The sequence below is a fragment of the Poecilia mexicana genome, unplaced genomic scaffold (genome assembly GCF_051168715.1).
Source record: "Poecilia mexicana isolate PSO_F unplaced genomic scaffold, ASM5116871v1 scaffold_21, whole genome shotgun sequence".
Lineage (NCBI taxonomy): Eukaryota > Metazoa > Chordata > Actinopteri > Cyprinodontiformes > Poeciliidae > Poecilia > Poecilia mexicana.
In genome coordinates this window covers 24,316,691-24,388,779 of record NW_028263390.1, presented here as the reverse complement: position 1 = coordinate 24,388,779, position 72,089 = coordinate 24,316,691, and the positions used below count along the sequence as shown (strand labels likewise).

Here is a 72,089-nt window from a genome sequence, read left to right as displayed (position 1 = left end):
TGTGAACGAACAATTATATGCGACGTTTCCATCTCAACCCGCTGCCCAGCGTGTGGCTCTGTGTCTGTCTTCCCTGTATAGTTTATGTCTGTGGTCCCGGTTGGCCGGAGCGTTTGTGGATAACGAGCAGCGCTAACCTGATCATGCAGGTTCAGCCCGGTGAGGAGCTTTAACGCTCTCCTCGGAGTCACGCATCACGCTGATTTTATATTATGTTATTATTATTATTAGTATTATTTTTCCGGTTACACGATGCATCAAACCATATCAAATGCGTCGTCTACTTAAACTCGTCCCATAAACTCGACCAACCAGAATAGTTTCTGTGACACTTATTAAAAACTCAACAGACACGAAATGAAAGAGCTACTAAAGCCACATTAGCAGCATTGAATTAAATCTCCTGTTTGTTGCATCTCTGCATAGTGCAGTTAAATCTTTAACTCATCATGCAGGGCTGGTCCAAGGCTGTATGAGGCCTTGAGCAGAATCTGATTTAGGGGCCCCTTTTGTTGCTAAAAATATCAGCACCTCTAACAGCTTGTGTTAGATTTAGTGAAATATGGGAGAAAGGAGTAGTTTAATTGGCCAGCCTAAAAAGCAATAAGTTATAATCGCAGTTTACTAATTTGTATTTGTAAATTCAAAGATTAAACTCACAGCATCAGATTGTTGCTATGGTAACAAAACAATCTAACTATAAATATTATTCTTTGAAGTTTTACAAAGTAAACTTGCCAGTTCCTTAAAATCTTGTATTAAAATGTTAAACAATTTAAAATCATTTAATTTATCTATGCCTAAACAATTGAATACAATTTAACAGCATTGATAATCTCAATAAACAAGTGTTATATTTATGTATCTGTGGTCTGTTTTAAAATATTAGTGTTTATGGGGCCCCTGAAGCTCTGGGGGGCCTGATGGAGCTGCTGACTTAATTTGGATTAAACAGAAGAGCAAATTTGTTGTTTTAATACTAGTTGTGGGTTTAAATAGCATTTCACTGGAGATCTTTTCCCGTAACATATAATTACACAGTAATACTTTTACATTTCCTGTCAATTTAATATCTTTTAATACAAAAACACGGTGGACCACTGGTGGACCGACCACCAGGCTTAGCAAGTTTTCTGTGGGAAACCCTGATACATAAGCAATTTGTGCTCTTTTCCTCCTGCATGAATTCCTTTAATTCTTGGGTCAACTCTTATCGGTACTGCTAATGGTTCCACAACCAATGTGAAGAGCAATGGGGACAAGGCACAGCCTTGTCTTGTCCTTCTAGAAAGATGAAAAAATTTGGATAACTGACCATTCGTCATAATTACTGCTTTTGGTTTAGAATATATTTCCACCCATTTGCAAAATATAGATCCAAATCCAAATTTTAGAAGTGTTGTTTTAAGAAACCCCCACTCCACGCGGTCGAAGGCTTCCTCAGCATCCAAAGAGAGCACCGCAACAGGGATTGGATTAGAGTAATTCAAATGAATTAGATGAGTAACTCTTCTCATATTGTTGATTGAAGATCTGTTCCTAATAAAGCCTACCTGGTCTTCATTTATATCTGGAAGTACTTTTTCTAACCGTGATGCTAGTGTTTTTGTTAATATTTTGCAATCTACTCCTATAGGACTAATGGGTCTGAAATTAGATGGATCTGAAACATCTCTATCTTTTTTAGGAATAAGTGATATCAGAGCCTCATTGAAAGTGCCAGACAGAGAGCCTGACTCAAAGGCTTATCTATATGTATCATGCAGTACTGGAGCAATGGTGTCAATATATTTTCTATAATATTCAACTGGAAAGCCATCCAGGCCCGGCGATTTCCCAGGTTTCATAGACAAGATAGTAGCTTTGATTTCTTCCAAAGTGATAGGAGAATCCAATTTTTCTCTTTGCTCATTGGAGATGGTAGGCAACTTCAATGATGAGAAAAAAAGCATTCATTTCTTCCGTATCAGGTTTATTAGTGGATGTGTAGAGGTTTTTATAAAAGTCTTCAAAGATCCTATTTATGTCTGTGGCTGCGGTGAATGTTTGACCATCTTTTTTAATTAGTGGAATGTTATTGGAGTTATCTTGTTGTTTAAGTTGTCTCGCTAATAATTTGCCACTTTTTTCTCCACCTTCATAATATTTTTAAGTCTAAATAAGGCATATTCAGCTTTATTATTATATAATTCATGTAACTAATATTTAAGATTACAAAGTGTTTGATATAGATGATTTGAGTAATTATGTGCTATTTTTTTCTCTAACAAATTTGTTTTTCCAACATTTTTTCTTTCCCAGTGTTTTCTTTTTAAATTTTTGATACATATGCAATTAATTTTCCCCGTATGTATGCTTTTGATGCTTCCCACACAGAGGCTATATTATCTCTAGAGCAGTGACGTGCGGTCAGGGGAGGCGGGTGAGGCAGAGCCTCACCTGTCATAATGGAAAAATAATATATAATAAAATCATTTATAAAGATATTTTCACCCTGTGGTTTGTACTATGAAGTACCTATTTTTCATTTAATTTAACCAAATCTGATGATTTTTTTTTTCTTCAAAACCGCTGAATTTTCACATTTTCCCATTCAAATGCTTGGAAGTGAATAATATGGCCCTCAGTGTTTCCTAATATGCTATTAAGTTCATGACAAAAAAGTCGGGTTCTTCCTGATTAGGTGCATAAATGTAACAGAGGACAGTCCTAATTCCATTCAGCAAGGCTTCAACACATATGAAGCACCCTTCCTTATTATTATGTTGTTTAAGCATAACAAAACTTATGTTTTTATTAACAAGAATCATTACACCATTTCGTTTGCTTGAATATGAGATGTGGTACACCTTACCCACCCAACTTCTTTTGAACTTATCAGCTTCTTCATCCCCAATCATATGATTCCTGAATAAATGCAATATCAGCGCCCTTGGATATTAGATAAGTCAAAACTTTTTGTCTTTTAATTGGATGCCCACATCCATTAATATTCCACGATATTCAATCAAATTTTATTTGCATAGCACATTTCAGTAATAAGGCATTTCAAAGTGCTTTACATAATTAAAATAAAAACATGATGTAATAAACAGTGAGAAAGAGAAAGAGAGATTTAAAAAACATCATGTTGATATATCAACATACTATCTTCTGCAATTTGGTATACTTTGCATGATTTGATCTGCCACTTAACGAGGTACATACACATCAGCATAATAACTAACAGCATTTGCAAACTTAAGTAAACTGACCTGGTGCAGAAAAAAGAAAAGAAATGCAACATAGAACAAAGCAAAGCAACAAAGAACATGCTTTTAGTCCTTTTCTTAGCCCCTCAATTTAAACTTTGTCCGTGAGACGCTTTGAAAATCGTCCTCAGGTAACACAACCATGCGAACTACGAAACACACAACCACAGCTTTCAGTTTAATAAACAATGATAAATTACAAACTTGTGAGATATACAATCAAAGCTAAGGTAAATCTCTATACAGAGCATACAACTATGCATATGTAAGATATTTTATTAGTAATTTCTTTCTGCAGGTCTATTTTGTTATAAGAAAGTATTGCAATATTCAAACCCGTAATTTAGCAAGATATGTAAATCAGAGTTAGACCACCAGACATATTGTCTTTACAGAATTACACTATTAAAAATATAAACAACTGTACCTCGTGACTACCAGTAGTTCATTTTTGTCCTCTGTAGAGGACATTTATAAACTTGAATATCTCCCATCCCCTGCATTCTACTGAATTAATTCCTTTTGGTATCTCCAGAGGACATTTAGGGCTTTTCAATGATACCACATGTGAAGGGGTGGGACTTTTGTACGTACCTTTTTCTAATTCAGAAAAATGGCGTTCATCAGTACAAGCACATTTTATGGAGGGAGACAAAGTAAGTGCATAAAACTTTTTATTGTGCAAATTTTGGTTTAAAATGTTGTTGGCATATTCTAAATAAATCTCTTAGCATCATATTAAAACATTCTATGAATTATTTTAACTGTACTTTATCGTAGTATTTAAAAGTTGAAAAATTGTCCTCTGTAGTGGACATTTGTAATTACTTTTCTGTTTTTTCTGTATCCATCCACCCATCCATTCATCCTCCCACCAACCCATCCATCCATCCATCCATCCATCCATCCATCCATCCACCCACTCATTCATTTATCCTCCCACCAACCCATCCATCCATTCATCCACTCATTCATCCATCCATCCATCCATCCATCCATCCATCCATCCATCCATCCATCCATCCATCCACCCACTCATTCATTTATTCTCCCACCAATCCATCCATCCATCCATCCATCCATCCATCCATCCATCCATCCATCCATCCATCCATCCATCCATCCATCCATCCACTCATTCATTTATTCTCCCACCAACCCATTAGGCAATTTGAATCAAGACATGTTAAGTTTTAAAACTAGCTTATTTTAAATTTATTTTCTTAACAGTATTAAAAGTAAAAGTACTTGCTGAATGCATTACCTAATACAATACCATTAAGTGAGCCGATCGTAATTAATTTTAATACATTAGAAATGTGCCATTTTAATGAACAATGCCACAGATAAAGCATGTTTTTATTATGTTTACTCTCTGTAACATAGATTAGACTTAGATATGTGATTCTATGCATCATAATTTCAGGGATGGAAACATCTTATCTTCTGTCCTAACATAGCATGAACTTCACTTTTTTTGCCACTATTGGCATTTATTTTGAAAGAAATCCAACAGAAAGGGAATGGAAAGAAGGTGGGTGGGGGAGGACATGCAACCGAGGAGCCACTTAGCAGAGTTGTAGTCAAGACCACCTACCAAGACCAAGTCAAGACCACCACCCTGCACTACGTGACACAAAAAAATTAAGTGTTACTTATCAAAATTGCTTCTCAAATTGATCTGAAAGATCCACATACACATAAAACACCTAGATATTAAATACTTAGAGCAGAAATAAATTTAATCAGTAAAGATCCGTCCAGAAGAATTGGATCATTCCTGAATGTCATATCAATGCAGACTTTGGTCACAGCGTTGTCCCATATATGCGACACCTCAGTCAACACCTCCACACAATAATTCAGCGCATGAGTGAAACTTTGTTTCATCGCAGATGCAACATATGTGTCTCTGTACAGCTAGCTTTGCTAGCATCACATCCACAGATCTTACCTTTATTTAAGCTTTCCTTCGAAGTGACGCTAAAAGTTGGACAAAGTCTCCACCGTCTGTGAAAGCGAAGCGCTGCTGATTTTACATGTCACCATATCTTATGATTTATGCAGCACTATTATATGACTGACGATTAGACAGGCATCTTCTTCTCCCGCTCAGAGGAAACCACTGCGCATATCTGGAGCTCCACGTGCGAGTAAAGGTGGAGGCGATGGGTGACAACAGACATTAAGTCACATTATTGCTCGGATTTTACGGCGCCACCTTAAGTCCCTGAACTTCACATTTTAACGGAAAAAACAGCAATGCGACTTGGATGTAACGAGTAACGCGACAGTTTTGTAGAAATGTAGTGAAGTAGAAAGTACAGATACTTACTGTAAAATGTAGTGGAGTAAAAGTAGAAAGTATCCATTATTAAATCTACTTAAGATAAGTACAGATACACGAAGATTGTACTTAAGTACAGTAACGAAGTACTTGTACTTCGTTACTTCTCACCACTGGTTGTACATAAAAACCCAACAAAAACAAATAATTTTAGTACATGTTTGTTGTGATTTGTGTTTTCTGTGTAGTTATTTTGAGATTTTCTGTATTTAGTCCTGTTTCCCTGTGACTCTGTCCTGTCCTCCCTGTTGATTGATCCCAGCTGTGTCTAGTTTCCTGATTACCCTCGTGTATTTAAGTCCACCTGTTGTCTCTGTCTCTTGTCAGATCGTGTGATGCCTGTTTCTCCGTGCTGTTCTCCGTTGTTCTGTGCCTTTACTTTCATCATTAAATATTCATCTTCATCACAACCTGGGTCTACCTGCGTCCTCATCCTCACCTCAACCACCTTTGTTGACAGTAGGATCCGACCAAACAGAAGGTGAGAGAGGCATGATGCGGACTAGACGGTGGAGCGCTTGGCGGTGGTTCGGAGAAGTTCCGCTGGAGGAGTTCTGTGGCGGAGCTCTGCTGTGGGGATCGCGGCTGGCGATCCCCTTGCCTGGAGTGGAGCTAAGCCATCACCGCTGTCCTGAGCCGCCGGAGGTCCCGGCCCCTGGGCTAAGCCGTCACCGCTGCCCTGAGCCGCCGGAGGTCCCGGCCCCTGGGCTTCGCCTGCATCTGCCTCCAGTCCCCGCACTGAGGCAGCGTCTGTCTCCGCCCCCAGAGTTCCCCATGCCCACTGCTGTTGAGCAGCCTTAAGGTACCCCACATGTGACTTCGGTCCACTTCACTGAGAAGTTTTCTATTGAAACAATAATCTCTGTTCTTTTTGTAAGAGTTGTACCAGTTGAGTACTGAACTAGTCCTACACAACTTTCCAGTTGTTTCAGGATTATATGTAATGGTCAACAGAGTCAAAAGCTGCACTGAGGTCCAACAGTGTGGTTCTTCCACAGTCTGTTTATATGACTGTTATTGAACACTTTGATGAAGGCAGTTTCAGTACTGTGGTAACCATGGAAACCAGACTGAAAGACATCAAAGCAGTTGGTTATAGTTAGTGTCATGATCCGTGTTTCTGTGTGTTTATTTTTGAGTTTTTTTCTGTGTAGTCCTGTTCCCTGTGAGTGTCTTCCCCGTTGATTGTTCCCAGGTGTGTCTCATTCCCTTGATTACCTCGTGTGTATTTAAACCCACCTGTTGTCTTTGTCTCTTGTCGGATCCTTGTCATGTATTGCCTGTTTCCCCGTGCCATGTGATGTTCCCTGTGCTGTTCTCTGTTGCTCTGTCTTCTGGATTCCATCATTAAAGTCATCATTTTCACTTACCTCCTGGGTCCACCTGCGTCCATATCCTCACCACAACCACCGCTTATGACAGAAAGATCCGACCACAACTACGGTGAGAGAAGCAACCATCATTATGGACGCCAGATCTAACCCTTGGTGGGGAACACGGTTGGTGCTGTGCCCACCAGGGGTCGGACCCCGCCGACATTGCCGCCCTGTGCCGCCGGAGGTCCCGGCCCCTGGGTGCTGACGTCACTACCGCCCTGTGCCGCCGGAGGTCCCGGCCCCTGGGCCTCACCTGCAGCTGCCTTCGGTGCCCGTGCTGAGGTGGCGTCTATCCCCGCCGCTTCTGGTGCCCGCGCCAAGGCGGCGTCTGTCCCCGCCACTTCTGGTGCCCGCGCCGAGGTGGCGTCTGTCCCCGTTGCCGCCGATCCCCGCGCCCAGGTGGCTGCTGTCGCCATCTCCAGAGTTCGCCGAGCCCGCTGCTGAAGGGCAGCCCTCAGAGTTCTCCGGGCTTCCAGATCTTCCTGTGGCTCCGCCCCCTCAGTTTGCGGACGAGCCCGAGCCCCCCCCCGAGTCCGCTGCCGGAGCGCAGCCCCCCGAATCACCCGCCGGCCATCCTGCCGGTCCTCCAGAGTCGCCTGCTTCGTCTGAGCCGCCAGCCGGCCGTCCTTCCGGTCCTCCAGAGTTGCCTGCTCCGTCCGAGCCGCCAGCCGGCCGTCCTGCTGGCTGGCCCGCCAGAGCCTTCGGCCGGCCATCCTGCTGGCCCGCCAGAGCCTCCTCGCTTCCTGCGCCGGAGTCGCCCGCCGGACCCGCCTCCGGGACTGCGCTTCCTGCGCCGGAGTCGCCTGCCGGACTGTCCACGGCAGGTCCCGCCCTGACCGTGTCTTTGTTTTGCTTTTGTTTTTTGGACTGAGTAATTCTGTTTTTGTTCCCCGTGGACTCTTTCCCTCCGCCCACCCTGATGGGGGACTCTTTCCCTCCGCCCACCCTGATGGGTTGTTTTTCGTTGATTTTTGGACTCTAGCCCCCCTTCCGTCGCCCCTCCGCCCACCCTGATGGGTCGTTTTTTGTTGGACTTTTTTGGGCGTCTGGTAGCCGCCCCTTGAGGAGGGGGTACTGTCATGATCCGTGTTTCTGTGTGTTTATTTTTGAGTTTTTTTCTGTGTAATCCTGTTCCCTGAGTCTGTCTCTGCGTCCTCCCCGTTGATTGTTCCCAGGTGTGTCTCATTCCCTTGATTACCCATTGTGTATTTAAACCCACCTGTTGTCTTTGTCTCTCGTCGGATCCTTGTCATGTATTGCCTGTTTCCCCGTGCCATGTGATGTTCCCTGTGCTGTTCTCTGTTGCTCTGTCTTCTGGATTCCATCATTAAAGTCATCATTTTCACTTACCTCCTGGGTCCGCCTGCGTCCATATCCTCACCACAACCACCGCTTATGACAGTTAGTAGACAACTGTTGAAACATATTTTTCAGTAATTTTGGTGATGAATGGGAGGTTGGAGATCAGCCTGTAATTCTGAAGCAGTGATTTATCCAGATTTTTCATTTTTATCAGTGGTTTGATAACTGCCATTTATAAAGCTTGAGGAAAATAATCTGATGATTTTACTATTTGAATCAGGTCAGAAGGAATGACAGGCAGAACTTAGAGAAGGTTGTAGGTAGGAAAGGAGTTTAATTGATTTATAATTTAATTGATTTATAATTTCTTCTAAGTTTTATATTTGAATTGTTGAAACAGTAGATCATGCTTAGTAAATTTCTTCATTGTGACATCTACATTTCTTCAAATTTATCTCTATTTTTTTCCAGCTTTTTTTCCAAAAGAATTCAGATGAATAAGAATTATCCCATTCTCAGTTCTGTTACCATTTTCAACACCATGTTACAATCATAATACTTACATAGTATACTTCTACTCATATTATCCTCCTGCTTTGGTATGTGTCATACCTAAGCAGAAGGATATATAAATACCTTTGTGGTATTGAAATGATTCTGAAGCCTCCAGTGCTGGATAGCAAGGGACATCATCAATCCAATCAATTATGCTTTGTCAATATCGTAATATCCACATAAAAAAAGTTACAAGTGACACATTTTATTGGTAAGTTAAGCGTTTCCTTTTTACAAGACTGTGTGAGACCTCAGCTACAGTGACGAAAACCCCTAAACTCTGTCATCAAAAGAAGCATGACAGTTATTCAATAAGATAACAAGGGGTGTTACAGATTTTACTAGGAAGGGATTTTCATTGAAGGTGTGGCACATAAATCTGGACAAACGGCTCGGTCCGCTTATTGGGATGACACAAATCATCCCCTCGTTAGGATCAATAAAGTAAAACACAATGCTGCAAAAGAACAAGAGCAAACTGCGAGGCTCTGGAGGATTCAATAGCCCCAAAGAATGTGTGGGAATGGGGAGCTCAGGTTAGAGGAGCACTTCAGTCTCACCAACTCTGCCATGAAATAGCGAGAGAAAGAGCCATTGACCCATGATCCAGGCTGAAAAAGAAATCACTTGTTCCCATAAAGCCCGCCTTCCATGTTGGCAGAAAGCAGGCAGATATATGGCTTGCAGTCAGGCGAATGTTTTAAGAGGGAAGATGAGGAGTGGGGAGGTTTGTCCGGCTCATAGCAGTCTCCAGCCGCTGCGCAGAATGATGAACAACCTCCTCCTCAAAAACTGTGCGCCACTTTCTTATCCAAACACAAGCTATCAGATAAACACAAACACGGCTGCATCTTGTAAAATGAATCTGAGACAAATTACCTAGCTCATTAGGCAGCTGAGGTGAAGCTCCTGAAAACATTGCAGAGTTAGGAAGGGTTTGTTCAGCTCTTGTTTACTGGATACAGCCTGCTCATTTGCATCCTCCTCTCCAAGTGCAGGAAGGCTGAAGAAGGTGCTCATGTCTTTTGTTAGAAGGGAGTTTGTTCAGCTTTTTGGGTAGCAGATGCTACCCTCTATGTAATTCTAATTTACTTTCTGCAATCTGATGCAGGGAGCAGATGGAAGCAAATCAGTTGATATTATTGTTATTATGCCACCTGCATGCAAAGCATTTAGCTTTGAAATTCTGTTGCAAGTAAATGGATTTCAAAGGACTTTACCCAATAGTGTTTCCAAAAGGCCTAAAGCACACTGCCAAAGTTTTAACAGACTGATGAGGCCAATAGTGTTGCATGCTCTATCACTAATGGGGCAAACACAACAATCACTACCAAAGTGCACTGTGCCTTTAAAATATGCCAATTAGCTCGCTACTCTTAGCTAAGAGACATTAGCTCCCACAATGTCTTGTGTGCTTTTGACCAAAAAATAAAATGTTGACACTAGTTAAGCATTTAATAATCTGGTTTTGAAGAAATAAAGCAAATATATGACAGGAAAATTAAAATGGGTGGAGTGAGAGGAGTGGAGCAGGAGCCTCCCAGCTGTAGTCACTGCTGCAAGATAGTGAAGAAAACTACAAGCAGGACATCACAAGAACTGCTTTCAGAAACACATAAGATAATGCTACTTTAATAATCCCCAAAAGGGGAAATTTGTTCTTTCTAGCACACCACATAACACAAATTTTAATAAATAAATAATGCTATTAATAAAAACATACAACAAAACATAATGAGCAGTGATAGTCTGAAAGACACACATATCACTGAGTATATTACTAAAAATCATTGAAAACGCACAACTCTGATACATGTGCATTAAAAAGGTCTGAGCCTCAGGCAGAATAGATTTGCTGTAATGTTCCTGTGAGGACTTGGTTTTCTGTGTGTCAGTTTACTTCCTGTGTTGTCTGTCTGCCCCTGAATGCTCCCAACTGTGTCTCATGTTCCCTGATTACCAGGCACGGGGGAGGACGGGGGGGGGGGGGGGGGCTGGGGCGGTTGAGCACATGCCCATTTTGCTTCTTGCCCCAAAGGGCCCTTTTGGTCAAATTTCATTTTTTTTTTGTTTTATCATTTCCTAAGCCCTCTTCTGACACATAATAACATGTACTAAAATTATTTGTTTTTCTTGGGTTTTTATGTACAACATAATAAGCCTTCCGGTCACCTTGTTACCTTTGACCTTTTGCCCGTGACGCAAGATGCAGTTGCCTCTTGTGCAGTGAGATAAGGCGGCTAATGTTTCTGCTTCAGCACGGAGTCGCGGTTTAAGCAGAGAGGTAATGAAATACAACAGACACTGACAGGCCTCTGCGTCTGGCTTACTCTGAAGAACTACTGAGGGGAGGAGACAACCAGGTGAGGAAAAACTGTTCTTATCTATCGATTCAGTATTTTTATCATACAGACATTAGGCTGTTGTTGTTGTGCTATTAGCTAGCTGCTAGCTAACGACTTTGCTAGCAAAGCTAGATAACTGAAAAGCTTCTTCCCTGTATTGTTAATGATATCAGTCATTCTTCAGTATTGTTTAGGCAGTAGGGGCACATCGCCCGTCCAAAACCTATCATCTCCATAATGGATATATGTTTTCTAATTTCCTTTGCTGCATAATGTACATTGCATTTATTGTGGCGTTAGGTAAATGTATCTTGAAGGAGAATAGCACTTAAATAAAAGTCCAACAAGGATATTCATTTAGAATTTAAAATAACTCACCCTGAATTACCATGATAGATATAATGTATGTAATAAAAGTGTCTCATTAATGAAGGGAAAAAAACTCAATCCAGAGTTTAAGTAAGTTTAGGGTCTCGTTCGCAGAGTATGAAGTTATTCCCCGCCCCCCCAATTATTCAATGAAAAAAACATAATAACCTCAGTTAAGTAAAACAAAATTGTAATCAAAACGTTTGGAATTGTAATGATTCCTTTTTTTAAAACTAAAAGTTTTTTAAAAAAAAACTTTAGCAAGTACCAAGAAAAGATTAATGACATGCACAAATAAGTTTGTTTTGCAAATAATTTTTTCACTTCATGAGACAAAAATGTGTGATTTTACTTTTTAAAAAAAGGTTTTTTAAGCAAAACTCAGTAGACTTTTATCATGGTGACATGCATTAACAATTACATTTTTGCTTTTGTTTTTTTTTTTTTCTGCAGTTCCACCTTAAAGTTTGATGCAGCTCTGCTTTCCTGACTGGACCATCTTCATCTCCACTGCAGCAAACAGGCAGCTCTTTTTATAGATTACAATCCACTAAAAGGTTGCATTGTGCCCTTGTTTATATTTTTAATAGTGTAATTCTGTAAAGACAATATGTCTGGTGGTCTAACTCTGATTTACATATCTTGCTAAATTACGGGTTTGAATATTGCAATACTTTCCTATAACAAAATAGACCCGCAGAAAGAAATTACTAATAAAATATCTTACATATGCATAGTTGTATGCTCTGTATAGAGATTTTCCTTAGCTTTGACTGTATATCTCACAATTTTGTAATTTATCATTGTTTATTAAACTGAAAGCTGAGTGACTTTGTTTATATTCTGTCCTGGAATGCGGTTAGATGTGCCCTTTTTTTTTTGAGCACCTGCCCCTTTTGTGTGGCCTCTGCACGGCCCTGATGATTAGCCCGCGTGTATGTAATCCCACCTGTGTCTGTGCATTTCCGTGGTTGCCACAGTACTGAGACTGCCCTTGTCAAAGTATTCACTGACAGTCAGGGGTGATGCCAGGAATCTTGGACCTCCTGACAAAAAATTAAATTGCCCCCCCCCCCCCCCCTCACGCAGCAGCTTTTACAATTTCTTGAGTCTTTCTGACCCATCAAAAGCGTCACAATTTCAAAGGGCTTGCAACTGCCTTGCTTTCTTTGGTCCAATACTGCTAACTAGTACAATATTTACTGCCCATGAATTTTACATGCAAGGGTAAAATTCAGTATGCATACAGTATGCAAATAAGTTGCTAAAATTTTTTCTATTAGTTTTAAGTTAGTGAAATGTCTCCCCATCAGCAACAGTCATAGGAAACATGCAAAATATGCATGAAGCAATCCAGACTTCTCAAAACAACTTATTTTTACTACAAAATCATTTACCATATTTTCCGGACTATAAGCTGCAGATGTCTCTTCTGCTCCAGGTTTTCCACAACGATGCAGCAGAGGGGGGCGGACACCCAAAATTTGAGTCATAACAGGTCAATTGAGTATCACATTTATTATGGTTGAAAAAGAAAAAAGTGCCAAGTTTAGATTTAACTGAACTGATTAAGAGGGCATATGAGTTTGAAGAGAAAAATCTCCTTACTGTCTGCTACTAGCATGTGCTAAATGAAAATGGGCGCTTTCTTCTTCTGCTGCTTCTTCTTTAGATTTCAACGCAGCTTGCATCCTTTATTTCCATTATTGTTGCACTACTAATCTATTGGATCCTAATATCTATACCTCAAATTTTCATAATGATCCCAGTATTATTTAAAAAACGAAAAATCTTCTTTTTCCCCTCAATGCTATTTAACTGATCAACAACATTCTCAAATTTCAATTCCCTATTAAAACCTAATTCCATTTTAGTGGGTAATTTCTTCTTTTATTTCCAATTTTGACTTCCAATGATTCACTTCCTGCTAAAGAGCCCCCTGGTGATTGAAGAAAAATCCACATATAAGCCGCACTGGACTATAAGCCGCATGGTTCGAAGCTTAAGAAAAAAGTAGCGGCTTATAGTCCGGAAAATACGGTATCTGCCATCACTGGTAGCTATGCCTACTAGACTAAGCATTCACAACAGGCTATGCTAGCAGCAGCATAGCACAGAGCAAAGGGAAGGAAGGATGAGCCACATGAGATTGTGATTGACAGCACTAAAACTCTCCTGGCACGTTGTTTCTAGAGACCACTGGGAGAAAGCAGAGGAAATGATTTTTCACAAATTACCTCTCATGCCATACTGTCATAACATAATGACAGTTTTAACAAATATGTGGAAAAACTTTTTTTTTATAAAAGTTACATACTGCAGCTTTAATTTCACTTAGGAGAGAACAGATCAGGAGGGACGTGGGTTAGAGCTGCTGACCTACTGACTTGCCTGTTAAGTGGTAAAAGGTACAAGGCACAAGTTTAATATATGAATATGTTGGTAATTTTTTTTTCCTTAATTCATTAAATGCTAGTGAAATGAAGGCAAACAGTAGTCTGTAGCAAAGCCAATTATGCTAAATGGTTGATAATCTCACACAGTCTACTCAACTCTCATGGAGAAAAACTGGGTTATAAATTAACACTCTTGCCTTTCTCTCGCTCTCCCTCTCTATTTTTTTGAAAACCTGATTTTCTAACTTTTCTCAGCAGCATAGTAACTGCCACAGTCATTCTAGTTTTGCAAAAAGCAGAGATGCGATCCTAAGGCCACCAAAATGGATCCCCTCAACATCTTGACTGCGTCTAGAAATTCTTTCCATGAAAGTAATGAACAGAATCAGTGACAAAGGGCAGCCCTGGTGTAGTCCAACTCTCACCGGAAACGAGCCCGACTTACTGCCAGCAATGCGGACCAGACTCTGACATCGGTCATACAGGGACCTGACAGGCCCCTGTATGACCCTGGTATGGGCCCGGTACCCCATACTCCCGGAGAACCCCCCACAGGGTTCCCCGAGGGACACGGTCGAACACCTTCTCCAAGTTCACAAAACACATGTAGACTGGTTGGGCGAACTCCCATTTACCCTCCAGGACCCTGCTGAGGGTGTAAAGCTGGTCCAATGTTCCATGACCAGGACGAAAACCACACTGCTCTTCCTGAATCCGAGGTTCAACTATCCCACGGACCCTCCTCTCCAGGACCCATCGATAGACCTTGCCAGGGAGGCTTAAGAGTGTGACCCCCCTGTAATTGGAGCACACCCTTCAGTCCCCCTTTGTGAACAGGGGAACCACCACACCAGTCTGCTAATCCAGAAGAACTGCCCCCGATGTCCATGCAATATTGCAGAGTTACGTCAGTCAACACAACACGTCACCTATATTAGAAACTGCCACTGACTACAGGGTATTTTTTTTGTTGCAAAAACCAGCCACTACATCTCTGATAAACACAAGGAACACCTTACAGCCTGAGTGGTCAGTTACTCTGCTGTAAAACAAGATAAGCCTTTATCCACTATTACACTGCCTTTTTTTCTATTTATTTAAAAAAACACTTTAAAATATATGTATGTACTAGAGGTGTGCCGATCGATCGGTCACCGATCACAATCAGGCCGATTTTCGTGAAAAAGTGCATGATCGGTGATCGGCGATCATTGTCTCTTTTACCGATACCTCATTTTGCAGCCTGCCTGTGCAGCTGGTCTCCTTTTTCCTTCACTCTGCGCAAACGCGCAGCAACAAATCCTAAGCGATGTGGAACTATAACGCACTGAGTGAATGGGGAAGTTTGCGTGTTGCGGCGGAAAATTGAAGCAGGTCAAAATGCATCAACACAACGAAGCTAATACGACATAAAAACAAAGCCATACTTGACGGAGATTGGCTACATCGAGGCTCACTGCAGTAAAAAAGACATACGGAGGATCAGATAGCAGGTAAAGCAGCGCACAGCTACAAACACTCACCCGGATTAGCATGACGGTCAGAAAGCTAAACAAATAACCCGCGAAATTATTTAAGTCTTCGAGCTGCGATGTAAGACGCTGGTTCTGCTCTCCTGTTGAACCGCTGCTACGCTACAGGTAGTAATATTTCACAGACGGAGCTTCGCTTCTGCTCCACCTGGTAGTGACTCTCACACCGAACCTGCTTAAAGCTGCAGCATCTAACCTAAAAAAAATAAATTTTACATACGTATTAAAACTTTCGCTGTCCTAACATGAGACAGATAATCTCTAAAAAAATAATCCATCTCCTCCCTGTTCTGCATAATTACTCCGCTCAGTCAGAAACAGCCAATCAGAGCTAGCAGTAATCAGCTAGCCGCCATGCTAACAGGAAGTTTTCATTCAGTAACTCAGGATTGTTTATTGTAATGGATCCTGTTTTTGCCTTTGAATGTTAAGTTTTATACTTGAACTTCTTGGCAATGTTGAGAGGTTTTATTTTGGCTCTTTGTATTATTTAGCCTCTTCAGAGCCTTCATATGTTATCAGTCTGTTAAAGATATTATTATCAATAGCAGTACAATTTGTACAATGCCTGTTTTGTTTAGTTTTCTTCTTGGAAAAAGTTATTAAAAACAAGTTTTTGTCTAAATTAAGGTGAATTCATGGTTCCTTTTTCCACATAATGTAACCGGTAGGGTTTATGATAATAATAATTATGTGATCGGTATCGGTGATCGGTATCGGTGTATCGGCCCTCATGGGTGATCGGTATCGGTATCGGGAGGAAAAAACCTGATCGGCACATCCCTAGTATGTACTGTTCTTTTTATCCTTCGCCTAAAATGTATACATTTATAAATATAAATTAAAATGTGAGTGTTTTTGCTCACAGCAAAAACTTTTTGCTGTGAGTGTTTCAAGACCAAAGATTTTTTTTTGTGCACACATTGGCTAATAAAGCTAATTTGAAAAATAATTCTAATACCAAAATACCAGATTAAAAGTTTTAATGTAGATGTAATGTGTAGGTTCTTGGAGGATGTTCGATGTTTTCACAATAAAAGATGAATTTGATAAAACATGGTGATTTAGTGAAAGAAGTCATTAATGTTTCAGCTTGTTGCCAAGAACAGGAAGGTTGTCTTATTTACTCTGAGGGCAACAATTGTAACCTGGTACACGTTTGATATGGAGCACACAGACCTGAAAGACAACTGACTTTGACAGGAAGTAAGTAGTAGGAATGTAAGCTCTGTTGTGAGAATCGAACCGTTTTAGTTTGATTCCTGTGTTAAGTGTGCCTTCTCATGTGTTAAATTGGCCTACTCCCAATCTCCCAAGTCCTTTTCTGTGATTCCTCCCTCTTATAACCCCAACCCTCTGACCCTCCCCCATTCCCTTTTTACTTCAAGCAGCTCCAGCTTCATGCTTTTGGTCATGTAATAATCATCCTCAATGTTCCATTTGATGGGAGCATCCCTCTCCTTGAAGGCTCCAAAGCTGTCCAGCCACATTTCCAGTCTAATGCTGCCCCGCAGTAACCCATCTATGGACAAATTGAGCTTCTTTTCTCTGACATTTTCCTCTAAAGTCCTTTTTGATTATCTGATATCTCAATCCAAAACACCAATCCTAGTTTCACTCACTCACACGCATGCACACACTGCCTGGTGCAGGTTTTCTCTCTTCCTGAGATCTATCTAATGACATGTGTTACAAACCTACACTAGCAGGTCTTTCAAAGGGGCGGGAGATGGGAAAGGAGGTTGTCCGGGTTGGAAATCTGATGGCTCTGGGATATTTTTAGAGCTGCAGTATAAGAAAAATTGTTGGAAGAGATGAGTGAAAAAAGGTTAGGAGCTGACAGCTCAAATGCACTGCAAAAATGTTTACAGTCTTTGCCCATAGGAAGTCACAATATATAAAGAAGGAATCCATCACCAAGCTATAATTCCTGTGTTTCAGTAAAAGCCTATGAATTTTAAAACATTGTTAAAGAAATATGCAGCTCTCCAGAAAGAGGTAATAATTTATAGGAAAGGTGATGGAATGGACTTTCCATGTAGTGTAAATACATCTGTGTATGCTGTCACTATTGAGAACTATAAAAAGCACAGCTATATTCAGCAGAGATGGTTGGGTAATACCCCGATAAAAAAAAAGTCTATCAATTATTGCTGCTACACCTTTATGTTTCTATAATTATATCTCCAATGAGCTTTATTACCTCCTGCCAAACTGGGAGGTACAGGCAGGTCTCACCTCTATTCAGGAACATCTGACAAAGACATCAACTTGTGACAGTTGAACAAAGAAGTGGGGAAAAGAATAAATCAGTCAGTGTAAATATTGACTCTCCACCACAGTTGCAAATTAGCTGCAAAACTCAAAGAGTGACAACAACTAATCCTCTTATTTCAGCAACTAAACTCACATCTTATTAAAATTTTCTGGGAAAAAGACATAAATCCTTAGAACAAAAAAATGTACATACAAACCTCTTTCCTATCTCTTCATGGGACGTAAAGAAAACGCAAAGAAATACCAAAAAATGCCTGTGGTGCTGCTCAGCATAGATTAAAATAATGATATTACATATGTATGTTTTGGCAAGGAAATCATCACTCTACACCAAAAGTTAAATATCCAGTTAGACATACTTAGTAGCTATCAACATACCTGGTAGGTCACACATTTTGTCAGGTTGCCATTTCACCAGTTTTGCCAGCTTGTGCAGACAACTGATGAGACACATGAACCCGGTCCAATTTTAGCAAATCTTACAACGTCATGGAATTCTGTGTCAAAGAAAAGACACTGTATATGTATTTCATGAAGCATCCTGAGCTGACTGAATCTGCAGCAGGCCAGAGAGACCAGGCATAAGTTTGGTTATGCCATCAGTGGGTCCCACTTGCATTCATTCTAGGGCTGTTGTAAACGAATATTTTAGTAATCGAGTAATCTATCGATTATTCTTACGATTAATCGAGTAATCGGATAAAAAAAAATTATAAAATGAAATATTGGTAAATCTGGCATAATACCAATGTTACTATCAGATATCAATATCAGTCCAATTGTTCACATTTGAGCATCCCTAACAGTTGCTTTTTTGTAGTTTAGAAAACTAACCTGTAACAATAATAGCTCACTTTCTAAGTTAACCAGAAGAAAAGTTATAGAAAAATCTGAAATTATATTGAATTTAATAACAAAGAGGCAGGCTCACAAATATGCTTATAAAAATGTCTACAATCCAGCTTTTAGTTTACGTATTCATCTTCAGTGAGTTTAATAGATTAATTAAACTCACCTTGCCACCTAACCTGTCACGCTTTGGGTTTGAAAATACGGGAAATGCCGCCTGGAGTGGGAGGAGAGGGCGAATGAACGAACGTAAGATGGGGTGGAGGGGAGGAAATAGACCAGCGGACTGACGAACCGTTAGACCGGGGGACGAACACGGGGGGAAGCAATACGGGATATTTACGACACCTTCACTGGTCACACTCAGAAACTCATCTACCAGCCATGTACGATGCGCTCCGCCACCCGTTTCTTCAGACCGGGATATGAAATTTATTGTGCGGTTCGTCGGTAAAGCTACATTTACACGGTAAGCATCAGCTACTCAGCCGCCCGCCCTGTTCAGGCTATCCGCTCACCTCAGCGCTCTTCCCGCCGTTCGCTTTCAACCAGCAGCCCCGGAGGAGAAATGCTGCCGTACTCCAGGCATTCCCCCAGTCATTTTAAGGATGCTTATTGGTTCCCCAAAAACGATAAAAAGTCGGGCATTATCATCAATCAATAAAATCCCCAAGGGCCAATCTTGAAGATTGGACTTTATGCTGCTGAGACTTAGCTTTTGTCAACAACTCAGAGGCGGAAGTGAGAGCTCCGCGCAACGCAAATGAAGTCCCGGCCGGAACACGGTGCGCTAACTAAAAAAACATAAATTAACGAAGCTTCGAGGCAGGTAAATTTTCCTCGAGGAATTTTAGTAATCGAGGTACTCGAATCATTCGAGGAATCGTTTCAGCCCTAATTCATTCCTTAACAATGTCATACGTATATCATTTTAGAGTTGTGAAGCTTTGGCTACTGACTGTTTCGAATTGTTCAAAACTTTTGTGGTAGCCTAGAAAAATGTTCTTTTAGAGCAGCAGTTTTCAACCCTGGTCCTCAGGAACCACTGTCCTGCATGCTTGGCTGTCTCCCTGCTGCTGCACACCTTACTTAAATGAATGGGTGATTAATAGGCTTGACGACTGCAGAGGAAGTCATGCAATCATTTGAATCAGCTCTGCCAGAATATAGAGACACATCAAAACATGCAGGAGAGTGGTCCCTCAAATGACCAGCGTTGGGAACCACTGCGTAGAGTAGCGGTTCTCAACGTGGGCGGTACCACCCCCCAGGGGCGTTCAGAGGACGGCAGGGGGCGCTGGCAGACATTTTTACAAAAGGGGGGCGTTGGGATGCCTTTGGGGGGCGTTTGGTCGAAGGTAAACTTTACACCTTAAATGCACAACAATGCCAGTTTAGAGTTTGAGCAACTTGGTAAAACTGTATTGTGTAACATTAAATCATGCTTGGCTGCAACTGTATCGATGGCAGCTCTTCTTCTTCTTCTCTTCAGTGTTTGTTAGCTTCTGTTAGCTTCTCGGCACAGCTCCGTTCTCCTGCTACTGGTAACTAAAATCACGATACCCTCACTGTGTATCCCTCTGAAAAATAAAGAAATCCCTCCATGGGTGATACCACGATAGAGAGCGTTCATTTTATAGCTTTAACACCTGAGCTGTAAGTGGTCCGGTATGAAACGGGGATGATGGAACACAGCACTTTTAAATTTCAATAATCAGAATGCAGAAATTGTTTCCGTTGTTTTAAAAGGATTATGTCAGTCTGCCTTTTCCCCATCGATACGCTTCCCGACCGCCCTGCACCTTAGTGGGTTAAAAAAATAAAAATAAAAAACCCCGAGGCGCACATTGCGCAAAACTCTGAAACAGGAGAAGCGGGACATAAAACAGAGCGACGAACTAGATGTGAATTATGGCATAAAAACAGAGAATCCGACGCTGAACAGTGAAAAATCAACACATGATGTGAAACATGACGATTAGGCGGCGCAGCAGGTGATGAGTGAAGATTAATGATGGTCAATAAACGATAAAATAAATCTAGCAACAGGAAAGAAACTAAAGTGGACATAGCAATAAACCAAGAGAGGATAATATTAATCAAAGGAAACTAAATGGAAATGAATGAAGAAAAAAATGCAAGAATAAACTAAGAAACTAAAGTAAATACAGAGGAATAAACTGGTATGGCAAGACCTTTCGAAAAATACTTAATACAGAGGACTGTATGGCAAGAATAAACAGACACCATTTCCAGATAAAAGGTAAAATAATACAGTTGAAGTGCCATGGGTTTGTTGAGACCACATTTGTTTTATGAAATTTTAAATCAGGGTCGAAGGAGATCGGCGGCAATAACGAAACCAAACGCTGTTTCTGCTAGAATTAAATGTGCTCGATTTATTTCCCCACAGATTACAGCAAAATAACATGCATCAAACACTGTTACTGCTAGAACAAATATGCTCGATTTATTCCCCACAGAATACAGTACAAAACACTCTATGACTAAACACGTGATGTTCGATTCATTCAAGTTATCAGTGCTTACCTCGTGAAATGCGGCCAGAGAGCCTTCGGCCTAGAGACAAAGCAGCATCAACGTAGGCTGGGCGTTCGAACGCGACCCACAGCAGACTCTAACTCAAAACGCAGGCTTTTTCGTATTTTATCTCTTAAACAAAGGGATGCCTGCGTGCAAAGGGGGAATGGCCATTTCCATCCTTGCAGGCGAGCCATCCAATCAGAGGTAGCCGCTCTCTGACCATGAGCCAATCATGGGCTGAGAGCGTGAACCAGCGGACCAATCAGAGCCCAACCCAAGTCAACCAGAGCTAAGCACGCCCTGTTCAAGTGATCCGCATGAGCTTACAGCATGATCAATTTGCACAATACCCTGAGCAGAATAAGTTTTATCAAACAAAGAAAGAATGATTATCAAAGGACATAAAATATAATAAAAAGATAATAAAAATACAAAATACCAGATCATTCCACCCCTTGGTCTTTGATAATCACTTTAGTCTTGTGAATAATAGAATGATAAATGCATAGAAAATAGAACAATAATGAATGATTATCAAAGGACATAAAAGATAATAAAAAGATAAAAATACAAAATACCAGATCATTCCACCCCTTGGTCTTTGATAATCACTTTAGTCTTGTGTCCCGAATTCGCAAAGTAACTTTCATCTTAAGGCTGTTATAAATTCTATCAACCAAAGACCTTTTCACTCGTCTAATATATACGCAAGTACAGACATTCAATAGCGTGAGGATTACTAAACATACAATCAAAGCTAAGATTTGGGGTATGTAGTACTTTTGAGCGGTTACAGACATTACTTAGGTCCCATGTCAGTTGTTGCTGGAAGATCTTCGCTGCTTCTTCCTGAGTCATAACTGTCGATGGCATCCAGACCCCTATTTGGTGAACAGCTCTAGCTGCATGTTGTCCGGTGTTGGACAGCATCGTGCGAGTAACCTCATTATCCACCGCATTGGATACTCGCATTGGATACTCCCATCAGTGTTCCGTTGTTTCCTAGACATCGTCTGTCGGTGTCAGAACGATACTGACACATTGGTACATGCGATTGAATTCGTAGTGTACATCCTCTGGTGACAATAGGCATGGGTGACCTTGAATAACACTGTTCACATCGGTATATGGGGCAATTACTTGTTATATTAGTAATCAGACATCTGGTATGTGCTGCACAAGTGAAATTATCCTGGCTCCAGTCACGGGTACTGCTTTCCCACCACAGTCGAATCTTGGAGACTGGAATCATTCTGTTCCCCGGTGTCTCGAGAGTGAAGTGGGACGTCGTCAGCAGTACCATGGCGACCAAGGCACGGCACACGATGACTTCGCAGCCGATACACCCTCCTCGGCGCCTCCCATGATGGCGGACGTCGTCCATGATACTGGCCCAGTCGTCTGCACCGCAGGCGTCACGGGAGTATGGAGCTGAAATGACAATTAGCACTGCTATAACACACAACAGAAAAATACTGATTAGTTTTCTCTTAAATAACATTTTGACACAGGCACATTCAACCACTTCTCTTCTCCTAAATATAATATTGATACAGTTGCATTGTTGCCTTGGGCAATGATTTATGCGGCTTTTGGTGGACCATTTTCCTGTCTCACCCAAACCTTTGCCCCAGGTTTATCTGTGGAGCCAAAAACCCCTTTTCTCCTTACTGTTATCTCAGTGGGTGGAGAGATTTCCTGAACTTCTGACATATCACACGGTTTTAGTAGCAACTGTGCAATCTTGTCTCCTTTTTGTAATACGAGGGGACTTTCGCCTTGGTGGCGACACACCACACCCAATTCTCCCTGATAATCACTGTCAATAACCCCAGCCTGAATGGTCAATCCTTTTAAGGACAATCCTGACCGCGGTAGAATATGGCCATACATTCCTTTAGGGCACTGTAACCCGAGCCCTGTTTTTACAACTTGAACCTGATTAGGTATTAGGGTCACGGGTTCCAATGTTCTTAAGTCCAACCCTGCGGAGCCTGGGGTAGCTCTGATAGGAAGTTCTGCCCTTTCATCAATCTTCCACATTTTGATAGGTTCTTTATCTGGAGTGTTATGGACAGTGATCATTCGGTTTAGTGGTGTTACCCCTGGTGCGATTGGCCTGTTATTCAATTGGGCCACCGCTTGCGCTAGATTTGGTTTCCAATTGGTCAAGTCATGTTTATCACTCATCTTCCGGAGTGACTCTTTCAACAATCCATTCATCCGTTCTTCCAGATGTGCAAGGTCAGGATACAGGGTTGAATGTCTCCTATCCTTATTCCTACCTTTTTTGTCCTTTTTCTTTTTAACAGTCCGCAGGTGTATTTCCCCTTCTCCTGATGATCTTGATTCTGGATCCGAAATTTCAGCGATGATCTTTTTCTTAAGGGGCCTAACCAACTGTATTTGTCCTACCGACTCAGATTCACGTGCTATGCTCATGGACTCCTGGACGACGTCGCGGAGACTTTGTGCCAAAGTATGCAGTCCTGGAAATCCAGAATATCCTGTGCAACTTACCTTCAATCCTTTTTTATGGCATTTCTTCTTTAATTCCTCTGTGGGGAGTCCATCTATTTCAGAGGGAGAGACCCCTGCCTGAATCAGTGCTCTCCAGTACGCAGATCTGGGCGGTCCCTGTCCTGGTCTTAGCCCATCCCTGTGCGGGCCACGGGATCCTTGCTGATGGTCATCCCTTCTTCGTGGCTCCTCCCAATTCCCCAGGGCTCCTAACTCCCCTATACAATTCTTAATGTCAGACATGGAAGCACCTGGATCGCCTAGCATCACGGTTAGCATTGCTGCTCGGTAATGGGGGGGTGCAGTACGAATCAGCTGATCCCGCACGGCTTTTGGAACTGCTAAGCCTTGATATTGATCAGCCATGCCCACTACCAACGCATCTCTCACACACAATCGAGTCAAACGCTGTGTGCTTTCTCTTAGCGTTATCCAAGTTCCAGTTATTTCTGGCCAGTCAGTAAATGCAGAGTATTGGTTTTGTATGGCAGCTGCCCATACCACAAACAATGATGCTGCATCTGGCAGTTGTCTTACCTCTTGCCGATAATTGGAATTTATTGCTCCCTCGGTAGACAATCCTGCAAAAGACATCCCATCAACTGCATCTATTTCCACTTGTGAGGCCCCTTCATCCAGCATCCGTGCTAACCACAAATCTGTCGGCTCCCCATTCTGCTGCCGCAGTCTGCGCTTTAAATGTGACACTTCTTCTGTGTAATCTTCTACAATGGTACGGTAGATGGGATCAGGCTGAGGAGCCGCTACCATGTCATTAGGGCTGAAACGATTCCTCGAATGATTCGAGTACCTCGATTACTAAAATTCCTCGAGGAAAATTTACCTGCCTCGAAGCTTCGTTAATTTATGTTTTTTTAGTTAGCGCACCGTGTTCCGGCCGGGACTTCATTTGCGTTGCGCGGAGCTCTCACTTCCGCCTCTGAGTTGTTGACAAAAGCTAAGTCTCAGCAGCATAAAGTCCAATCTTCAAGATTGGCCCTTGGGGATTTTATTGATTGATGATAATGCCCGACTTTTTATCGTTTTTGGGGAACCAATAAGCATCCTTAAAATGACTGGGGGAATGCCTGGAGTACGGCAGCATTTCTCCTCCGGGGCTGCTGGTTGAAAGCGAACGGCGGGAAGAGCGCTGAGGTGAGCGGATAGCCTGAACAGGGCGGGCGGCTGAGTAGCTGATGCTTACCGTGTAAATGTAGCTTTACCGACGAACCGCACAATAAATTTCATATCCCGGTCTGAAGAAACGGGTGGCGGAGCGCATCGTACATGGCTGGTAGATGAGTTTCTGAGTGTGACCAGTGAAGGTGTCGTAAATATCCCGTATTGCTTCCCCCCGTGTTCGTCCCCCGGTCTAACGGTTCGTCAGTCCGCTGGTCTATTTCCTCCCCTCCACCCCATCTTACGTTCGTTCATTCGCCCTCTCCTCCCACTCCAGGCGGCATTTCCCGTATTTTCAAACCCAAAGCGTGACAGGTTAGGTGGCAAGGTGAGTTTAATTAATCTATTAAACTCACTGAAGATGAATACGTAAACTAAAAGCTGGATTGTAGACATTTTTTATAAGCATATTTATGAGCCTGCCTCTTTGTTATTAAATTCAATATAATTTCAGATTTTTCTATAACTTTTCTTCTGGTTAACTTAGAAAGTGAGCTATTATTGTTACAGGTTAGTTTTCTAAACTACAAAAAAGCAACTGTTAGGGATGCTCAAATGTGAACAATTGGACTGATATTGATATCTGATAGTAACATTGGTATTATGCCAGATTTACCAATATTTCATTTTATAATTTTTTTTTATCCGATTACTCGATTAATCGTAAGAATAATCGATAGATTACTCGATTACTAAAATATTCGTTTACAACAGCCCTACATGTCATACACTGGATTTCCCTGACCGTCCACTACAAGTTGCCCCGCATTGTCCCTGCGCTGTTGCCGCACATCCGGTAGGTGTCGTTGTTCCTGCCTCCTGCGACGAACAGGTTTCAGGTCCAGCAGAGGGTGAAGGGGGGTGTTCGGTGTTCCCCCACAAGCATCTTCCCCCTTCTCCCAAATATAATCTGTCTCATCTCCCGAAATATTTCCATCCCATTTCTCTGGGGCCCATTCTGCAGTTAAACCAGCAACAAATGCACAAACATTTTTTGGCGAAGGCTGCCGGGGCTTTCTTCTAAGTTCTGTTGCTTCTTCAGTGCAGCTACCTGAACCACAGCTCTCTCAGCTAACTCAGTCATTTGCTGTAACCGGTAATTCAACAGCTGCACATGTTGCTTATGTGACGATTCTGCAGCTAATGCATCTGCTAAGGCCTGTCTGTCTTTCAGCTGCTGCGCCTGCGCTTCTTTATTAATCTCATGCTGCTTTTTCCAAGCGGCTGCGCAAGCCCACATACGCCTTTGCAATCCAGCAACAGGGCTTTTGGCCTCCACCTCGATGTTTTGCAAAACAGCTAACAACTCCGGCGGCTCGGCTTCCCGCAGCGCATCTCCCCACGGCTCGGGTCGCCCTCCCCCCTCGCGCAAACACTGCGCTATATCTTGGTGAGGCTGATCCCAGCCAGGGATTATTTCAACTTTTTTCCCGACGTCATACTTACTCTTATTTTTATTCTTTCTCTTAAACATGTTAAACATATTTGCCGCAGTCCCCTTTAAAATCCTGTTCGTGACGCCAAAATGTTTTATGAAATTCTAAATCAGGGTCGAAGGAGATCGGCGGCAATAACGAAACCAAACGCTGTTTCTGCTAGAATTAAATGTGCTCGATTTATTTCCCCACAGATTACAGCAAAATAACATGCATCAAACACTGTTACTGCTAGAACAAATATGCTCGATTTATTCCCCACAGAATACAGTACAAAACACTCTATGACTAAACATGTGATGCTCGATTCATTCAAGTTATCAGTGCTTACCTCGTGAAACGCGGCCGGAGAGCCTTAGGCCTAGAGACAAAGCATCAACGTAGCTGAGCGTTCGAACGCGACCCACAGCAGACTCTAACTCAAACCGCGGGCTTTTTCGTATTTTATCTCTTAAACAAAGGGATGCCTGCGTGCAAAGGGGGAATGGCCATTTCCATCCTTGCAGGCGAGCCATCCAATCAGAGGTAGCTGCTCTCTGACCATGAGCCAATCATGGGCTGAGAGCGTGAACCAGCGGACCAATCAGAGCCCAACCCAAGTCAACCAGAGCTAAGCACGCCCTGTTCACGTGATCCGCATGAGCTTACAGCATGATCAATTTGCACAATACCCTGAGCAGAATAAGTTTTATCAAACAAAGAGAATGATTATCAAAGGACATAAAAGATAATAAAAAGATAATAAAAAGATAAAAATACAAAATACCAGATCAAGTACCAAATGAGCATCGTATCAATGCCACAGCCTGCCTGAGTGTTGTTACTAACCATGTCCTTCCCCTTTATGACCACAGTGTACCCATCTTCTGATGGCTACTTCCAGCAGGCGAACTCGCCGTGTTATAAAGTGTGAATCATCTTAGACTGGTTTCTTGAACACGACAATGAGTTCATTGTACTAGAATGGTCTCCACAGTCACCAGATCTCAATCCAATAGAGCACCTTTGGGATGTAGTGGAACAGGAGATTCACATCACGGATGTGAAGCCAACAAATCTGCAGCAACTGCCTGATGCTATCATATATGAACCAGATTCTCTGAGGAATGTTTCCAGTACCTTGTTGAATCTATGTCACAAAGGATTAAGACAGTTCTGAAGGATGTCCAACCCGGTACTAGCAAGGTGTACCTAATAAACTGGCCGGTGAATGTACATTGCCAATAGTATTTGCTCATCCATCCAAATTGTTAGAATCAGGTGTTCCAATCACTTCCTTGGCCTCAGGTGTATAAAGGGAAACACCTAGGCATGCACACTGTGTTTGCAAGCATTTGTGAAAGAATAGGTCGCTCTCAGGAGCTCAGTGAATTCCAGCGTGGAACTGTGATAGGATGTCACCTGTGCAACAAAGGTGGCATTGCTTTTAAATGCTTCATAAAATTAGGTAATAACATTAAACTATATTATTGTGATAATTCTTCACAGAATATGTTAATGAATGTTGTCACTGTTCTCAACTGTAGGCAAGCGTTGAGCAGATGTACAGACCCACTCCATAAAATAGAATATGACTGAAAAGTTATTTTTTCAGTAATTCCATCATCAAGTGAAAGACATTATATAGATTAATTAGGGTGACTGATGTTTTAATATATGTCTTGGTATGCTTAATACTTGCTAAAAGTTTATTTTCAAAAGTACTATTAATCTGACAAGCCTCATCAGGAAGTAAATCCTAATTTAATGACGAAGACTGTATGGGATTCACATTTAAGTCTGGGCCTTATTCTTAGCACAAAAATGGCTTTCAGGTCGCATATCTGTGGGTGCATCAGCTCCTTTACCCCCATCATCCTGTTCCTCACAATACATCCCCACCATCTTGCAACAGAGTTACACCCTTGATGTGAGCATTTTGAGGGTAACAGTTACAGGTTTACTGCACTGTTTAGTGAGTAGGATCAATTGGAATGCATGTGTGATTGAAATGATATTTTTTTTCTTTCTTTTTTAAAGTTCCACAAGGTGACATTTGTTGTGTATTGATGCTATATAAATAAACCAAACTGAATTGAATAGACAATCCAAAGTCATATGCAAATATTTTTTATATATTTTCTACTTAATATTTATTTCTTTTCTTTTCCTTAGTTTTGCGGGTGGTCTCCCAGTTGGTTTTCCAGGGTGTCTGAAAACATTGCTGGTGATTTGAACATCTCAAATAAGTACATCTGAAAATGAAATAGCTCATCATTCATACCTAAACACTGTAAAATAATAATGTATTGTTAGGACTTACATCATTGCCTTTATTAGATTTGTCTTAATTTTTAAAAAAGGTTTGTTTGCTCTAAGGCAGAAGTCTCAATATCACAGGCCGCAGGCCAATTGCGGCCCGCAGTACTATGTCCTGTGGCCCCCACCGTGATATGAAAGTATAACATTAGTGCGGCCCACAGGGTGAGCGGACCTCTGAAAGAAGTCCCGCCCGCCGTTCCTCGTCATGGCTGACATTCAGTGTTAGGCTAAGCTACACTGACTTCATGCACACTACGCTTGTAACAACAGTGCGGCAGATGATGGAACAGTCCGGTACCAGTTGCCCTTCCCTACAGTCGCCATTCCGGTACTTTCTACCATTAACAAATCTCACGATCAAACGCAGAGAAAGGCGACTACAACCGTTCGGTTGTGTACTGTTGCGAACACAACCGAATGGTTGTGTTCGTATTACAACTTGCGACCAGTTCCACCCGGCGCCATGGAACCACAAGAGCTGTGGTTCCAGAACCAGCAGCCGATTGGCCGCTGGTTGTTATGGAGTGTGTTCGTTATTCTGCAATAGCCAGCCACACCCTAACCTCACCACTGACTGACCATTGACCAGTTCTCTGTCTAACAGGTCCGGAAAATCCCTGAAACCTGGGTCTTACCCTTTCATAAGTTTACTAGAGAAATTCTGTTTAAACTGGCGGCGGAGAAAACTCGTCTAGCTCTAACTACCTTCAGATCCAGAAGTTACGGCCCTTTTCAGTTGAGAAACAGTCGACAGAGTAGCCCTCACTGCAGCATAGTTTCAACAACCACTCCTGTTAACGGTAGCTTTTCTCCTTAAAACAACGTGCACTTGTTATCGGCTAGATTGGATTCAGTGACTTAGATATAAGTCCCAGGGCCATTATTTATTACTCACCAAAGGAAAGTACGAAGACATCAAATTTCTAGAATCATGCATGTAGATTTTACTTAAAACCAGGAGAACTCTCAATAATCGGTGACTTAATTAATTTCAATGTCCACAACCTCTATTATTCTTTTTTATTATATATTTTATTAAGCAAGCTTTAGCAGGGGTAAATAACAAGCAAATTTAGTAAAAGAAATTATAAAATGGTAACACATAATAATCTCAAATCATAAAATTAATCATACCCCATCTTCTTTCTAATCCCTAACTTGTGTCACTATTCTCACTGAGCGAGGCTCTAGGGGCAGGGCAACTCACACCCGTTGTTGGTCGATCTTGGCAGCCGAAACCTTTAGTTGTCCTTGGTCAGAGTCTCTGTCCTGGTGGGGCAAAGTCCTCTTTCGGAAAAGCAGCAAAGACAATCTGTCCAATTCCTTTTAGACGAACAGAATCTTCATCACTTAGTGACCTTTGTCATTTCCCCAAGTCTGCTGCAGTTGGATAGAGATCGTAGGGTGGAGGCAGAGGAGACGGTCGGATTCAGGGGCCAGGGCTGGGGCTGATGGATCTTGTCCTCCTTTGCGGCGAGAAGTCTCAACTTTTCCCTTGGTCCCAGGGTGCGGTCCTCTGGTGATCTTTCGCCTGCGTCCTCTTGTTGACTCTCCTTCAGCGCCGCGGACTAAGAACAGTTTCCTCCCCAGCTCGCTGGCTTTTAAACCCTCCTGGCCCACAGTTGTGTGTGGGAGAGGTCTTATGACTCATCCTTCCCGAATATCTCATCGGGAAGTACCGTCCTGCCCAAACCTTGTTCCACCCTGAATTTGGTAATACACAAACCTCCCTCTTTTGCGTCTGACTGTTGCAACTCCTTTGCAACACTTCTCTCTTTTCTGTTGGCCATCTGGTAGTTATTACCTTTTTTGGCAATTTGTTCTGAGGCCCCCGCCCAGCCAGCTCAGTGCTTGTAACCTAATTCACTCTTTTATTTTCCTGAGCTCAACTTTGCAATCTTCTTATAATGTACCATGAAACACAATTAACTCAAAACATAATCAATTTGTTTTACCATTATCTGAAATCGTATATAACAACTAAGTTGTTACTGCTACCGCAGATCATTAATACAGATTATACATTTCGGTCATACATTACAAACATTGTGATTACAATACATTAATCATTTCAACTATTACACAACTATGCATTTTGTATTGCATTTCTTTAATCATTCTTAAATCAATACAAGATTACTGTTACTGCCCAGGCCTTTACCCTGCTTTCTGCGTGTACCTAGAGAGATCTCACAAGTCCATGCCAGTTTTCTTGACAAGTGAGACATTGATTTTCCGTTGAGAGCTGGCTCTGACTACTATATTTTGTAAAGAGTGCTCTTTGCAATATTTTTATTAAATTGGGAGTTAGCAACTAAAAAACTCAAACCACATTGTTTAGTTTTAAAAATAATGACGTCTGGCACCGCTTCGATGGCATCCCGGAGCGTAATGCGAACACAACCGTTCCGTTCCGTTCCGTGCGAAAGCGCCTTTGGTGTGTTCACACTGCAGCCTGAAGTGACCCAATTCCATTTTTTTTTTTTTTTTTTTGATGTAATGCGACCTGTATCTGATCTTTTCATGACAGTCTGAACAGCACAGGTTGGATTCTTTTCAAATGCGACCCATATCCGATACATATGGAATTCAAATGCGACCTAACGTCCAGGCCGCATTCATCCGAACTGAACGTCACTGACACTAAATAAATTCTGCATCCTGATACGCACAAGCGGGAAGAAAAACAACTATGACTGACTATAATGAGGATTAAGTTGTTAATATGCTGCTCTGGTTGGACAACAACTTCAAATATGTAAGCTAAGCTTCACCGTTAGCCTCCATGTTTACTTCCGCAAACACTGAGCACTTCTTTTTATGGCAGTTGGCAGAACACTGAGAACGCTGACGCTATTGCACCCTCTACTGCGCATGTGGGACACTTTCAGGTCGTTTGCCCATTCAGACAACGACGGCCAGGGCCGTGCAGAGATCACTAAAGGTGCTCAAAAAAAAAGGGCACATCTAACCGCATTCTAGGACAGAATATGAACAAAGCCACTCAGCTTTCAGAGTTTAATAAACAATGATAAATTACAAAATTGTTTGATATACAATCAAACCTAAGGAAAATCTCTATATAGAGCATAAAACTATGCATGTGTAAGATATTTTATTAGTAATTTATTTCTGCAGGTCTATTTTGTTATAGGAAAGTATTGCAATATTCAAACCCGCAATTTACCAAGATATGTAAATCAGAGCTAGACCACCAGACATATTTTGTCTTTACTTTACAGAATTACACTATCAAAAATGTAAACAACTGCACTGTAATATGATTACAGTACACTAAAAGGTTGCATTGTGCCCTTGTTTTAAAAAAAGAGCTGCCTGTTTGCTACTGCAGTGGAGATGAAGATGGTCCATTCAGGAAAGCAGAGTTGCATCAACCTTTAACATGGAACTGCAGAAAAAAGAAAAGAAAAAAAAAAAAAAAGAAAAAGCAAAAATGTAATTGTTAATGCATGTCACCATGATAAAAGCCTACTGAGTTTTGCTTAAAAAACCTTTTTTTAAAAAGTAAAATCACACATTTTTGTCTCATGAAGTGAAAAAATTATTTGCAAAACAAACTTATTTGCGCATGTCATTAATCTTTTCTTGCTACTCTGAGTTTTTGTTTGTGACTCAAAGTTTTGCTTGTGATTCTCACATGACGTCATGGGCAAGACCCAAAATCACAACAAAAGATTTCTGATGTGTGCAAATAAAAGTTTATGATGGCAAATACATTTTTAAGTTCATGAAACAAAATGAGTTATTTCATTTTTAAAAAAAAGGTTTTTTAAACAAATCTTTTTAAGAAAGAAAAAGAAAAAATCTTTTTAAGAAAGAAAAAGAAAAAAAGAAAGAATTACAATTCCAAAAAGTTTTGATTACAATTTTATTTTACTTAACTGAAGTTATTTCTTTTTTTTTTCATTGAATAATTGGGGGGGGAAAATTAATTGCATACTCTGTGAACCAGACCCTAAACTTACTTAAAATCTGGATTGAGTTTTTTCCCGTTCATTAATGACATACATTATATTGTCAAAGAGCAGTGGAGTTTTGAGAATCTGCATCTTCACATCGGCTGCTGGTGGCCTTGGTGACAACAGAGGATCTGCATCTTCAAATCCCAGAGGACCATCTTCTCTTTCCAGAGGATGAGGACGCAGACCTGCAGGAGGGTGTTGGATTCCCAGCATGTGAAAGGTCTGACCTCGAGGAGGGGGTGTCGAGAAAAGTCGAGCTCATCCCTCTTCCCCATGCTGGACATTTTAGTTTAATAATAACAATAAATAAAGTTATCTTTACAACTGATTACACAGGTGACATCAAGACCCAACAGTAGAGTCAGACGGTAATAAAATTAATCTGGTTGTGTGTGTTGTTATTGTGTCCTGCAAACTTTGCTTTAATTCTGCTTTTTTCTATTTAATCATAAAAAATCATAGTCAGGCAGAAAGAGAGTCATGGAACAGGAAGAGCAGGTTTCCTGAAGAAAGAGGAAGTTTCCAGCCTGCAGTGATTAAAAATAGTTCAGACTGCTCATTTTGAGCATTAAAGGTTTAAAGAATAAAATCTAAACATTTTGAGTAATTGGATAAAACCCAGAGTAAAATACTTAAATTAATAATGATAACTTATGATTAAACCAATAATTAATATTGGTTTAACCAGTGGTTAATGTTGGTTTGATTATAAGAATATTTACACTTACTCTTAAACTTATGGAAGTACTTACAGGTGAAACAAGTAACTGTAACATGGTATCAAATAATTAGAATAATGGGTTATTCTTGGTTTCTTTTCAGAAATGTCTGTAATAACTCACATCATGATTATAATAAAAGTAACTAATAAGTAATGGTTATTATAAAATTATAAATGAATGCTAAATCAGAGAAACTAAAAGGTTATAAATGTGATTTTGACATTGAACTTGAAATGGTGTAAAGTGTGTAACTGTAACTAAAGGTCACTGTTGTGTTGGAGGTAGATGGTAGGTGATAGGTCAGGGAAAAAGGGAAGTACCGAAGAGAGTTGCTGCAATGAGTCACGAAGGAGACGGTGGTTTGGAAAGGTTGAGGCTTTCCACAGACATTGGGACATTTCAGAAGTCACGTAAATCTCTCCCATACACAACCATGGGCTGAGAGGGTTTAAAAACCAGCAGGCAAGAGAGGAAACTGTTCTTTGTCCGCGGCGCTGAAGAAGAGACAACAAGAGGACGCAGAAGGAAGATCAGCAGAGGACTGCACCCTGGGACCAAGGGGAAGTTGAGACTTCACGCTGCCAAGAAGGGACAAGATCCATTGGTTCCTGATTCGACAAACCCCTCTGCCTCAACCCAACGATTCCTATTCTACTGCAGCAGACTTGGAGAAAAGACAAAGGTCACGGATTGACGAAGATTCTGTGCGTTGGAAGGACAACGGACAGTTCTGCTTTGCTTCTATTCTGAAAGAGGACTTTCCTCCGTCGGGACAGAGACTCTGAGCAAGGACGTATGAAGATTTCAGCTACCAAGATCAATTGTCATCGGGTGTGAGTTGAACTGCCCCCCAAAAGCCTCGCTTAGTGAAACTAGTGACACAGGTTAGGGATAGAAATGAGAATAGGTTATGATTGATTTTAAATTGAATTTATTGTCTTATTACAAGTTTGTAATCTCTGAAAGTAAATCTGCATGTCATTTACCCCTGCTAAAGCTTGCTTAATAAATTACATACTAAAAATACCAATGGAGCTTGTGGACATTGAGATTAATTGAGTCATTTGATCATTGTAGTTTCCCCTGATTATAGTAAAATTAGCATACATGATTCTAGAGGTGTGGTGGTTTCGTACTTTCCTTTGGTGAGTGTAAAAATAATGACCCTGGGACTAAGTCACTAAATCTAATCTAGCCATTAACAAGTGCTGTTATTTTTAGGAAAAGTGCTACCGTTAACAGGAGTGGTTGTTGAAGCTATGCAGCTGTGAGGGCTACTCAGCTGACTGTTTCTCAACTGAAAAGGGTCATAACTTCTGGATTTGTAGGTAGTTAGAGCTAGACGAGTCTTTCCGCTACCAGTTTGATCAGAATATCTCCTATAAACCTATTCTAAGGTAAGGGATTTTCCGGACCTGTTAGACAGAGAACTGGTCAGTAGTCAGTCGGAGGTGAGATAAGGGCAGGGCTGACTATTGCATAATAACAAACAATATCTACCATGGTAATTCAGGGTGAGTTATTTTTAATTCTACATGAATAGCACTTTTATTTAAGTGCTATTCTCCTTCAAGATGCATTTTCCTAACGCCAGAATAAATGCAATGTACATTATGCAGCAAAGGAAATTGGAAAACATATATCCGTTATGGAGATGATAGGTTTTGGATGGGCGATGTGCCCCTATTGCATAAACAATACTGAAGAATGACTGATATCATTAACAATACAGGGAAGAAGCTTTTCAGTTATCTAGCTTTGCTAGCAAAGTTGTTAGCTAGCAGCTAGCTAATAGCACAACAGCAGCCTAATGTCTGTATGATAAAAATACTGAATCGATAGATGAGAACAGTTTTTCCTCACCTGGTTGTCTCCTCCCCTCAGTAGTTCTTCAGAGTAAGCCAGACGCAGAGGCCTGTCAGTGTCTGTTGTATTTCATTACCTCTCTGCTTAAACCGCGACTCCGTGCTGAAGCAGAAACGATACTTCAACGTTTCCCGTCATCTGACAAGTAGCAAGTCTACTCCACTTTATTCACCAAAAACGTTTTGTTTTAATTCATCAAAAACTGTTCTGTAATCTGGAACGTTTGCTACGTTGAGCTCCAGTTAGCCGCCTTTTCTCTCTGCGCGAGAGGCAATTGTGTGGTGCGTCACAGGCAAAAGGTCAAAGGTGACAGGGGGAGTGGGGGGGCTTATTATGTTGTTTTTCTTGAAAAATACAAAAAAACCCAAAACAACTAATTTTAGTACATGTTATTATGTGTCAGGAGAGGGCTTAGGAAATAATACCAAAAAATAAAAAATAAAAATTGGATCAAAAGGGCACTTGGGGGCAAGGAGCAAAAGGGGCAGGTGCTCAAGCCCCCCTAGCCCCCCCACCTGCACGTGCCTGTGTGCGGCAGTGTGAACGGCCCGGCAAAAAAAAAATCCGATATTTGACAAAAAATCTGAATTGGGTCACTTCAGGCTGCAGTGTGAACGCACCCTAAATTTTGTCACACCCTCATCATGTCTTTGTCAAAGCCAAAGTCTGCAGTTCATGTATTGGAGAAATAATTAAATGTTGATGACATTTGAGGATATTTTTAAAATGTTTTTTGTTGAATCCTTTATGTGGCCCAGCCTCACCCAGACTCTGCCTCCAGCCGCCCCGGGTAAATTGAGTTTGAGACCCTTGATCTAAGGTATGTCTGATTTTTTATGATCCATTCCAGTTCTTTTTACAGTGGAATCTGTTGTACAGATACTTTAAGAACTTCCAATAAAATTTGATAGGCAAGTCACTTTAATTTACAGTCTATAAAAACAAAAACTTAAATTGTTTTCTCTTTTTTCTGTGCTTGAAACTTCTGTGAGGAGATCAGGTATTTCACCAAAGTGGTTTACAAGCTTAGAAGGCAGATAAGTGGAGATGAACAAAAAGATTTAGAACTGATAAAAAAAGTGAGACAGAACGGCCTGCTCCTCTTGTGTTCAATTCAATTGCAGTTCTGCTAGAGGGGAACTTAATGCTGGAATGCAACCCCCTCCTTTGGTGCTATGTTTATTTTCAGATATGACTGGGCATGGGAAGGCTGGAATGTCAGACTCTCCAGGGGAGCGTCTCAGAATAATTTGAAGAGAAAGCTGGATTTCATTTAGGAAAAGTTTACAGGAGAGATGAGGTTAGGCGGTCACTAGAGGATGTATAATCAATTAAAGCGGAATTACAACTGTTACACTTATTAGCAAAACAATCGAGATCTGAATCTAGCAGCCAGAGAAACCTAACAGCGATGCAGGTTCCTTTCATGCATCACGACTGGAAATGAACATGGTTGCTTCAAAAAGAGCAACAGCTAAGGATGAGATGAACCATTTTTAATTGAATATTGGGTCTGGAGCACAATGCACATTAACTCTTTCAATCATTCACAGATGATTTATGATCTTGTTACGATCTGTGTTTCTGTGTGTTTATTTTTGAGTTTTTCTGTGTAGTCCTGTTCCCTGTGAGTCTGTCTCTGCGTCTTCCCCGTTGATTGTTTCCCAGGTGTGTCTCATTCCCTTAATTACCCCGTGTGTATTTAAACCCACCTGTTGTCTGTGTTCTTCGTCGGGTCCTTGTCTTTGTCTATGCGGGTCACACGTTGTCTTGCTCTCCGGTCGAACTGCTAAGTCCTGGATTGTGTTTTGCTTGCATGATAGTTCCGTTAATCTGTTGCTACCGGCATTTTAGCTGTGCGCTAGTCTGTATGCCGTGCTGCCTGTACCTGGACTACTCTGAGCGTTATCCTAATTAAAACTATCTCATTCATCTACATCCTGGGTCCACCTGCGTCTTCCTCACCACCACCAACTACACCGATCCTGACAGATCTATAGTTTTCCACAGTTTCCTTCTACATTTTTAAATTGCTTCTTTCACTGTATACCCTCCCTTTGCTCCAAGTCAGCCTCCCCAGCCTATCAGGTTCAATATTACTTGCAGTCCTCAGGATGATCACCAGTCAGGCTGACAAAAACAGCAACAAAAAAATGTTGCCATTCTTTTACACATATTGTTTTCCTGAAGGACTGTGTGTGTGGGCGACAACAGAATGAGTTCCTCACGTAGACTCAGTTATTCCTTGGGAGGTGAGGAAATGTTTTATATGTCCTCTCAGTTGCATAAGGACAAATTCAGGGTCAAATAAGTAAAGAGCTAAATATATACATGATATAATGTTGATATAAAAATAACAGCCAACAGTTTTGACCTTCAGTAAACCTGCTTTGAACTTTATCTACTCCAATCGCTTCTTTTTTGTTTTTTCTTCCTTTCTTGTTTTTTTAGGAGAGTTTGCTTTTAGAGTGTGGGAGATTAAAGGGTCACAGAGGTCAAGGAGTTTGTGATATCACCGGGATGAAATGTGCCTAATGAAACTTCTCCTGCTGGGGTGGCCTGAAAAACACATACACACACTGCACAGACTAACTAAGGGAGATAAAGGCAGGTTGATGCATGCGTTTTTAAGCATCTGCTTAAAAACGCATGCAGATATTTCCTCTTCCTCTTGCTGTTAATAAGAATCTGCTTTTATGTTTGATTCAAAGATTTGGTCACCTTTTTCTTTGAAGAATAACATCATACAAGCAAAGATAACTGCAAAACTATAGAGGGAAAAGATCATCTGATGAGTTCAATGTACAAGTGGAGCACAAAGTAGTTGAACCAGTTTGTGGTAAGCAACATATATTGTGACAATATATATTGTCACACTGGGATTCTACTTATTTTATGTCAAATGTACACTTTTTTTCCAGACTCACATTATGTATATTCTCAATCCTTTTAGCTTTTAGCTGGGGCCAGAGAGGTTTGTCCTTTGTTTTGTAAGTTGGCCCGACTTCAGGTTTAATGTTTAAAATAAAATTCCAGCTGAGGTCAAACAGAGCATCAGTAAATAAAAATCAATTGTAAATGTTGAAATTGATATAGTACACCCATTTTCAGTAAAATTCAACATGCATTCTGATATTTGTCATTTGTCACATAAAAACCTTTTGAAATAAACAAAATTAAAAATTAAGCAGGTATCAAACATTATTTTCATTAAGCCCACAATTCTGTATTAAAATGCAGTTTTCTAATCCAAAATCTTGTTTTCATCAGTTATCAGTAGAAAGTCATCAGAAACAAACATGTTTTGCGTTTGCCATAATGCTGAATTTAAGCTTTGCATTTTTTCAACAATACTTGTTTCCACTTTTCCAGGTTTAAAATAATGCAGACTTATTTTCTATGGTTGTTTGTACACATACCAAAACCTCCCCATTACCCTTTGATAGCTCCAGTAGCACCGTTTACAGACTCTAGCTTTAAGACTCCCTTCTTTGTGCCTCACATCTTAAATTGTAGAACGGAGTCATGACAATTTCTTGATTAAATTGTACGGTTTATGAAGAATACTAGATTTTTATTCTTTTTAAGATGAGTATTTTATCTTCATTTAACTGGATATGTATTTCCCTTAAATAAAGTTCAGAATGGCAGACTGAGGATTATGAAAATTAGTAATGTTTCCACAGTTTTATAAACAGACTATGTTTGAGAGGTAGTCAGCAAATGATGCTAAAAATAGGACTAAACACCATAAACACATCAAGTTGGTCACTAGCAAAGATAAAGCAAGCTTGAAACGCTGAATTGAAGACAGAACAGAGCCAGTATATGAAACAGGTTTGTAAAGAGTCTGGGGTCCTCTGTCAGATTAGCAGGTGGATGGATGGAACCAGACTTACTGTATTTTCCATGCTTCTTCAGAAACTCATTTATTTTTAGTCACACTAATTACTGCAACAGTGTCTTCACAGGTTTTCCTAAAAAAAAATCCAGCTAGTCCAAAACGCTGCTGCTCACATTGTCACTAAACCCAGGAAGATAGAGCACATCACCCAGTTCTAAAGTCCTTCCACTGCGAGAATAGACTTTGAAATATTGTTGTTAGTCACTGAACAGTTTACATTAGAATATATTAAAGATCTGCTGTTGTAACAACCTTCCAGACCTCTCAGGTCTTCTGAGAGATCTGAACCATCTTTGGTTCTGGCATTCAGCTTCTATGCACCACTAATCTGGAACAAACTTGACTGCAAAACAGACGAAATACTGAGTTCCTTTAAATCAAGGCTGCCTCTGATTCTCAGCAACTGGAACATTGATCAATACATTTGATATCTGATGCTTCATCTTGATGAGTTTGATTATGGCATTTGACGAAATGTAATGTCTATTACTTGTTTCATAATTGGTTTACTTCATAGATGGGGACAATAATATGTTCCCCTTATTTACTGTTGGATTAGAAATCAACCAAAGAAAATGAACAAAAGAACACAGAAATTAACTCAAACAACCCTAGACGTAAGTGTACAGAGTTGTCTTTCATTTGTGTATTAAAATATTGAAAACGTTCTAAAAAATATGTTGTAAACTTACATGTTATATATATTGTTTAACTGTTCATGTTTAGCGCAGCACTATGTGGGCATTTGTCTCCCACATTGGTGACACCCATCAAGTTTCTGTATCAACGTGGTTATTTATTTATTTTTTGGTTGGTTAGGGTGTTTGTGGAGAATCCAGAGCCCAGGAGCTGCTGTGTTTAAAATGCGCTGGGGTCACGGCACCAGATGTAGCGGTTGGGGACAGGAAGTCACAATCACACCGGAATCAGGAATCAGGATAATTTTATTCCTGTTCAAAACAAGAACATTTTAAACACAGCAGCTCCTGGGCTCTGGATTCTCCACAAACACCCTCTCCCCAGCGCAGCTTGGCGCAAACTGACAGAAATGCATTAAACAAAATCAAAAATTTTTGAGGTTCACTAATAAAATAAATCTACAGTCATACAAAACAATTAAAATAAAACCTAAACAGAAATAATCTGCCCTATAATTACAATTTTCCACCATAACATAGAAATATACTAAATACATTAATTTTAGGGCTGTTGTAAACGAATATTTTAGTAATCGAGTAATCTATCGATTATTCTTACGATTAATCGAGTAATCGGATAAAAAAAAATTATAAAATGAAATATTGGTAAATCTGGCATAATACCAATGTTACTATCAGATATCAATATCAGTCCAATTGTTCACATTTGAGCATCCCTAACAGTTGCTTTTTTGTAGTTTAGAAAACTAACCTGTAACAATAATAGCTCACTTTCTAAGTTAACCAGAAGAAAAGTTATAGAAAAATCTGAAATTATATTGAATTTAATAACAAAGAGGCAGGCTCATAAATATGCTTATAAAAAATGTCTACAATCCAGCTTTTAGTTTACGTATTCATCTTCAGTGAGTTTAATAGATTAATTAAACTCACCTTGCCACCTAACCTGTCACGCTTTGGGTTTGAAAATACGGGAAATGCCGCCTGGAGTGGGAGGAGAGGGCGAATGAACGAACGTAAGATGGGGTGGAGGGGAGGAAATAGACCAGCGGACTGACGAACCGTTAGACCGGGGGACGAACACGGGGGGAAGCAATACGGGATATTTACGACACCTTCACTGGTCACACTCAGAAACTCATCTACCAGCCATGTACGATGCGCTCCGCCACCCGTTTCTTCAGACCGGGATATGAAATTTATTGTGCGGTTCGTCGGTAAAGCTACATTTACACGGTAAGCATCAGCTACTCAGCCGCCCGCCCTGTTCAGTCTATCCGCTCACCTCAGCGCTCTTCCCGCCGTTCGCTTTCAACCAGCAGCCCCGGAGGAGAAATGCTGCCGTACTCCAGGCATTCCCCCAGTCATTTTAAGGATGCTTATTGGTTCCCCAAAAACGATAAAAAGTCGGGCATTATCATCAATCAATAAAATCCCCAAGGGCCAATCTTGAAGATTGGACTTTATGCCGCTGAGACTTAGCTTTTGTCAACAACTCAGAGGCGGAAGTGACAGCTCCGCGCAACGCAAATGAAGTCCCGGCCGGAACACGGTGCGCTAACTAAAAAAACATAAATTAACGAAGCTTCGAGGCAGGTAAATTTTCCTCGAGGAATTTTAGTAATCGAGGTACTCGAATCATTCGAGGAATCGTTTCAGCCCTAATTAATTTAACATCCAAATAAAATTTGAAACACACATACCTGTTCAAAACAAGAACATTTTAAACACAGCAGCTCCTGGGCTCCGGATTCTCCACAAACACCCTAACCAACCAAAAGAAAAATAAATAAATTTAAAAAAAAATAAATAACCACGTTGATACAGAAACTTGATGGTGTCACCAATGTGGGAGACAAATGCCCACATAGTGCTGCGCTAAACATGAACAGTTAAACAATATATATAACATGTAAGTTTACAACATATTTTTTAGAACGTTTTCAATATTTTAATACACAAATGAAAGACAACTCTGGACACTTGCGTCTCCCCAGCGCAGCTTGGCGCGAACTGAGGAGGGCAGCGGGAACACACAGGATATTACGGAGCCCCCCAGGGGACATGGGGAATTTTTTTTCTTTTGCGTTCCCTCGCAAAACCTTTTGCGTTCCCTCGCAAAAATCTACTGATCAGTTCATGCGGCATAATTGATACTATAAGCCTTTTTTACGGTGGAAGCCGTACTTTCTGCTTTAATACAAGCTTATAAGGTTTTTCCATGGACTATTGAGTTATTATCGCGGGGTAATAAGTCATCTGATTGTGTCTCTGTTGTGTTCGTGTCTGAATGGTTTAAAGGGCTGCTTTCTGTGCCGTTCCATCTGAGCCTTAACAGACATAAACATGCAGTAAATAAATCGATTTTCAATCAGTTTTTTGCACCAAAGCGTTAATAATAATAAACACGTTTTATTATTATAAAACACAGCAAACTAATGGTGGTAGACGGCCGCACTGGATTAACTCGGGGAATCTCATCTGTCCGTGTATCAATCAACTCCTAACCTCTTCTTTGTTCTGTCACAATTATCGATTTTTTAAATTTTTATTATGCTCCAAACTTTGCGAGGACTGACCCCCCAGCTCACCCGCTGCCTCACACACCGAGCCAGCAACGTCACCTTCCCATTCATACTTCATGACAGTCACTCCCACATCGACACGCCCACCACCAGGTGTCAAAGCCGCTGCTCCTGTTATATCAATAATTACTTATTTCATTCATATTGCTCTTATAGAGCCTCAGTGAAAACGTGTTTATTATTTATTAACTCTTTGGTGCAAAAAACTGATTGAAAATCGATTTATTTACTGCATGTTTATGTCTGTTAAGGCTCAGATGGAACGGCACAGAAAGCAGCCCTTTAAACCATTCAGACACGAACACAATAGAGACACAATCAGATGACTTATTACCCCGCGATAATAACTCAATAGTCCATTGAAAAACCTTATAAGCTTGTATTAAAGCAGAAAGTACGGCTTCCACCGTAAAAAAGGCTTATAGTATCAATTATGCCGCATGAACTTATCAGTAGATTATTGCGAGGGAACGCAAAAGTTTTGCGAGGGAACGCAAAAGAAAAAAAATTCCCCATGTCCCCTGGGGGGCTCCGTAGGATATAACGCAAAAACAAGTAGTAAGAAAATAAAAGCTTCCCCACTAAAATAAAATACAATTAAAAAAAAACAAAGGATAACAAATATTCATAGATGAGGATGGCTTTTTACACACTAGGAACCAAAAATGAAAGCAAAATAAAACAGAAATAATATATAACAGACATGTCAGTTCAAAGAAAATTAGTCTTGAGAAGGTTCATAAAGAAAAATAAGATGAATAAAATTAACTCTGCTACACTGACATTAGTAGGTAAAATCTCAATGAATTTGTGACAGTTTATGTGAAAGCACATTCAGAGCATGATGTTACACATTTTTTCTGCTTCTTGTCCGAGTTCAAACTGCAAACATAAAACCAATATTTCCCATCAGCTGAAGTGATACTGAAAGCCAATACCGTGTCCTGACCTCATGATAAGGACCAGCTGTAAGCAGCTATGAAAACAATGCCTAACTGGCACATGGTCAACTCAAGAAAAATTTGCTCTTTAACACAGTGGACACAGTGTGATGTGATGTTATTGATCCCTTAAGAGTTCCTGTCTTTTCCCTGACACATCGAGGTCGGAGGTCAGGGTCAGCTGCAGGGCAGAGAAAACACAGAAACACTTAAGCAAGGCATCATTGTGTTTTTCATACACTTTAGAGGCAAAAGTGTAATGAACTGTGTGCTCCTCCATACAGAAGTCTCACTGGTGATGGAGTAGACTGATTGGCATGACAGGTTACATTACTTCAGTGTAATTTAACACAATGGTGGCGTCTTTTAATGTGCTGAATCTCTGCCAAGTGATGAAATGCATGAAAGGAGAGTTCAGAGGCAGACAGTTCAAACAAACAATAAAAAGCTCTCAGTAATCCAAAAAGGAAGCAAGAGCTTCGAGTTTCACTCTATAAATGTAAACAGAATCCGTGTCTTGCTTTATTCTCTAATCTGAGTCATAAAGTATTAAGATTTGAATGGTTTTTAAAAAACATTTCAACAAATCAGAGACGACATTGACAAGGTGATTACATTGATGAAGGAAAATAGCAGGCATGATAAAAGCAAATAACTATGCATTTGCTTTCATCAAAGCAAATGCATAAAAAGCAGATGCTTTTTATGACATGCCCAACTGTCTCCAACGGTCCAACTTACAACATTCTGCTCCAGTTTTCAGGAAATGTATTTCTGTGGGTCGAGTTCTGTTATGTCACTTAAAAAAAAAAAAAAAAAAAAGCATTTTATTTAAATGTTTGTTCATCCAGAAAGTCCCTTGACAACATCTCTGACCTGGCTATGACAGCTCACCAACACAAGCTTCAGAGACTTCACCACAAAGGTTTGTGGCCAGTATGGCCTCGCAGTCAGTCTTTGGTACTTTGCCGTCTGTCTACCTTCTGGTATTCTGCAACTGGCGTGTGGATTCTGCTCGCTCTGTGGTGAATCTGTCTCTGTAGCCTGCAGAATCAGTGTGTCCTCCTTCCATCCCAGCTCCTTTTATTTGGCTTCAATCAGCCTCTGCTGACATCTGTTTGGGCGGCCAATTCTTGCGCTCCGCCTCCTTAGACCGTCTTTGGCCACCTTCAGTACAGTGTGTTTTGGTATTTGAGGGGAAAACAAACAAAAACTATTTTTATTGTACTTTGCATGATTAGATTAAGTTAAAGTTAAAATAAAAAAAACTTGTCCCGAGTGTCTGTTCTTGTGCATCCAAGCTTTTGCCTTCATACTCTCCTGTAGTTTGGCCTTCTGTAAACTTTGTAGATTATTATGATGTCAGTGTTGAGTGTTTTTGCATTATCAAAATAGCAATGTAAATAAGTAATTGTTTGTAGCATTTTGCCTCATGAAGTAACAGCCATTTGTTTCAGTCTGCCAGTCTAGACATTTATTTTAGCAACAAAGATGAAAAAAAAAAATCTGACCTTGGAATTCAATGAACCACAAAAAAATCATTTCAAAAGATTAAAAGTGAGAAAATCTGCCTGTATCAGAGATATTTTTCTTAAAGGGATGCTTACAATGGTTAGAAACAGCCTGCAATAAAAACTTCAGATACTGTGAAAGTATTAGAGTTTAAACCACTGCTTTCCTTTTGAAATATTAAGATCCAAGTCTGGGATGTAGCAAAGTACAAATGAACAATATTCTGAAAAGCAGTATTTAAGATCTAAATATGTAACTGTCTACACTGAAGCAGACTGTGTATGAGCCTAGTCATAAGAGTATTTCATATCGATCTTAGGCTGACTGAGTTCAGGTTGATCGCCGACTTATTAATTGTTCATATAGTCATTGATCACAGCCCACGTGAATGCAGCCTCACTGATCTGCAGCAGTTATGGAGATGAGCTGTGGCTGGACGTCTGCTGGTTGTATATTCTGGAGATAGGAGTGTGTGGGAGCCTGTCAGAAAGCCAACATCCATCTAGCATCCCGGGGATGAGCGGGGCATGACAAAGCCCCTGAACCTCAGCCTCTCGCTGGAGGATTGGGTAAAACTTCAGTGTCGTTCACGCTCTGCCTACTCTGTCTGCTTTCTTAAGACCTGCCATGTGACTGAGCATGGCAGGGAGCAGAGAATGTGTGTGCATGTCAGGGCCACAGAAAACATGAAAATCTCTGTTTTTTGCTCCATTGTGTGCATGTTTCTCATTCGACACTCCTGATCTGAAGTATTGAGGTTTGAGCCACTTTTAACTCAGACAAGCAAAACACATCTACATCAGATTAATTTAAGTAAACATACAGTGGGAAGAAGACATCTCATTAAGTGGGATTTTACAAACACCGTCTGTGGTTAGAGCTGCAAATCAGTCCTAATTGCTTTTCTCAAGATAAACACCAAATGATGCTAAAATGTGTACGGTGTAACAGTAGAGGGATTTGGTCTGCACTGTTGGGGAATCTGCATGACTTCCCAACACAACAAACCTGGAGGCAGTAGTGGAAGACTCATTCATGTGTGGGAGTGGAGCAGTGTGATGTGTGTGGGATTTGAGATTACTCTGCACCGCAGGATAAGGTGGCACTTTATTTCCTGCTGTAATGTGCACAGGAAACCAGTAAACAGTTGTGAGTGTACTGGTCAGTCACAGGGACTAAAAGTACATTTTGCAGCAAGGGTGCAGGGGAATAAGAGACAAAATTGTCATTAATAAAAACTTGAGTTCTGGTCTATTAAAGTACTTGAGAAAGTGAATCTGGTCTTCCATAAACAGTTGTCTCGCTCTGAGCTTTCAGCCTCACATTCCACTGTTACTTTTCATTTATTTTATTGAGGAGACCAGGTCATTGCAACAAAATGCTCCAGAAATTATATTTTTCATGGAACAAATGATATGACCAATCTTTAGGGTTCTTAAACAGTCCAACGATATTATTCCACTTTGTTAAAAGTCGTAAATCAAGAATCAGCTTGACAGTTACATTCATCTATGTATTTTATAACAAAGCAGTGCACAGTAATGGATAGGGTAAAAAATTTGTGGTATTCTAGAAATATAATTGAAAAGTATTCAACCCCCTGTACATTGAGGTCCTAAAATAAAACCTAGTTGTTTGTCCCCTACAACCAATACAGGTATAACAGCAAACATTTGGATAAGGGTTGATTTTCATTTTGGGAAATCAACGTCATACATTTCCTTGAATGATTCATATTGCAGGGTTTCCCCCCAGTGTATCATAGGCCTGGCGGGCCATCATGTTTTATGTGCCCCCCCCCCCCCCCCCGACTCCCCGCCAGGCTTAGTGTGTGTGTGTTTTTTTTCCTAATAAACCAGACTACAAGTGTCTCTTGCCTGGTGAGCATTTTACTGGCAGGGGCAAATTATTCCTGAAAGACAGATGGATTTATAGTTTAATAGTTCATGCATTGAACTGTGCATTGGCCGCTTGGCGCACGCTGTCATAGCTTGATCTCTGAAGTTTACCTCGAGGCGGATCTCCTATATGGATGTTTATATCAAGACTCTGTGAGGATCCATGTTTCTTTGTAGAGTTTATCAAGGTAAGAGGAGTCAATCACTGCGTTTGCTTTGCTCGCACAACTCAATGTGAACCGCAAATTTTCACATTGAGCTTTGTTCAGTGTTCACAGGTACACATTTAGAGGTGTGTGTTGAGCATGCAGTGAGAATATTTCTTTGTGAACAAAGCATTATGTGCAGCCTGTTTACATCTCAACATGCTGACTCTTTATAAAGTTTGACTTCCCGGTTAGCCGGTGCGTTACCGGTAGTTCAGCCCTTGGGGGAGCTTTCACGCTCATCTTCTGACTAGTGCAGCACGCTGGTTTGTTTTGATTTCATTTTATTTTTTGTGGCAACACAATGCATATCAGAATGCGCATCTGCGGAGATCAGAAAAACTCGTCCTATTAACCTTCAGCAACCAAATCAGTCTCTGTGGCGCTTACTAAAATCTCAACAGGCACGAAATGGAAGAGCTACTCAAGTCACAGAAATTAAATCTCCCATTTGTCCCTCTACATCCAGCAGCAGAATTGTGCTGTGCAGCAGATATAGCTCATCATGCAGGGCCGGTCCAAGGTTGAATAAAGCCTTGAGCAGAATTTGATATAGGGGCCCCTCTTGCTGCTAAGAACATCAGCACCACTAACAGCATTTCAATATGGATTTAGTGAAAATCTGGAAGAGGGGAGTGAGTTTAATTGATCGAGTAGTCAATTATAACTGTAGCTTACTAAGATGCATTACTGAAAAGCTAAAACTCAAAGGTTAAACTGAGAGCATCAGATTGTTGCCATGGTAACAAAACAATCCAACTATGAATATTGTTCTTTGAACTTTTATAAAGTAAACTTGCCAGCTCTTTAAAAAGTTATATTTAAATGTTAAGCAATTTATAATATTTTAATTTACCTATGCTGAAACCATAAAATCAAATTTAACTCCATTGATATTCTCTTAGCTCATTTATGCCTTGGGCTGGTTCTAAACGTGATCAGCATTAAATCATGTTTTTAGATCCACTAATTTGGATTTAACAGAAGTGCAAATAAAAAAAATATTAAAATGGTGGACTGATTGCTATTTAGGCATCTGTACTTCTAAACAGTACAACTACAAGAAGTAATCAATTCTATATGAACAGTATAGGTATTTTTGCTTTCCAAAACCATTGCAAGAGATCTTTGCTTGTTAAAAATATGTTTTGTTATAACTTGTTGAATACAGTGCAAAGTTAGTGTTCACAAACAGGGGCATGGTATAGGGGGGGAAAAGTGATGACAATTCTAGGGGCCCTGACCAACAGGGGGCCCTCCACAATTTAATTATTGTTCATAGAAATTAAAATATAAATAAATAAAATGTGGCCCTGTCAATTACAAAATTAATCATTTTGTATTTTTGAAGATTGTTTTTAGCAGTAAATATTTAATGTTCCCACTCCCAGACCAAAACCATATTTGCCCTGCATGAAACAGTTAGGTTTAGTTCAGGGCAGCTCCAGGCCTCGAGGGCCGGTCTCCTGCAACTTTTAGTTGCGTCTCTACTTCAACACACCCGAGTCAAAGAAAGAGGTTGTTAGCAGGACTCAGGAGAACCTGACTGCACTGAGGTGATTCAGCTGTTGGATTGAAGTGTGTTTGGACCAGGGAGACACCAAAGAGCTGCAGGACACCTGACCTCCAGGACCAGGATTGCCCACCCCTGGGTTCGTTCCTGCTTGGAGCCTTCAGACTGACGCCGTTCAGCAGCAGACAGTAGGAAACAAGAACGACTGTGGCAGTTACTGTGCTGCCAAGTTAGAAAATCAGGTTTTCAAAAAAAAAAAAAAAAAAAAAAAAAAATAGAAAGGGAGAGAGAGAAAAAGGAAAGTGTTAATTTATAACCCAGTTTTTCTCTTAAGAGGCGAGTAGACTGTGTGAGATCATCAACCATTTAGCATAGTTAGCTTAGCTACAGACTACTGTATGGCAATCTGTGAAAAATCTATTTCCTCTGCTTTCTCCCAGTGCTCTCTAGAAACAACAATCAGTGCCAGGAGAGTTTTAGTGCTGTCAATCACAATCTCATGTGGCTCATCCTTCCTTCCCTTTGCTCTGTGCTATGCTGCAGCTAGCATAGCCTGTTGTGAATGCTTAGTCTACTTAGCATAGCTACCAGTGATGGCAGATAAATGATTTTCCTGTAACAATAAGTTGTTTCTCCACCAGTAGCACGTTTAGCAGTGAGTGAATGAAGTTGATTGACAGCACTAGAGCTCCAACTGGTTCCGATTGGTTGTTTTGGTCAGAACTGTGCATTACTTTAGTTAGCAATAGTAATTCAGGAAGAAGGTGGAAGAGATTGATTGTTTTCACAGATTATCTGTCTCATAACAAACTGCTACGACATGGTGACAGCTTTAACAAATATGGAGAAAACATATTTTTATTAAAGTTACATACTGCAGCTTGATAAAATGCAACTACATAACATTTTTTGAGAAGTCTGGATTGCTACATGTATATTTTGCTTATGTTGCCTATGACTGTTGCTCATGGGGAGACATTTCAGTATCCTAAAACTAATAGAAAAAATTTAAGCAACCTACTTGCATACTGTATTTTACTCTTGCATGTAAAATTCATGAGCAGTAAATATTGTACTAGTTTTTAATATTGGACCAAAGAAAGCAAGGCAGATGCAAGCCCTTTGAAATTGTGACACTTTTGATGGGTCAGAAAGACTCAAGAAATTGTAACAGCAGCTGCGTGGGGGGTGGGGGGGGGTGCAAGATTCCTGGCAGCGCCCCTGTTTACAAGGAAGGACTGATATCCAGCAGGAGAGCCACTGAGAAAACGAGTTAACTCACAGAAGGACTTCCTTGTGGCTGATGCTCAGTCTTCCCCTGAGGTAATGAAAGTTTTTCTTGGAGTTTAGATCAATTTCACTTTTTTGTGATCTCAAACTTTTAATCATACAGCTTTAAAACATGAACTGAGTGCTAGGTGTTATTTCGTTTGAGCAGCAGCAGAGAAACCTTTGATTAAACCGCTTTTGTTCTTGTCAGGGTAAAGAATGATTCCATGTGCATTTGGCCTCAAGAATCTACTTAAGCCATGGTCAAGGTCCAGGTAGTTTTTGGCAGCTGCAAAGGGCCCACAGCGCCTGGTTGAGGTGTTTTGAGCCTGAGCATTGTCAATTTCTGATTTCTGTCTGGGAAAGGTAGAGGCAGACATTGCTGTGTTTTTCTTTTTCCTTTGAGCAGGTGCCAACACCTGAAGGTAAACAACATACAGGAGGGCAACGGGGTCAGAGCAGCGTCTGGACTCAGCCTGTCCCTACAGACCAAGCCTGTCAGAGTCTGGATCAGCCTGTCTGGAATGCTGAGAGGAGCTGAGCCACTACAGCACCTGGCCTTGACACCACATCAAGCTCCTGAGCAGGGACTGTCACGGAGAGGGGGTGCGAGTACCTGCTGCAAATCCTCACTTTTAGCTCTCGCAACCAGATTCCCACTGTTAAAGGCCGAAAATGTGGGAAAACAGGACTGCAAGATGAAGCTCTTACCTGCTGCTCATATTTATAGTTGAGGGAGGAGTAGTGGCCTCGTTGTGCCAGCTCCCAGCAAAAAGCTCAACCACCTAAAGGAAATACAGAATCCCCAAAATAACCGTCTCATGTCTTGCAGGTTCCCTCCTGCTCTGCAAACTGCTGTGGAGGCAACATCACTCTGCTGCAGATGGAAACAAAAGCCTGACAAAACGGGAGGCATAAAAGCAGCATTATGACCTTTCACAACATATTTGAAGAGTGAAATGGGTTCAGTTCTGAACAGGCAGGGACTCGGGTAGAACAGCAGCAGTCATGATGAGGTTTTCCTCCATGCCAACAGTCAGAGCCATAAATTTTCTTCCGTCTCAACATCTCTTTTGCTTTTCTTACACTGATTTTATTTACTGTGTAGTTACAGCCAGGGGTTTACTTCCACTCAACACAAAGTCACTGTCAAACTGAATATAATAGACAGTATTTTTATTCTATTTCACTGTCGGACAGTAAATATGTTCTACTGTCCGATAGTTGGGAAATTTACGTGCAACAGCTGCTAAAGTATTAAATAGATAGGCATGTGAACTCAACAATAGATATTTATTGTTTTTAATTTGTAATTCAAGTTTTTCAAACACTGGATTGGTCCAAAGCATTATTCTAGCATTCAGCTTTCCAGTGTTTCAGGAAGCTCTGATCGTTAAATGGAACTGCTTTAGAAATGTGGACTGTAGATGCTGACATTCACACACTGGGGTCATCGGTGCTGCTGCAACATGTTTAGCATTGAGATGCTATTTTGGGCTTGAATAGCTTTGCTAATTGGCTAACTCCTTTTAGCAAAACTTAAACACAATAGTTTTTTCCTGTGCCCAATCAGGTCAGTTGATGAAGAATAAATTAACCAATAATGGGCAGAGAGAAGCAGCTTTGTCATCCATCACTGTCATTTGCAGATATAGCTTATGCATCAGATTTATGGACTTACCAGAAACACGCAAAAATGTTGTAAAAAATATATATATATCCCAAAAAGCGATCAATGGAATTAAATTAACCAAAAAAAAATAAAATGAAAATTATTGCATTAAAGTCCCAGCCCTATAAAATATATACAAAACATACAGTGGGGTTCATAGCTGGTTAGGCACCAACTCAGTCATTAGATTTACAAATAGACACCTTGCATGTTATTGTTTACATATGGAGATTTCACACGAGGACAAAAAGACTATTATTTTACATGTCATCCATGGACATGCTGCCATGGTACAGTAATTATGTTAACTCAATGAAATGTGGAAATGTAGATATTAATTTTGTGTTATGCTCCACAGCAAAGGGAAAAACTATGAGAGGCCTCATGGGCCAAAATGTACAAACCCTCTCACACATACCATCAAACTCTTACAGAGTTTGATTGCAACAAAAGTTAACTTAAAATCTCAGTTTCTGATTGGACCCAAGGCTGGTTTTCACAGACAGAAAAATAGGTGAGCGGCAGCGACTTACTGTGTCATGATCTGGAGGTTTGGTGAGGAGGGAAGACGCAGGAAGACCCAGGATGAAGTTGAATGATGGTTTAATGATGAATAATCCACAAAAGAACAGAATCCAAACAGGTTGCACAGGGAAGACAGATGCACACACAACAAGGATCAGACAGACAAAGACAACAGGTGGGACTAAATACACTGGGAGGGTAATCAGGGAAACTAGACACACGTGGGAACAATCAAGACATCACAGAGACTCAGGGAAAAACAGGACTAGATACAGAAAGAAACTCAAACTCAAAACACAGAACCTAACATACTGAGGGAATGAATATTTTAAATAACATTATTATTGCTCCTACAGTAGTGTCAACATTATCAGAAGTGTCAGAGCCAACAGCCAGCATCAGAACCCCCATCTATCAATGCAGTACAGCTAGCCTGCACTCGATTTTAACGTGTGCAAAGGCACAAGTGGCACCCTTCTTTCAAAAAAAAATATGTGTGGAAAAAAATCCTGTAAACCACATATGTGCAACCTCAATCAAAACTGGTCTTGTAGAGGTGGTCCTGTGTCACCCTGAAGTGAGAGAAGTCACTGGTAACGTATTGTTTATGGAATCAGAAATATTTTTGCCTGTCAAACGGTGACCTTAGTAGTTTGTGTCTGAAAAGTGAAAGAAAATTCTACCTGTTAATAATATATCAATGTCACAAAAAATGTGATTGAATCTATTCTTTTTAATAAAAATACAAGCTAGTTTTAATTCTTGTTGGAATCTATAGAAGTTTTTACTTGAATCTCTATAAATATTTAAATTTAGGATTCAAATCTATTCATGTTATTAAGAAACTAACTCTTTTGTCAGCTCCTCAGACTTCTTTTCTTACTCTCTGGTGATTTATCAGCTCTCTACCAGCCAGCCAGGTTTCCTCTTGGGGACATGAAGACCTGTAGCCTGCAGGTCAGATGTGGAGGCCTGCATGGCAGTTTTAGTGCTTGGGACTGGACAAGCCCCTCAGTCTGACCTTTTCACATCACTAGTGAACCAATTGTCCTGCAAATCACTAACATGGCAGGGATCATGTTTGAGTAAGAGCTTAGCAGCTCTGGAGGCTTGTTGGCTGCTACATAAGAACTTATTAGAAACTGAACATGTCTCAGAGAAAAGAATGGTTTTGCTCAGTCCTTCTGTCCGTATCGCTGCAGTAGGCTCCCAGGCTCGGCCCATTTCCATGGTACATAATTATCTTGTTATGTCATAATGCAGGCGTGTGGGAATGCTGACTGCAAAAGTGTGTAAATGAGACAACTGGCTGTTTTAAACAGTGTTTGGTTATCTTTTCAGTGAGAGGGGGATTGCTTTGAGCCTCAGTTTGTTAAAAACCATTTTCTCATCTGACTTCATTTGGAGAAAGCAGAGTAACATCTGAGCTCCTACATGTTTAGTTTTGTGAACTGATGAAAACATTTTTACTTTTCTTCTATTTTCTCCTAGGAATTGTTTTGTATGCTCGGTCATTTCAATTTAGCACTCTGTTAAGCTATTTGTGACAATAAATTGATCAGGCCCTCCAAGATTTTATGATTGTTTTTGTGTTTTGTTTTGGTTTTTTTTGCGATCAAAATCACTAATTTTCTATTTTAGAAATATTTGCACCTACATATGAAGGTAAATATGACTTTTGGTTATTCGCCATATCATTCACAAACTATAACTTCACATTAAGTGAGACTGAAGCAGAAGGGTAGTAGAAGTTAGAAATGTTGCCATGGGTGGGAGTTGGCTTAAACCATTTAAATCCAATATTTTTTACTAATTTTGTAGAAAATTTGCAACAAACCCACAATTATATTTTAGTGCAAAAAATGTGGGAGTTTGTTGATTTTGACTGCATGTTGTTTTAATGACTTTTGATTTTTGTATTTTGATTATGTAAAATGAACTGCCTTGGTGATAAAATCTGATGTACAGATTTCATCAGATTAATTGTTTTTGTGTGAATTTCAGTGATCACAGAATTATAAAAATAACTGGAGGGACTCACGGTTGGTCACACCCTTTATTCTTAATCAGTTTTAGGATTAAAGATTAATTTATGTAATTTTTCCTCAAAAAAGAACTTCATGACTGCTCTGCTATTCACAGTACCAACTCCAAAATAAAATCTGATGAAGACACCATAACGTGAGTAATTCACAACTATAATTTATCAGCCTACAGGGAGAAGCTCCTGAATCTAAAACTAACAGTGTAACAAGCATAAGATCTGCACAGGTGAGCACATCTAGTTCTCACCTAGAGAGGTGCTCTAGCACAAAATGTGCATCTAGCACAACTAGTTCTCACTAAAACTACAGTTTTAATTCGACTAAAAATAAATGCCTGGATGAGTTTCTCTAGATCTCTAGAGTCTAAAGATCTATAGACTCTTGACTAATCAAGTGCCTCCTCTTGATTAGTCATTCAAGAGGAGATCCTGAAATATTCTAAAGGTGACAGAAGACTGACTTTGTAAATGTCTTTTCGTGGCTCAGAGTCCATCACTACACCTAAATTTTGGGCCTGATTGCTGGATTTTAGCTATAATAACTGAAGCTATGTGGTGACTCTAGATTGTTTCTCTTTAGGTCCAAAGATAACTTCAGTTTTGCTTCTGTTCAGTAGGAGAATTTTTTCAGACATTTTCTTCTGTTCCAAGCATCTGTTTAGTGATTGGATGGGTTCTGAGTCACCTGGTGACATTGTAATGTAGAGATGTGTATCATCAGCATAGTTATGGTAGCTAATCGTATTTACTGTTATAACTTGAGCTAGTGGGAGCATATAGATATTGAATAAGAGGGATCCTACTAGTGAGCCTTGGAGTACCCCACATGTGACTTCTGTCCACTTTCATGAGAAGTTTCCTATTGCAACAAAGACATTTCTGTTAAGAAACATCAGTTCAGGTGACAAAATATCTGATGAGCTGTCCTGTCCTAGATGAGATGAGGTTTCTGATCCAGTAGGTGCAGAAGCAGCGGGGACACCAGGGTTCCAAGAAGCAGTCTTGCCTCCCACAAGGTGTTGAAGGAATGGGGTTAGCGGGATTGTTTTGAGTTGGAATACCAGTATCAGTTTGGGGACACTGTGTGCCATCTGGCTCTGTGCTTGTCCTTCTACAGACTATGCTCTTTCAGTGATCTTATTGTTTTTTACACTGTCCTGTGTTAGAGGCCTGGTGTTAACAGTATTGAAGAGATTAGCAGTGAAGACTCAGCTTACCCCAGCAATACCCAGCTTGTTTAAGTGACTCCATCCTTTCAGAACAGGTAATAAGATTCCAAAATATTTTCAGGTTATTGATGAAGGTCACTGAGCTAGCAGGGAGTTTTTTAATAAGCCATTTTTTAATTGTGAGCAATCTGCTATAATGTTCATCTCCACATCCTGCATTTGGAATTGGACCACATAACTGAAAAATCAAAGATTTCTCAGTTATGCTTTAAAGATGTTTAAAGTACTTTTTCATAATCTGAGGATTCTTTTTGGGCAGATCATCAGGTCCAATGTGTATGATTAGGTTCTCAATGTTTGGATCGTCAATGTTTAATGGGAGTATTTTCTCTGTTATATCAGCACTGTGTCACTTATGAAAGCAGGCAAGCATTGTCTTCTTTTACTCTACAAAAATTGTTTATTCCATTTGCTGCCCCTGGAGTTTTTGGTGTAGATATTGGTTTCTGGGTCACTTTGGGAGGCAGTAGTGTTGATTTTTTTATCATACCTCTTGTTGATGTTTGGAGGCTGAGTGTCCATCGGAAGCTCCTGCTGAAGAACAGCAAACCTGTTTTTCAGTGGAATTTCAGTGGAGTTTAGTGAGTTTCTAGTTGGAGACATGACGGGATGTGTTATGGCTCAAACTGACTGATTAGTACTATGTTGCACAAATACTGTAGAGGGTAAATTAGATTTGAAAGGTCGATTAGGTCTACCTAAGGTTATAAGCTGCATCCAGATTTGTTTTGACATCTCTTCAAAGACCAGACAAAGGGACGGGACAGGTTGGCAGGCATGCTGCCTCTTCACATGCATCAGACACAGAACGCCCTCGTCTGCAGACCAGCTGTCATGGCTGCTCTGCCTTACAGCATCTGTGTATCTTCATTTTAAGTCCTGCTAGCTTTTGTATGAGACAGCATTGTTTGGGCTCCTTTTTAGTAGAATAGACATCATATTGGAATATGAGTGTAATTACGATGCAAGGAGAGGTATGAGCAAAAACTTCCACCCTTTCACAAGAAGTGGCTATGTTTGGCATTTTTCTAACAAGGTTTCTTGGAATGCAAAATAAACCGATAAAATCTGTGCAGCTGTTGGGAGCTGGGTTGTTTTTGGGTTTTGTTTTGCCTTGTCGTTCCTATGGCTTGCAATCACCACCAGAGGGCTCCGTGGAGGCTAGGTCTACACCGGTTCCCAATCCACTCATCAGCGGGACTTCAAGAGACGGCAGCTGCCAGCACACCGACGCTTGAGTGTTAGCCAGTTATGGTAACTCTGAGCCCTCCTGTGTTCCAGTTGTGTTTTCCAGTTGAAGCTTATCTAACTCCTTCTGTTGTCTGGATTTTTTCAGCTGTTCCTGTGACGACAAGTCTGGCTAAATCCCCCAGTTTCTCTTGTGACGCCGTGGACAAATTACCCACTGGTGCCCAAGACAACCACCCACCTCCTCTGTTGAAAAGAAGACTCCTGAGTGTCTGGAAGTCTAAGCTGGCAGTCTGACCGCTCTCCCGTGACGTAGCCAAGTCCTACGACCTGTCCGCCCTCCACCGCAGTCCTACCTACACCTCCAGCCCTGATCCTGGGCTCCCCACTCCTGGCGGTGTTGTTGATTTCTTCCCCCCGTGTAAGCATATTTCTTTAGAGTTAACTGTCAATTCCCACGGTCATTGAACTCACCTCCTGAGCTGCTGCTGTCTCCAGACGTTCCTGGCAATCCTGATTGTTTCCGTCCTCTCCGATGTTTAAGAGAACCTACCTGGAAATCCAGCTTTCTTTGTTAATAAATCACTAAACTGATCTCTGCATCCTGACTTGTGTTCTGCATGTGGGTTCGTAGCGTTAACGCCAGTATGACAGAAGCTCTCTGGAGAGTAGTTGGTCAAAGTAGATAGCTGCTCACACTGAGCAGCTATCAGTGCTGCTCAGTGTGAGCAGCACTGAGCAGCACTGCTCAGTGGAGTTCTGAAGATCTCCAGTTCAGATCTTCAGAACTGGAGATCTGAAGAGATCTCCAGTTCTGCTGGAGATCTCTTCCTGGTAAAATGTAGATGTCATTATACACTGTTTCCACATGCATGAATTACTACAGAGTCAGTAGCTTGATCCAATCAGCCTTTTAATCAGCTGTCATATTAAACCAGATTTTGATCCATTGTATGATAACTATTGTCAGATCAGAATTTATTAAAGGGGAGGTATTTTGTAAAATTAACTTTTTCAAGCTTTACATCATGTTATATTTCCTCATCAAAAACATCCCAGATGTGTTTCTTTGATTTGTTTATGTTTCAGGAATCCTTAAATCTCCCGTGGCAACAAGTCAGTATGTTCTCACAAAGTGCCACCTGTTTCCACACACAGATCCTCTTTGGAGTTGCAGTCTCCAACTAAGCCTTCACCTCACAGAGCAGCCCTTTCCTGCTACTCCCCCACTCAGCTCCTCCAGACCAGCGACAGCAGCAATTGGCAAACAGATTTTGGCACTGCGCATTTGCTGAGCTCATCACACAAACTACTTCACAGTACAACACTCCTAAGAACAGTTGCATACGGCATAGTGAGGAGCATTATTGTGCTGATGGCGCATTTTCAGACAGAGTTTTTAAAGACTCCTGCCCTTTAAAAATTGAGCCAATTGCAAGGCTTTTAAGGCAAATTTTTAAAAAATTTAAAATTTCTTTTAAGGCATGTTTGATACAGAGCATTTTTATAACAGCTGAAGGTAACAGTCAGGGCCTGCCCAAGCCTCCATGGGGCCCTAAGCGAAATTTGGTTTTGGGGCCCTCTATTTCTGCTAACAATGTGGACTGGCTGCAATCAGCAGTCCGATCATTAGGTTATTCACACACCTGCTATAAACTTAATGCATCTCTGGCAGTGCTGTTTACATTATATGCATGTATAATAGGATACATTTATTGACCAAATGATTTATGGCCCAGTTGATTTCTGGGCGCCAATTTCCTTAATTTTGGGGGGTCATGATCGGGCAATACTTACATGTGAAGCCCATCTTATCCCCTAATCTTATTTTCATCAGCAAAGGTTTATAAATCAGTCTCTGTCCTCTTCAGCTCTGAAGGTTTGAGAGGTTTGACTGACAGACCGACCCAACAGGTCAGGTGTGCATGTTTGCAGTTAACAATGTTCACCCCACTCTTGCCACAGTGACTTTCTTGCTATATTTAGCGACATTTCAGACAAAAAAAAAAAATTATGTCAGCCAAAATCAAAATCGGCAGGTCAGGCTTTTTAAAGATCGGTAACGAGGGATCAGCCAGAAAACTGCAATCGGTGCAGCCCTACACACATATTCATGACATTCTTTGATTAAATAAATTTCTCTTAAGCGTATAAATTTAATTTATATCAGGTGAGTCTTTCTCCCCTGAGAATGTGGACCGGTACTGGTACTGGACCGATTCTGAGCCGTCAAATGATTTTAACAGAAGTTTCACATGATTATGCTCAGCAGCAAACAACATATCCCCAACAACAGCATAGAATATATCATCGATGTAGCAGCTATGTATGTAGCCTGACAAAAACATTTTGCTAGACAATGTCAAACATTGAGAAGTTTTAATTATTGTTATCAAACATTATCAAACACGGTGTTTTGAAGCCAAAAATACCTCAGAAATATGCAGACCCAACCATGAGAATCAACTCATTTAGAGTTAAAACCGAGATTCACACAAACACAAAGACCCACCATAAATGTTTGGCTGTTGAACTGGACCGTTCAAGGTTGTCAAGCTAGCAGCTTTACAAATATTTTACATTACATTACATTATTAAGGCACATTAAAGCAAACCTTTATCTTGGCTTTTTTTTTCTATTCTTCCTCTTTCTTTTCTCTCTCACTGAAGAATAAGTCCTTTTTTGAGACATTGTTTTGCTTATTTAACTTCTGACTGGACCTTTGGACGTTTGGATTCGCACTGCACATTGCAGCTCGTTACAGGCGAAGTGTGCGGTACCTACCGCGGCCACCAGGGGGCTCCAAGAGTAATTTGTTTTTTTTCTTTTTGTCCATAGAATAAAGATTTCTACATCACCAAATGTATGTAGAAAAATTGTAAAAACAAATCACTTCATAGTGAAATTGTGTGTTTTTGATATTATAATGACATAGAAATTATTACTAAAAATAAAAAATCAGCTCCACTGAGGGGGCCACTTAGTGGTCCTGGGGCCCTAGGCGGCTGCTCAGTTTGCTTTTTGCCTTGGGCCGGCCCTGGTAACAGTTACTCGATTGTGCTGTAAAATGGCACCATGTGCCTGGAAAATGCATAATATTTCCCTGTTAAAATAAATTCAAATAAATATTAAATGAACTGGATTTACTTACATGGATCTTTCAGTGGTCAGGCATAATCAGGTCAAAATAACAAGTCAAAATAACTCAACACAGTCCACCAATGCCTCCAGAATTCTGATTTAAATCTGTTATAGTTTGTATAGTTCTAACATTATAATAATTAGATATCTATTGCTAACAGCAGCTTGCAAAACATCACAAAGACAAATGATGTTTATAAGCACAGACACAGCCTTGGATCCAAAAGCAAAAAGACAAATGATGAGCACAACTGTTACAAAGAGCTGATTTAGTAAATCACTAAAATCACCAAGCTACAATTATAAACGTTACATCCAGAAAACTAAGTTTCAATTTGGTTTTCAGGTGAAAATGTCACAGCGATGACATCTGCCATATAACACACATGGAATTATGGTAACTGCATGTTTAAAAAAAACTGAGTGAATGGAGTCATAGTAACTGACCAAAGGTCTGTAAGGGGTGAAAGCCTGGAACTGATTTGTTCATCTGATGTATCTTCACAGTCTTGTATCATTGTGTGAAAATGACCTTCTGATACTGTGTTGTAATCCATCCACTCATACATGATGGATGTAGCTCATCGCTTGGCAACAGATAAAACATCTTTTATTTCTATCTTTTACTTCCCCTTCAGTCTACAATTAATTAAAATTCATGCACACCATCTGGTAATATTTTACAATAACCCATGACAGACTGCTTCAGGTAAATAGCATTCCAGCATTCCCTTCATGTGGATTTGTTAATGTGGCATATAACCATTGATCTTCAGCAACATGAGGTTGACACTGTTTTTTATTGGGGGCTGAACATGTCAGAAAACTTCTGGGTCACAACTATGAGGCACCAAATATAGCACAAATATGCACCACTGCAACTACAACTGAAATATCATTGTAATGACCCAAAAAGAATATTAATTAATTTAATTAAAGTTATGCAGACTCTCTATCTGCATCAGTGTAGAATCCCTCACCTCAGCATGACAAGCGGCTCTAACTAATGCGAGTCTTATTGATTCTTTCAGCTGATTCATTTTTTTTACTACAACTGAACAACTTTTATCCTCCTTCTTCATCAAAACAGTAAATCTTAAAGGAGTGGTTTTATGTATTTTCCAGGGACATTATGTCATTTTATAGCAAAATTATGTAACTATGTAACCTTGAAGATGTTAGAAAAGTGCTCTGTATATTTTAAATATGATTAAAGAAATTTGACTTTGTGAATTTGACGCCTTGAAATTAGATAGATAGATAGATAGATAGATAGATAGATAGATAGATAGATAGATAGATAGATAGATAGATAGATAGATAGATAGATAGATAGATAGAAACTTTATTCATCCCTTTGGGATTTTACCCTCAGGGAAATTGTAGTTCAGTCTCCCACACAGCACCAATACATCAAACTCTTAAACAACTTTTTTTTTTAACATTAGCATTTAGCTTGATTCTATAGTTCCTCCGTTTCTATTGTACTCCTGTTGGCCCTCCTTCCAACCTCCAGTAAGGAGTTGAAGAGTTTTATTGCACGAGGGACAAAGGAGTTTTTCATTTCTGCACAAAAAGCAAAATGAATTAACCATCACCAGTGTTTTGCATTTAAATATCTTCTCTTTGACATCTCCATTAAGATATCATTCCATTTCATGTATAAATATAAGGTGCACATACATGAAAAAAAATCACTTTGTGAACAAAACTATAATTGAATGAAGTACAAGCCGCAGGTGGCAAAAGCAGCAGCTGAACACCAGGAACCCACTGGAGCTTCTCAGCATGTTGGCTGTGGCAGTCAGTATTACTGATACACTAGTGATCTGCTGCAGTTGCTCAACTCAGCACTTTGAGTTGACTGGAGTAGTGGAGGCTTGACAGGGAGGCCCACCCGAAGCCCACTGTGCTGTTTGTTAGTGGAAGGCATCTGCTCTGTTTGTCTGGGAGATGCTCCTGGCACTCCAGCTGCCTTCTTTGTCAACACAACACTGCAGCGTGGCAGCAGGTCACCTCTGCAGGTCCTGGAACATCTGACTGCACACTGAGAGGCTAACAGAGGAGGAGGTGCGGGGGCAGTGTAGAAGGGGGTGTTCATGCTGCAGCAGAAAAATGTCATGACTCTTCCCACACACTGAATCTATTTTCTGATTAACATAAAAAGTAATGTCAGAGAAATCTTTAGGGGATTTTAAGGATTTTTCTGTCCATTTCTGTGTTTTAAGCTCAAGCTTCTTGTCTTAAAGGTTTGGGGATATTTGGTTATTTTACAATGTCCATAAGATGGAAATCCAGCACTGAGGAAATAAAGACTACAGGGTTTCCCCCACTGTATTATAGGCCTGGCGGCCGCCATCCTTTACAAGCCCCACCACCAGGCTAAGCCTTTCTTGTTTATGTTTTTAGGAAAATAATAATAAATTAAAAAACGCTTTTTTTCCTTTTTTTTTTTAAGCCGGATTGTAAGCGTCTCTGTTGCTCTGAGCGCTTCACTGGCAGAGCAGATTTATTCCTAAAAGATATGTTTATAGATGATAGGTTTATAGTTTATGCATTTAAAGCCGACAGCGCGGACCAATCACACAGCTGGCGCCTCTGCGCTTTGCCTCGCGCTGCCGCTGCTTTAAACATCACTCTAGTTAGCTCTGGTTGCAGAGCTCTACATCAACTGCAGGAATAACTTGTAGTCGCGCTTTCAGAGGTGCATTGAGCGAGCGGGGAGAATGATTTATATTTGTGGACAAAGAATTTTGTGCGGCTTTTTCATCTCAACATGGCCCAGCACCTGGCTCTGTCTGCGCTGATAAAGTTTATGTCTGTGGTCCCGGTTGGTCGTTAGTGGATAACGAGCAACGCTAACCGCATCATGCAGGTTCAGCCCGGTGAGGAGCTTTAACGCTCTCCTCGGAGTCACGCATCACGCTGATTTTATATTATGTTATTATTATTTTTCCGGTTATGAAGCATCATTACTGTTTAAACTTTACCTTTAATAACATAAAGTTACCTAATTTTTAAAGTGCAATCAGTAATACTTTTATAACAAATTTATATCAGTAATGATTTCTTAGTTAAGGTCAAGTTGTCATAACAAAGATATTTTGAATAATGTCAACTTTGTATTAAAAGTGTCATAATTTACCGAATGACGCTTTATGACAACAGTCATAAATATTCAATAAATATTCATAAAGGCTTATTCATGTTCATGACAGTGTCATGTCAGTCTTATTCACCCCCCTTCAAATAAAGTGTTACCTAAAAGTTACATACTAATGCTATTCTTGAGTAGAAAATGTGTGTTTTCTCTACCTACAAATCTTTGTGTATTTTATTTGGATTTTATATGACAAACCAACACAAAGTAATTCATAGCATAGTTGAACCATCTTTTTACGCAGTTATAGCTTCAACATTTTTTACTTTGGGGAGACAGAGTTTTGGCCATTTGCAAAATAGCTTTATTTCTATTAAACTGGATGAAGGACAGCTGTAAATAGGAATTTTTATGTCTGACTGTCCATTATTTGTAAGTCTGAATTTTGATTAGGTCATACTATCAATGTCTCGATAAACCATTCCCTTTGTAGCTCTGGCTAAATGTTTGGAGTCATCGTCTGCAAGAAGGGGAACCTCTGACTTGTGTTCAGGGGTACATGCAGTGTCAGTTTTCCTCCATACACTGCTTTTAGCATACGGGTATATTGGGTATGGATAAGTGAAACTTTTTCAGGATGCTGTAATTGTTGCTGAAAACAAATTTGTGTTGCAACTCATTGGTATTTTTGACCAAAGTATATGACATATTTTACTAAGCTCATGTTCAAACTTGAGTAAACAGACATTGGATCTCGTTTTGCAGAAACTAATTTAGCTGTACATTCAATGTGATGCCATCAGTGTCTGTCTACAGGATGTCATCTTTCAGAGTGTGGTATAAATTACTGATAGTTAAAATGCTGTAAAACGTGACAAGTGATTGTAAGGTGTAGTAATTGCATTTCTAGTTTTAAATTTAAAAAAAAAGTTTAATTTTGGGCTCTTCAACAAATGGCTTACCAGCACTGTTCAGAATCCTAAATTAACTCAAGTAAAGGGACTTAAAACAGTACAGATCCATTTAGGTGTTCTGCTGCTGTAATGGTTCACTAGAGGGACCCAGAAATTCAGCCACGACACAGGAGTGAGCAGAATACTTATTCAACTTAATAAATATACTATTTATTAAAAAGCAGCTAAAGCCGGACACACAGGATCGTCAGCTGCAGCACTGCGAAGGGGCGGAGAAGAGAGATCGGTGAATGGAGAGATAGCAATGAAGGGATCTTGTTAGTGTGTATGAGGGGAAAACTAACCTGGCTTGGCGGTCCGACACAGCGGTGATCGGCTGAGGGACGAGGAGACAGCAGATGCTGTGCTGACGCAGAGCGCCGGGAAGCGCCTCGAGAGGGGAAGCGCTGATACTGGGCAGCGCACTACTGGGAGAAACAGCAGAAGGGCCAAATCCAGATCCGAATACTTAGTCAGACGAGCTGGGGTCATGCACAGTGGGACTGAGAGCAGAATCCGTGGGAGTGGGCGAGAGCAGAGTCAGCGAGACAGGCGTGGGTCGAGATCCGAAGGGCAACTAGCAACAGTCCGACAAGGGCAAGGCAAAAGGGGTAGATCCGTGGAACAAAGCGTGGTAGAAACGATGAGAGCGAGACAGGAGTGCTGGAAAACTACTAGCTGGAAGCGTTCGATAATCTGGCGACTTGGTAGTGACTGAGAAGGGCTTAAGAAGGGAAACAATCAGGGAGCAACACAGGTGCGGGGAATAACGGGAATGAGGGGCGTGGCATGGATAAGTTCGAACAAAAACACAGAACACCATGTGAACATTACAGTACCCCCCCCTCAAGGTCCGGCCCCTGAAGGACCACCAGGCTGGTCAGGGTGATCACGATGGAATGTCCTGATAAGGGCCTTGTCCACAATGTGGCGGGACGGAACCCATGAGCGCTCCTCCGGCCCATAACCCTCCCAATCCACCAGGTAATGGGTGGCACGGCCCCACCTTCTGGACCGGAGTAGCCGTCTCACAGTGTAGACGGGACCCCCAGCGAAGAACCGGGCGGGAGGAGGGCATAAATCTGGAGGTAGCAACAGGCTTGATGCGGGAGACATGGAAGGTGGGATGGACCCTCAGGGAAGGAGGCAGCTGGAGGCGGACGGCCACAGGATTCACCACCTTGGAGATGGGAAACGGTCCAACGAAACGTGGGGCCAACTTCTTGTTTTCTACCCGAAGGGGAAGGTCCTTGGTTGACAGCCACACCCTCTGGCCTACAAGGTAAGCGGGGGCAGGGATCCTGTGTCGGTTGGCTGACCTGGAATATACGGCAGATGTAGTTAAGAGAGCCCTGCGGGCCTTTCTCCATACCTTGAGGCACCTCCTGGCTGAGGCATGGGCAGAGGGAACCATGGCAGACCGTTCCTGCAAGGAAAATATAGGTGGCTGAAAACCATAAACAGCATGGAAGGGAGACAACCCAGTGGCACTGGAGGGAAGTGAATTGATGGCATGCTCCACCCAAGGTAGATTCTGTGCCCACTTGGTCGGATCCTGTTCGCAGAGCATACGAAGCTTGATCTCCACTTCTTGATTGAGACGCTCGGTTTGACCATCAATCTGCGGGTGGAAACCAGAGGAAAGGCTCACCTGGATCCCGAGCTGCCTACAAAACTCCCTCCAAAAACGAGAGACGAACTGAGGACCACGGTCAGAGACAATGTCCATGGGAAGTCCATGAAGTCTGAACACCTCCCTAGTAAGGATCTCACCCAACTCCTTGGAGGTAGGCAACTTCACTAGGGGAACCAAGTGAGTCATTTTGGAGAAGCGGTCGACTATCGTGAGTATGACTGTGTACCTGTTGGAGGTGGGTAACCCAGTAATGAAATCCATAGCAATATGTGACCAAGGCCGGTGGGGGACAGGTAGAGGGTGAAGAAGACCTGCTGGGGGTCGACGAGAGGGCTTGGCCTGGGAACAGACCCGGCAGGCAGAGACAAACTCCTTGACATCCTTGGCCATGTTCCTCCACCAGAAGCGTGACTGGACCACCCTCAGGGTTCTGACTACACCAGGGTGACAAAACAATTTAGACACATGGCAGAGCTTGAGTACCTCAGGGATGAGATGGTCAGGAATGAACAGACGGTGGAGAGGACAGCCTGGGGGGGCCCGTTGCTGTTGGTTAGCCTCCCTGACTCTGTTCTCAACCTCTAGACGGGTTACTGCCAGCCGAACAGACCTTGGAAGAATAAATTCTTCTGAAGAAGTCACTAGTTCATTCAGGGGTTCATGAATCCTGGACAGCGCATCAGGCTTCCCATTTTTGGAGCCAGGCCTGTAGGACAGAGTGAACACAAAGCGAGAGAAAAAGAGAGCCCACCTGGCTTGCCTGGTGTTGAGTCTCTTAGCTGACTTGAGATACTGGAGGTTCTTGTGGTCAGTCCACACAAGGAAGGGTTCCTTAGCTCCTTCTAGCCAATGTCTCCATTCCTCCAAAGCTAGTTTAACAGCCAGCAGCTCCCGATCCCCCACGTCGTAGTTGCGCTCAGCAGAGGAGAGACTTCTAGAAAAGAAGGCGCATGGATGAATCTTACCATCCTCATACCTCTGGCTAAGGATGGCGCCAACACCAGACTCCGAGGCGTCGACCTCCACAATGAACTGTCTACTCAGGTCGGGAGAATGGAGAATTGGTGCGGAAGAGAACAGGTGTTTAAGTCTTTGAAAAGCCTTGTCTGCATTAAGGTTCCACTGAAAATGAGACTTGGGAGAGGTTAGAGCGTGAAGGGACGAGGCAATAAAACTGTAATTGCGAATGAACCTTCGATAAAAATTGGCAAAACCCAGGAACCTCTGGAGCTGCTTACGGTTCTGAGGAGTAGGCCAACTCAACACAGCAGAAACCTTGCGATCCTCCATGGACAGCTGGTTGGGAGAGACTTGGAAGCCTAAGAATGAAGTCTCAGACACATGAAACTCACACTTCTCAGGCTTAACAGTTTATTCTGTAGTAAACGGAGAAGCACAGAACGAACATGGTTGATGTGAGAGGGAAGGTCCTTAGAAAAAACCAAGATGTCGTCTAGATAGACAAAAACATGAAGACCCACCATATCCCTAAGAACATCATTCACGAGGGCCTGGAAGACTGCTGGTGCATTAGTTAACCCGAATGGCATCACTAAATATTCATAGTGCCCAGTAGGGGTATTAAAGGCAGTCTTCCATTCGTCCCCCTCCCGAATACGCACCAGATGGTATGCATTCCTTAGATCCAATTTAGTAAAGATGGTAGAGCCCTGGATGCGTTCGAATGCAGTGTTTGTGAGTGGGAGGGGGTAACGGTTCTTAATGGTGATGTCATTGAGTCCTCTGTAGTCGATGCAGGGGCGAAGTGAACCATCCTTCTTTCCCACAAAGAAAAATCCTGCGCCAGCAGGAGATTAGGAAGGACGAATGATTCCTGCTTGGAGGCCCTCCTTTATGTAGTCACGCATGACTCGGTCTTCAGGGACAGAAAGTGGATAGAGACGGCCCTTGGGCGGGTAGGTGCCAGGTAGCAGGTTGATGGCACAGTCATAGGGGCGGTGCGGTGGCAGGGAAGTAGCACGATGCTTACTGAAAACCTCCTTGAGGTCATGGTAGTCCTTAGGGATCCCTGAGAGGTCAGGGTCCAGAACTGGGGAACCCTGGGGAACAGACCCAGGATGATTGGCAGCTTGGAGACAGGTGGAAAGGCAGTGAGAGCTCCAGCCGAGAACCAAACCATGGACCCAGTCAATATGTGGGTTGTGAAGTCTCAACCAGGTAGCGCCGAGAATTACAGGGATGTTAGGTGAGTTGATAATGAGGAAAGAGATGGATTCCTGATGATTCCCACCCACGATCAGTCGGATTGGCTCTGTCTCCAGCTTGACCTGGTGTAAAACATGACCGTCAATAGCCTGGACCTCAGTCTTACGAGTACTGTCTCTTAATTTCAAATGAAGTGAGCGGGCTAGCTCAGCATCCATAAATTCAGTGTCAGCTCCAGAATCAACAAAAGCCACTAGGGAGTGGGAACGACCGTGTATAGAAATCTGAGCCTTAATGGTCATTAATGAAGATTTGGTTGTAGTGTACTGGTTAAGAAGAGCACTACAGACCGAAGGAACTAACCTCTTGGAGGGACATTGGCGGAGTTGATGGTCTTCACTGCCACAATAGAAACACAGGCCCTTCTTGAGCCTCCGCTCCCTCTCCTCGGGTGTCAGCTTGGAGCGGCCAATCTGCATAGGCTCAGGTTGGTCCTGGAGGGGAGAGGAAGGTGGTTTGGGCAGAGGTGACCTAGTGAGCCTGGAGGACGCCCCCAGGGATGGGTACAGTCGGTCAGAAGCCCTCTCCAGCCTTCTTTCATGCATCCGCTGGTCAATCCGGGATGCCATGGTTTGTAGGTCTGCCAAATCCTTAGGGGGGGTCACGAGTAGAGAGTTCATCTTTAATGCTTTCACACAGACCTTGATAAAAGGCATCACACAAGGCTTCATCATTCCAGTCACTATCGGCAGAGAGGGTATGAAAGTCAATGATATATTCATTAATGCGTCTCTTGCCCTGTTTTATTCTCCAGAGCCCACGAGCCGCCTCTCTCTCAGGGAGGCAGGGATCAAAAACGCGTATAAGTTCCTTGGAGAAATCAGTAAAACTGTAACACCAGAGCGAGTCTTTCTGCCATTCAGCAGTACCCCAAATCTTAGCCTTGCCAGATAGTAAAGAAATCATGTAAGCGACTTTAGCTCGCTCGGTGGGAAAAGAGCTAGGCTGAAGCTCAAAATGGATCTCACACTGGGTAATAAAGGGGCGACATTGGCTAGGCTCACCACAAAAAACCTCAGGAGGGGACAATCGGGGCTCCTGGGGCAAAGGTAATCGCACCAGCTGAGGAGGAGATTGTCGTGGGGCAGCCGAAGCACTGGGGGGCGCTGTGGGGCCTGTCAACTTGGAGAGCATAGACATCATTTCCTGCATATTAGCCTCCAATTTAGTAATGGATTTCTCTACAACAGTGCGCCATTCCTGTGCGTGCGATGGGTCCATAGTGGCCAGATTATACTGTAATGGTTCACTAGAGGGACCCAGAAATTCAGCCACGACACAGGAGTGAGCAGAATACTCAAATATTTATTAAAAAGCAGCTAAAGCCGGACACACAGGATCGTCAGCTGCAGCACTGCGAAGGGGGCGGAGAAGAGAGATCGGTGAATGGAGAGATAGCAATGAAGGGATCTTGTTAGTGTGTATGAGGGGAAAACTAACCTGGCTTGGCGGTCCGACACAGCGGTGATCGGCTGAGGGACGAGGAGACAGCAGATGCTGTGCTGACGCAGAGCGCCGGGAAGCGCCTCGAGAGGGGAAGCGCTGATACTGGGCAGCGCACTACTGGGAGAAACAGCAGAAGGGCCAAATCCAGATCTGAATACTTAGTCAGACGAGCTGGGGTCATGCACAGTGGGACTGAGAGCAGAATCCGTGGGAATGGGCGAGAGCAGAGTCAGCGAGACAGGCGTGGGTCGAGATCCGAAGGGCAACTAGCAACAGTCCGACAAGGGCAAGGCAAAAGGGGTAGATCCGTGGAACAAAGCGTGGTAGAAACGATGAGAGCGAGACAGGAGTGCTGGAAAACTACTAGCTGGAAGCGTTCGATAATCTGGCGACTTGGTAGTGACTGAGAAGGGCTTAAGAAGGGAAACAATCAGGGAGCAACACAGGTGCGGGGAATAACGGGAATGAGGGGCGTGGCATGGATAAGTTCGAACAAAAACACAGAACACCATGTGAACATTACAGGTAGCTTAAGTGTAAAGAGTATCAACCTATCACTGCAAACGTTTGCAGTATATGTATTCTCCAGGGATCCAAGTCAATAATCCATTACATGGATTCGAAGAATCTCGTCCGTCCTTCACTGCTCTCTTCAGAGCAGTAACTGCCATCAGATTTGTATTTGTGGCACCACAAGGGTATGAATTTTGATACTCGGCCCCTCAAAGCAGGGCAAGCAGGACCACCTTGGGTCTTGATCACCAGTAAGGCACTTAAGGTTTGTAACCAATAAGACTTTATTTCACACAAAAAAAAAACACTTTATTGTTCCATGTTTAAAAAGAATTCAAATTTAAGGAACCACAATGGGAAGGGAAGTGAACAGTACAGAGGCTTGCCAGCAGGGGGACGGCAATCCAAATGTGGAGAACAGATTTCTAAAGCAAATAAATCACCAAGCGCTTGTGAACAGACACCATCGTGAAGAAATCCCAACACCAGTCACTCGCACAGAACACAGGTCCAGTCCCCTCTGGAGAGCCCCTTCTGGCCCAACAGCAGGAGGATCACCTTGCCAGTACTTTCTATATTTAAATAATTGTCATTTTTGTGCTATTGAACTGCATGGGTGCGATAAAACAATACATACCCGTTTTATGTTGCTAAACTGCACTGGGGAGGGTAAATTACAGCCACACCGCAGTACCAAGCAGGAGACTCCAGGCAGTTTCTAAATTTAAACAATTTGAGTCAACCACTGAAATTGCAGAACTTATACAGGAGGAGAAACATTACTTACTGATGTTAGCATTATGGTCCCTGCAAGCTAACCAAACAACCTTCCTACTAAAGCATGACCAAATGCAGGTATGAAGAAAACAGGTGAGAGTGTCTCTCTTTATGCTCCACAGCTATTAGGAGGCGATTAGGAGGCCAGGTGTCCTCAATCCTGGGGAAGGCTTCATCCTGCTACATATTCATTGGTTTATATCACAATTAAATAGCTACTTACAGTATCTGTTGAAGCATTGCATGCCATGATAAAAAACTTCCCATGAAAAAGAACATATTCTGCTGCCAGAAAAAGGGCAAAGTGATCCCATCTTCAAGGAACTCTTTAGCAGATGCAGAGAAGCAGGAAAATTCCCCCTTAAGCCTTTCTGGTGTGAAAACATTTCTCTGGCTCTAAAGCTGAAAACACTGCCTTTGTATGCATGAGTTTTATCTATGACACATCTAAAAAGGACTCTGGTTAGGTACAAGCTGTGGTGAATTTCTCAGAGTCCTATGGTGTGGGCTCTTCACAGCATTTAAAATGGTGCGGTTGAGAAATTAGATGAGATCCATGCCTACAATCTCCCCCTGGGTATTTTAGATTCAAGCCTGACAAAGTGACAACTTGACAACACCTGAGCCCTAATAGGCTTACATTTCTCATCACTTGCAGATTTGAGGATCATTTCAGTGCACATTTTAAGCTCAGTTGAGGTATAATGACCACATCCAGGTAATCTCTTGTATGTGCTGTACAAAAGGTGTGAATTCTGGCTTTTTATGGAGTTCAGTTTCAGTTCATTGCAAAAATAGATATTTGTATGTTAGTTATTTATTTTGTAGGAAAGATTTGTCTTCCACTATTGGTTTTATTAAATGTGCAGCCATAGTAAAACTTAGATGTCATCAAAAGCAATCTGAAGGTTTTCTAAAATGCTTGAAGTGTTGTGAATGTGCCAGATACACTGAGGTGAAAAGGTATGTAACCCCTTCCAGATTTCTTCTGTGGGCTTTACTATCAAAAGGTTCAAATACAAAGTCGTTTCAAGGCTTGGGCCTTTAACAGTGATCGCCTCTATCCAGAAATGAACAAACATGGAACCATTGTGAAATTTCCCAGTAGTTACTAGCCGACCAAAATACTGTAAAAGCTTACCCAAAACTCATCCAGGCAGGCACAAAGCACCTACAGCAACACTGAAAGCTTTGCAGTCCTCACATCATACCTACATTTAAACCTGGTGGTGGCAGTGTGATGCTAAGGGACTGCTTTGCTTGACAAATCTGTAATTGATGGAGCCATGAATTCTGCAAATGATCATCTCCAGCCATCAGTTCATGACCTAAGGTCAGGGTCACTTGGGTTATGTAAGGAGGAAATAAGAGATTTTTTTTTTCTGAAACATGAAGTCCTGTTGTGTGTTTTAAGTAAGTGTCACTTTTTAAGCATTAGTGTTTTAAATACTTCATCTATATTGGGAACAATGGGATTACAGTGATCCCTCGCTATAACGCGGTTCATCTGCTTCGCAGACTTTTTTGTGCAGTTTTTTTCACAGTGCATTGTGTTCTGCGTCCTGTTTGGCTAAACAGTCTCCAAGCTCCTTCTCTACCTGTGTGCCAATAATGCTACGGTATTTAAATATAAGTAAGACAGATTGGCCATTCAGGAGATGAAAGCTGAAAACTTTGAATGCCTGCTGAAAAAAAACTGGCCAGAATCAGCGCAAATCCCGACCAGAGACTCGCTTGACGAGATCCATCGCTCTGCCGTAGATACAGCTGTGAATCTCATGGGGCAGTTTGGAGGAGACGCTTTAATGACACGACTCCGAATCACATTAAGGCCCGATTGATGCACACGAACATCCACTGACCTGAAAACAGGTTTTGTTCTTTGGTTTCAATGTAGAGTATTTTATTATGCTGTATAATAATTGTAAAAACTAAAGGTAACTACTTCACAGATTTCACTTATCGCAGGTTATTTTCAGAACACAACCCCCACGTAAAATG

The 72,089-nt window shown here is 41.3% G+C and overlaps 2 pseudogenes; both read right to left on the bottom strand.

The window, feature by feature from the left end:
* Positions 1 to 22,433: 22,433 nt before the first annotated feature.
* Positions 22,434 to 24,045, bottom strand: LOC148153178 (uncharacterized; annotated as a pseudogene).
* A 1,513-nt stretch (positions 24,046 to 25,558) lies between these two features.
* On the bottom strand, positions 25,559 to 65,312 carry LOC148153177 (uncharacterized; annotated as a pseudogene).
* Between the last annotated feature and the right edge of the window lie 6,777 nt (positions 65,313 to 72,089).